Source organism: Falco peregrinus, chromosome 7 (assembly GCF_023634155.1).
Source record: "Falco peregrinus isolate bFalPer1 chromosome 7, bFalPer1.pri, whole genome shotgun sequence".
NCBI lineage: Eukaryota > Metazoa > Chordata > Aves > Falconiformes > Falconidae > Falco > Falco peregrinus.
The window spans coordinates 21,139,032-21,211,120 of NC_073727.1; positions in this window are offsets into that span (position 1 = coordinate 21,139,032).

Sequence of the window (72,089 nt, forward strand, 5' to 3'; positions counted from 1 at the left end):
AATCCAGCACGACTGTTACCCTGGAGAAAACAAACCAACCAACCAACCAACCCCCGCTCTGTGGAAGAAGTTTAAAGACCGTGTGAAAACACGATGCCCACGTTACTGCCTAGTCCGCGTCCCGCAGCACTTATACCTTCGTAGTTTTAAACCCACCTGACATTTCAGGGAATCCTTCTCACGAAATACAGAAGAGCAGCAGAGGGCAATGGCCATATCTGCGTAATGTCACAACAATTTGTCAAAGAACACTGGCGGTTACTGAACTGTACTGAAGCAGAGGTGACCGGATAGCTCTGGTTCAGGCTTTTCAAATTACATCATCTGGTTCTGGTTCTGATATGCAAGAGTAGTGACCTAAATATTTTTTTTATTTCCCCCTCTCATATAAGTGTGTGAATGCATTCTTTGTTTTAACTGTATAGTCCAGTTCTTGGTAGTAAATTTTCATAGTGTAAATGCAGTAAATACCTGAAGGGAAGGCTTCTGAAGCCAAGACAAAACAGTACTGTAGTGCTGACAGAAGATTATTGTCAGAACTGCCTTTCACACTTAATTTTGGCAAAAATATTTTGAATCTGATGGAAGTCTATTTTTGCTGAAACATTCCTGATTTCTCTCGTTTCAGAGACACATCTCGGTTGACTTGGTTTGGAACAGACATCACCATTTCAGCTCTTGTAGAAAAAAAATCTTACCCAAAAGTTCTGAATAATCTGTAAACACCAGACACTTCCCCCATACCCTCTCAGAGAACTGCAGCTCACATAAAAGTCTAAGAAATGTGAATTGTTTCAGTAGAGTGGACACATGAGGGAGGCTACTATGAAAAAAAGTAATTAGTTTGGGAAAGAAGTTTTACATCCAGAGGAAAGAGAAAACCTCTGGTGTATTTCTCAGTGATATTCCCCTTTCCAGCCCTGTGCTCTGGAAACGAAGGTTTCTCGGACTGCTGCCAGGTGCCTGGCGCTGCCCATGGCCGAGCCAGCCCAGTCGCCTTTAGCAGCCCCTGATGCTCCAACCAGAGATTTCTGCCGCCTCAGATGTGCCAACATACCTGCAGGTTTCATTCCTCCCTTACCTGCCTCTTGCCAAAAGATCAGCATTAGAAAAGTTTGCTATTAAAAGAACTGAAATGAACTGCTGTCAGCCTGACAGAACCAGCCAACAGAGGTAATTAAATATGCAGCACTTGCAGATCTGCAAGAGAAGTAACCTCTGGCAGGAGGAAGGTGATAGACAGCCAAAGTGGTAACTGCTCCAGCGGAACGGCTTGGGGTGCTTTCTCCTCCGTATGTGCTGGAGGGAAAAAAAACCCACCAAAACAGCTTTGGGCAGAGCCCTTTGAGAAGAAAAGTCCAAGTAAACTGGGCAAACGTGGTCAGGCAGCCAAAGCCAAGGACTGTAGTTCCCATTTAGGGAGTGGAGGTGTCTGTCTCAGGATGTACGATTTTTGGAAGGGGGTGTAGGGGAAGGGGAGAGAATGTGGGTCATTATGGAAAATCAAATAAACACGGGCTCTTGCATGAGACTGCAGATTAGTGGCTAGTACGGTCCTTCAGACGTATAAACACCAATGCCAATAGGAGGGAGAGGGGGAGGGACAATATCTTGATTTGGTACAGGGAATACTGTGCCCTGCTCACATTTTTACAGCATAGCAGAAATCACAGCAGATTTAAAAGCAAGATGGTAATTTTAAGACTGAAAAACAGGCATGTAAAGGGAGACAAGGGAGCAATACAAGGCTGACTCTCTTTTCTTTAGCAAATAAAAGATTAGAAGCTTTTAATTTGATCAGTTTATGAATATCAACATAAGCAAAAAAAAAGTTTTAGACAAAATGTTATTTGTCCAACAGATGGTAATACAATTAAACTGAAAATCTGAAAACTGAATCAGAGAGAGACCACAGTGGAAATAAGGTATCACTGTATAGATAAGACCTTGCTGGTTAGTAGCCATTGGAGAAACTCACCAGGTTGAAAGGTAGATTCTGCAACACTGAAACAATTCTTAAAGCAGTTCAGGTATTTTTCTGAAATATACATTCTTGCTCAAATGGGAATTAATTGCAAATTGCATATTTTTTGCAAACAACTGCTCACGGTTTCTTCACTAGCTTTCTGATCTCTGAGAAAGCTGATGCAGTAGTTAGGAGGTGTGGTACTTAGCCCTTTGGATGAAGCTTTGGATATGGATTCATACATTTTGACTTTGCAGATAGTGGCAGAATGGAGATCCTGGAAGTTTTGATAATTTGTGATGCTGAATACCTCAAAATAAGTGAAGTAGCAAATACGAAAATACCTGCTGAGAGGTGAATTGAGGCCAGGCTACCAGACAGTTTCCATATCTTACTGAAACCTATTACTGCTTTACTCTTTTCTCCAGGCATAGTATAATTAGAGCAACTCTGAAAAAGTTTTTCCTTTCAAAAGGAAAATGTAAGCCTCTAGAAAATTGCTCCAAAGAAAAAATAGGATCTGTCAGTCTGTAAAGGTAGTAAACACACTGGCTGTTAACGCTTTTATTTGCTTGTCTTAACCATTATGTGCCCATACATTACTTCCTTCCTGTCTATTCTTAATGTTGAATAGAGACAATTGACAGTTGTTTTTGATTCATAACAGCTTTGCCTCATAATTGGTGACATGCTGCAAGTTATCAAGCCCTTAACTCATCTGAGCTATACAAAAAATGTCGTAGCTGGTTTGGGACAAGTAATGAAAAAAAAATGGCTCTCAGATGATTTGGGGGATGCTTACCTGGAACAGAGCAATAAGAGGAGTAAGTATTTTGAATTAAGATTTAACTGGAGTAGAGGCTGGTACTCTGGATTGTCTGGGTACTCATTCTTTCTCTTGCTTTCCTTTTGGTACAATGAATTTTAATTATTTCATGAGAAATGGAAGAGCATGAACAGGACATGGCAGAGTTCCTACCTCAGAGTGCCCACACAATTAGACCATGTTAATCACAAACTCTGCTGGGCAGCACAGATCACAGTCCACTAGATCCAGGAGAGTTATCTACCATCTCTATGATCATAGAAGTAACTTCATGATCATCATCTTTACTTTCTAAGAAAGGCAATTAACCCAGAAATTAATGCAGAGGTGGGGTGGAGGGAGAGGAATGGGTGGCACTAGAGAGATGCTTCCTGGATGGAGGGTGCTGTCTCCCTCCCATGGGTGCTGGGAACCTCATTCCCTCAGAGAAGCAGGTGACAAGCCCTTCTCTAGTACTTCTGGCCTCTGCAGTTTCTGGGGTTTAGCACAGACCTTTCCTCATGAGGTGCATGTAAATCTTATAGGATAGGCTGTGACTTTTTTGTAAATAAATAGTTTTTCTGAATGTATTACTCTGAGGAATGGTTAAGAAGAAAATAAATTAGCAAAAAGAAGAAAAAAAGAGTTTGGCTTAGAATTTTCCTGATGGCTGAAGTTCAGCTAAAGGTTTCCACTTTCTCTAATGTTATCAGTATATTGACATAACAGCCTCATACTAATTTGGGCTTATTATTACAAACTGCTTTCTCACCTCAAAGTAGCTTCCCTTAAAATAACATTTCCTTGAAAGAAAAGTGAGTTTCTGTGGGTAATCTAGGGTTTTGATCCTAGCCTCTAGTTCTCACCTCATTGGCATTTTACAAGTAAATAGCAAACATCATGTACGATTCACAGGAGCTTACCTTGCTTATTTTTATCTCCCCAGACTTCACTCCTCTGCAAACACAGAGCCCTGTGTGCTAAGGGCAGTGGTGCAGCTCCGCATTGTTCCCACCTGCGGCCCGGACACAGTTCCCCTCCCAGCTGTGCGAGGCAGGCAGGATGGCTCCCGGGGCTGCACCAAGTCACTACAAGCAGTCCGTACCACCAGGTGGCGCTGCTAAACACAGTTTTCCGCGTCCGTTTTATCCCTGTGCAAAGTGGTCTAAAGAATACCGATCTACTAGTCTGAGCTTGCTCGGTTTTATAAAGAAGCCATTCTCTCTGGCCAGGAGAACGTAACTGCCTGATACGTGAGCCTTTCTGAAAGATGGAAAGCACACATACATTACAGGCACCGGTCTCCCCGACAAAGTAAATACATTTTGCGATTACTTCTGCCAAGCCAGGCTGCAGTGTCCAGTGGTTCTCTTTGCCAGAGTGTGGGGGGTAGCAATGGCTTTGAATACTGATTGTGGAAAAAAGGATCAGAAAACTAAATACTTGTTAAGAAAATCCCCCTACCCAGATAGCAGTGTTCCAGGTAGATACAATTTAAAGGGAAAACTGGAATAAAGAGAATAAATAGTTGCCACCTCTAGAGAAAGTACAGAGTGCACTTTTTTGACTCTGCATTCTTGCATGATTCTTTTAGATGCTTCTACTGCTCCAATGTTCCTAAGAGTTAAAAAGCAATGTACTCCTGGTGTTACATAATAAATCTCAGGTTTAATCCCCAAGCTCTTTCTATCTGCAAAATATCTAATTGGTTCTATAATAAATGATATAAATTATTTATTAGTTCTGAAGTGTGCAGTACTATCATGAGATGAGATATTTATTGAAAATACAGTACCAAATGTTAGTAAATTCCTCTGTGCCTTTACCTTTTTTCACTTATTAATGAATTGGTACTTCAAAATGACTTGGCTCATTTGGATATTTCTTGAGGTAATGCTTTCACAGCAAGCAGTTGTTTATTGCTTGAGTCTGTATTTTTCATATTAACATTGGCCAGAAGAAATAGCACGTGTTGTAAAATGTTATATGTATATAACATTTTGTATACATAAAAAAGTATATATGCTTCTAGTGATCTTTTCTCAGAGAAAAGTTTTCAGAGACATTGTCAGATATATTTTTGTCAGAAATATAAAAGGTCATTCAGGTATTCATTATCCTGCTCATTTTGGTTTTTCCCTTTCAAGTTGACTTTTCTTATTTATGCATCAGATAATTTATGATCTTATAGCCAAAGGACTTGCAAGAATGTGCATGGAAAGTCATGATTTGGGACTCGATGAGGCTATTTTCCTTGCTGACATGGAGTCAAAGATATAGCCTCAGCATTTATTTGCATACTTTCCTGCACAGCCAGTCATATATAACTTAACTTCACAGCCAAGCACTCTGGTGCTGTGCCCAAGAAACATCTCACCCTTGCCACTTTTCTTTTTGGAGTTATAAGGTTTTTTATTATGTTTCTATCTGGCAGTTTCACAGAAGATCTTTATTTCTTTCTCCTTTTTTCCTTTGACTGTTGAATTGGCAGCATGCTACTGCTTCAAGTTAGGCAAATCAGAGCATACCTGAAAAATGAAAAAAGGCTCATGGAAAATACGTCTGCAGCCTTTAAGAGAACCCCTTAGAAGTGGAACCCACTTTATTTAACAGTCTGTCCACCTGCTCACACAGTTTAGGAAAATAATCTTGGCTTTGGGCCACAATCTCTGTCTCACTAGCTGGCTGTGGCAGCAAGCTGCCATCTTCAGGTGAACCCACCCAAAATAACAATGTACAAGCTATATTCTACCTGCTCACAAGCCTAATGAGACACCATCTGCAGCCATGACAGTGTTGTTCTAGTGGTGAGATCCTCCGATGAACAGTACCAGTGTCAATGAGCAAATTCTTTACGAACAAATTTATGATCTTAATTTTAACCTTTTTCAGTATCAGGACATCTGTGGAGCAGGTTTCAGACTCAACTCAGTCAACACTTGCCAATGGAAAACAGTGTGATGACTATTCTGTGCATGTGAGCAAGATAAAATATGAATTTTTATGGGGGCTGTTGCTTTTTAATAAAAACAACAAGAAAAAAAGTATTTTCTTTCAAAACCCTTAGTTTTATCCCTGGCCACAGTACAAAGGAACTATGTTTTGTTCTTTGCAGTCACACCAAGGTGTTGACTATACTGCAGGTAAGTTCTTTGTCCTGTGACTGATATAACAATCACTGACATAGCAGAACTAGTACAGGCTACAAATTGAAAATGGGAAAGCTTTCAATTTGAACCAGTAGAGGGTCTAGAAAGCTATGCCAATTCAATCTTTTTCAGCTGTATTTGTGTGGCTGAAAAACTCCAGCTACAGCCACATCCTCCTTCTAGTGTGTGCACCTGGGATATTTAGAGACACATTATTAAAGCCCAGTTCCTATTGCACAAATGTGTCCTTCTAATTGTCCTGCACTTAGTTTTATGAATGTCTTTCTCCTTCTCCACATTTACCTGTCTTAATTATTTTTTTAATTTTAAGAGATCAGAGGGGCGTGAAAATTTCTGCCTTGATAAGGGGTCTACACATTTCCACATCTGCCAACAGACATGGGTACATGACTGAGACCTAATTCCACTCCTGAGCTTTGGTTTGTGACAGCCAGCTCTTCTCAAGCAAGGAAGAACAGTCAGAGCTGCTGAGGAATGCCAGCAGAACAAGGATAAAAGGCAAATTCAAAATGAGGTGATAATACAGGTGTCACTCAGAAAGCAAAAGTCCACAACAAAGTGTGCTTTACAGCCTTATGCTGCAGTGGGAAAAGGGAAAGTTATATATGTAAGATGATGTGTATGTAAATATGTATAGAGTTTGAATTAGCTAGGCTCTTTGTGACATACTGTTTTCTGCACTGAAAATGTATGGAGATTGTTTCTTCTAACAGTTTTTTCCTTCTAGACCTTTGCTGTTCTAAATGTCAAGCTACCACTCCTCCTTATTAGTCTTCAATGGAAGAGAATTGTTTGTTTGCCTATAATGAATGATTATATTAGAACACTCATATGACCTCATTAGTTAGAAGAAGTAATCAAAACAGTTAGGCACCAGTAGTAGTTTTTAAGCACTTAATAATGGGATCTTCAATCCTAAGGAAAAATGTTGAAAGCATCTGAATAATGAGAACAGGAAGAATACTTCTTTATTAGAAAAGTTCAGTACTTGTAGTTGCTGGCAACTACCATCAAAGATAAAAAGCAATCATAATCTTAATTGCATTTCAAACTTCATCTCGATACGAGATCTTTAAGTCTTAGCAGTTAATAAGTTTTTTAGATTTTTGTCTGCAGGAAACTGGTAGGTATTTCTTTTGAGTTTAGTGGATTTCTTCAAGCCCATGGTGAAAATTTATTTTAAGAACAGTGAAACAATTTTTAACAAGTCGTACATGCTTGGATAGCTCTGCAGTCATTTAGCTTTGCTGATGGATATTAACTTCCTTGATAAGAAATTCAGATTATATATAAATCTGGTAATGATAATTCATATCACTTCTAGGAGAAGGCAATTTATTTCAGTTCAGGAGAAATTTTTTTTCTTTAGACTACTTAAAATACAAATCTTTGGAAATCAGAACTATTCTGAAGAAATTGCACTGTAAGTGAAATATTTAGAATAAATAGTTGCCACAGCTTATCAGACTCTTCCTAGAATGTTAAAAGATATTTTAGCATCCCCATTTCTTTATAACACCTCAGATAAAATATAACTTTTTTTTAATACTCTAATGCTAAAATATAAAGTAAAAATTAAAATCTCAAGTTGTTTTCAGTTATGTTGGTAGCTTAGATTGCAATGATTACTTAGGTAAAATATTGAAATTCCTAATGATTAGTTTTAGCACAACCAAATATATTCTTGTAACTATGGCTGTATTAAAACGGAACCAAATAAAATAGAAGCAAACAGTGAGAACAAATATGGTCATTCAGCTATGCAGCTGTTTTAGAAGACTATGGCAAATATGGAAGGATACATGCCTGTAAAGGCTTAAAGCTACATAGAACATGTGTACGTAGATTTAAAAACTTACAGAAAAGCAAATTAATTACTTCAGTAGCTTCCTCTGTCTTCTGCAACCATATGTTTTCCTTGTACATGGTGATACCTGCCTCCTGGGGAAAACAAACCTATTGAGAAACCTTTCACATATATGATGACCTGTATCAAGAATACTCTCTTTCATTGGTGGAACAAATCTAGTTCTTTCACTGAACCTTGCTGGCAACGTTCTCCTAACTTCTGTCACTCTTGCTGTTCAATGAATCACCCCCAATGTGTGCTGTTCCCTTACTGGCACAGAACAGGGCAGAAGGGGGCCACTACTGAGAAGAGGGGAAAAAAAAATACACTGTGCAAGGTATACTATTTGCAACAATGCCAGGGAGACAGTATTTCACTTCTAAAACAATCCATGATTTTTAACAATTCTACACATTTTACTTGCAAAATATTTTAAAATAGAGTACTTTGTTCTAATTAAGTGCTCCAGTGGCAATTAGGTGAAGTGTAGCAGCTCTGCTCTAACACAAAGAAATTTTCAGTTTCCAAAGTGAATTAAACTAAACTGAAAGGCTATTTACACTGTGGTATATGAAGGCACAGACCCCAGGTGAGATCCTTTATTGCATACATAAGTGCTGGTTATATAAAATCAAATATCCACCCAAGCTCTGCCCCAGAATATACCTACATGCCACAAAGCACCTTCACAGCCAGCTCACACTCTACCAAGCTTTTTACTTCTTCCACACTCACCTGAGGAGGTCTCTTCTTCCCTGATACTTAAGATGTGGGATGCTCTGGCATGCCTCTCATTAGGAGGCTCTGGGCAGCCTCTCATTGCAGACAGGTGTGCACAGGGTTGATTTTCAGGTGAGCTCAGGGAGCCAGAGTTAGTGCTAGTTGTTTCCTCACTACATTTTAAGGCACAATCACTCTGCAGCCTGGTACACAGACAATGAACAAAGCCTTTTCTCAGAAAGGGCCCTTACATTACACCACAATAAGGACAGTCTATATACAAAGATTATTAGAAATAATTAATTACAAACAATTTCTTATTTGGACAAACTAAAGTCCTTTTTTTATTGTGATGCATGATATCAAATAATTGAAAAACCTCTGATTGTCAGGAAAGAATATAAGAAACCAGGGACAGCTAGGTTATAAACAATCCCTATCTGTTTTCCTTTGGAGATACACATGGTTTTCTTTAGTAACTGGTGTGACTGGGTAGGACGTCAGCACTACAGTGAGGGTTGCTTCATGCTGGAGGGATTGTCCTGTGACCAGTGTAATTCAGTCCAGTAGAAAAGTAGTGATACTGACCTAATTCTTCCATCAGACCGAAGACAACCTGCCCTCAGGAGGATCTAACATGTGCTCCAGAGATTTTTTGTTTGTTTTTGAAAAGCATGGTCTGTAATACAAGTATCCCTGCAAGCAGGCAATTTACAGCATTAAACTTGCTCTTGTGCTCTCCTTCAAGCCCAGAGGAGTTTGCATTGTCACTCCACAATACAGTTCATGGTGAAACTGTCCTCCCTTTCTTTCTCTCCCGTACCTCATACGCCAAGGCCGTCACTAGCAAAGGGTTTGAATGCTCTCAAAAACATAGCAGCAATGAACCCTAGTCCCCACAGAAACATCTGTATTGTGTGGGTGACTTCCACCATGCATAGCTTTATTTCTGGTTCCAATTTAGAAGGTAAAAAAACCCACTGTTGGCACATTTTCTGGGGATTTTCAGCCTGTCAGAGTGTTAAACATCTACCCTCAGTGAATAATTACAAGAGGCGTTGTCTCTAGAAACTCACTCAGAGGATTAGGTAGCTTTTTGGAGCTTGAGCCATGGCTGAGTTTGGCCATGAGTTCTTAGACATGTCTAAACTGTGTAGTTTCTGATTACATTTGGAGCCACAAAGCAAGAGGTTTTAGAAGTTCGAGTGGTGCCAGATTTCAAAAGCATTGATGAGGGAGGGGTTTCAGGCCTCTGGTTTTAGCTTCAGTAGTCTACATTCTAGGAGTACTCTGAATTTCATTCATTGAACCTGACCCTTACATGTGTTTCAGCAATGTAAAGAAAAGAACCATGAGAATAAAAGAGTATTAAAGAGTAAGTATCTGCTAATTTAGTATCCTGACTTCAGCAATGCCTTAGAACAAGATGACATTTTGAAAGCTCTAGTACTCATCCTCTGTAAAGATGTAATCATTTGTTCACTGCTGCACATAAACAAGGGAATCTCTCTAGCAGTCATTGAATGAGCCAAAATATAAGCCTGATGCCTTTTATTATCTAGAGAAAACAGAGCACACCTTGGTTTTCCCTTAATTTTAGATCATCAAAGCTCCAGCTGTTACTGCCTTGCTTAGTTCAAACTGTATGTAGTGGCCATTGATGTGTTTTGTTTGAATGAATAATCATAGCCAAGTTTTGTATAAAGCAATATACTCTCTGGCAGGGAAGAACAATGTTGACATGAGTTGTTACAAAACAGACATCAGCCCTAGGAAGCATTTTTCAGACCCACCAAGTTTTCTTAGTGAATACTGAAATGTGTTTATATGCAGACTAGTGCACCCTGGCCATAACTTACTGCAGTAAATTAATATATTCTGTGACACTAGCTAATTAAACTAAACCTTGTGACCTTCTCATAATTAGGAATTGCAATAGGTTCAGTGGTTTATGAACCACTAAAAATAGTTTAAAAAAATCAGGAAAGAGAATCTATTACAGACTTACCATTTGATACATTACAACTTGATGAAGCTTTTAATTGGCGTATTCTAATTTCAGTTGCAAATCTTAGTATAATTGTGGTAGCAGCAAATGCAATCAATTAATTACAGCCAGGGCATTGAGCATGCTTCAGAAGATACACTTACCACTTTAGGGCAAATATAGCTAGACAGGCAAAATAACAAGATAATTACCAAAAAGAGTGTGATTTTTTAAAATTGTCTTAAAAAAGCTGCAAATAAAAAGACCTGATTTTTGAACACCACCTGTACTATACTATTCATTTAGAAAATGTGTGACAATGTGATGTATTGTCCCAAGTTAATTTGATTTATAGTGTAACTTGAAGTATTGTGGCTGTGCACGGTCTGAGAAAAAACTAATATAAGAACAGATGTCATTGACAGAAATTACAAGAGTGTTGCAGACTCACATGAGAACTTATGTAGATGATGAAGAGGAACATTGTAATCCTTTTCAAAAAGCAGAGAAGGAGGGGAGTAGTTTAGGGGAACAGTTTCTCTGCCTTGACTGTGCAGACTCCTTTAGGGGTGTGCAGCCTCCCCAGTCAGCACAGAGACGAATCTCCCTTTAATAGGCCAGATGCAGGTACAGGATAATTTTCACATATTCTGAAGAAATGCTTTAATGCTTAAACATCTCAGTTCACAGTGGTGGGATGTTTCAGCATTTGTATAACTGCATTAACTATATCACTTGTTCAGGACGAGGAAACCTGGGTTCTGAGCATATCTCTAGCTTAGGTGGTGTATCCCCACATTGCCAAGAAATTGTGCTCTTCATCAATGTGCAGATATGTGGAGTGCCTGATGGGCTGGTGCTGCTGTTCAGGTTGGGTCACTGTGCCACTGGGAATACAAGAATAATGGAGCAGGAATATGGGAAAGAGGACCCGATTCTTGCCTTTTATTTAGGGTTCTTGGACAAGGTAGGAAAGACCTACAGTTTTCCCTACTCCTAGTAAGTTTTTCAGATTTTATCTCATGAGCCTTTAGATGAATGAACTTTCAAAAACAAGGCTGTGAAAGTCAAGTGAAAGTTAGGCTTTATCACTATTTTATGCCAAATGCAGTTACCAATGTCAAGAGGTAAGTTAAGGGCCTAAACCAGAACAGGCTAGAGCAGAGGTTGCTCCTGGCACGATGCCATGGATTCTAGGATGTAGGAGACATTGATTTTGCCTTGCTACCCACAGGCAGAGACCCTGCAGCTGAGGTATACACTTCTGAAGTAAATCTTCTAAGTGCAAGGCTACTGAGGAAGTCATAAAGTACATGACCATCTTCTGTTACTAAAAGAGTTAACCATGCTATGAGTCAACCCTTAGGTATTATTTTAGGATAGATTAGTACTACTATATAGCCTGAATCTCATGTAGCTACAGCCACTATAGCCTTTCCTGTAAAATTCATGTACTGCCAATGGAAAGAGGTGGGTACCTACATTAAGTGGTCTGGATCATCTTCCACAGGTTCTTGACTTTCCTAAATGCATTGGCTACGGGACTTCACCTTAGACTGCATCTTCTCTGATGGGTGGAAGGTGTAATCAAAACCTCCTTTATCTCTCCAGTAAATATATAAAAGCTAACAAACTCTATCCTTTCCCTTTACCCCAGGGTTATGTATCACAAATGCAGATTAATTCTCATTGCAGAATATGCTGTGTGGTAAGCATTTTGAATAGCCTGATTTTCTACTGTTGGGTCAAAAGGAAAGAGACTGTAAAAAGGAATAGGATTTATAATGTGGTTTTTTGACAGCTCAGTCCAAAGACTACTAAAGCTCTTGAGGGTTTTTCCATCAACATGTTTGGAATTGGGCCACTAATGACTAGGAGGAAGGGAATTTGGAACCTCAGCTTGTTCAGTTGAATTTTATTTGAATCTAAGTAAAGTTAGATGCAGATTAATACTCACTGGTATGTCTGGCTGCTGCAGTAAGACTTTGTGTCAGGGTAATTTTTTCTATCAAATGGCAGTGTACTTAAAGAATGGAGTGCCTAGAATATAGTTGCAAACACCTAGTGGGTTAAAGACAAAGAAATGTGATATATGTGTTTGGGGAGAATACACATGCAGTGAGTGGTATGGAATGTCTTTTTATCTCTTCCATAAATTTGACCAAATTAAAATAAGAAATCGAGTCTCTGTATCTCATCATCATTGAAAAAGTGCTCTATGCTTTTAAAAAGAAGTTAAACATAGAGCTTCTGTTTGGATGAGGGAGTATATGTTAAGGGATGCTCTTTATGCATCCTCATTTTACTAACCATGCAACTAACTTAACCAACTTTTTTTTACATGCTGGCTATGTTTAAGAAATCAGTTTTGGTTGATAATTTCTTTATTTACTTTCTAATTAACATAATTAATTCATTGTTGTTCACTAGCAGTAAAAAGGACAAAAGCAGGAAAGTGACAATTTTTAACAGTGACTTAGAACCTATCATGTCCCATGTGTAACTATTATAAAAGTGTAAGACAGTATCTGAACGTTTTTTAGGGCTTGAATTTTGTACCCAACCAGCAGAATCTGTATACCAAGTGTCCCAATGGCATAAGGAAGGGAATTCTGAAAGACCATATTAAATCACAGTGCTGTGATTCCCTCTCTCTCTCTTTTTATTTTTTTTTCATGATGCTTATTTTTTTCCTATCAAAATCAGGTGGCTGTTTTGTTTGGTTGGTTTTTTTGCTTGCTTTTCTGTGGTCAAGTTTTCAGGTCTATGACTTCTATAATAAGCAAATACTCTTAATCCTACCAGTAACTTTAAGCCCAATACTCAGCTCAACACCGGTTACAGAGTTCCAGTCCCAAGATTAATGAACAGTTCATTATCTTATATTAGATTTTGGCAGTATGGGAATTAGTGTGTTGATAGAATCTGGACTAAATTCATTCTGTTCAGAAGTAATGAAAAGCAATGAACAAAATAAATGAAGGTTGTGTGGCAGAAACATTAAATTATACAGAAAAAAGTTACTCAGTGTACAAAGCAGAAGAAAAAAAAACCACATCAGAAGTGTATTCTAAGGCATATGGAAATCTCTCTGTCTTCACTGGGTTTTCAATTATCCTTCACAGAAAAAGAGAGAAGCAGCCTAGCTCAGGGACAAGCACATACTAGAGTTGCATCAACTATATGCCCAAGATAAAGCATACTTGGGCCTGAGGAAGAGGGAAGGTATGCAAACAGTCTGTGACAATCTGGTCACTGGAGTGCAGAGTATGACAATACATCCAGATTTACTACAACCAGTGCATAATTAATCCATTATACCCATCAGTTGATGAGCTTCCCGCCTACATTGCCATAAATTTGGATTGCTTACAGGGAACTCCAGATGATTATAAAAGGTAATGTTCTCTCTAGTCACCTGAAAGAAATAGATTCCAGATTTTCTACTTAATCATTTTACTACTTGGCAGTAAATGCTATTTTTGCTGTGTGCAGGCTATTGCAGAAACACCTAATTGATTCACCACCATCAGTGTGTTACATCATACTCAGCAATAAACAGCTTGATTCCAATCCAAACCAGCTTTTGTAGCCAGTTTACCAGAAAAACTTCTGTGAAACCATTTGTGACTGTCAGATCTCATGGGTTAGAGGCATGCACTGCTAAAGTGAGCAAAAGTCATTATAAGGAAAGGCTGGGAAACTGCATGGTTAAATGCTGGAATGGATAAATTCTTGCAATTCTGTTAGTCCAGCAGGTGACTTTATTCAAATGGTTGCTCATTCTTTTTATCTTTGCAGTGAACTTTGCCTACAGGGACCATTATTAATGTAAGCTAATATTGATTCATTAATATTATATGAAAATGATACTTGAATTTCTCCTTTGCATCCGTTATTTATCTTTGTAATTAAGTTAAAAAAACCACACAATTAAAACAGAACCTGTGGCCCTGATGTTCATAAATTTGCAAAAAGGTGGTGTTCTAACTCTGATGACTGGCTATTTCATAGACGATGCATAGCTTGTTCAGGATGACAGGTGAGAAAGAAAGAAATATTAAGGTTCAAGCACTTCATCCGAGATACACAATATTGATCTACGGCTGCTGAGGATTTGAGATGGAAAGAAGGCATTGAAAATCAAAAGGTAACAGCAGTTTGGGCAACAGTGATGATGAATATGGTAAGAATTTGTGATTCACAGAAACTGGCAAAAAAAAACCAAACCCAAACTACAATTCAAGAATAAAGAGCTGAGTAAACTCAGAGAATGAGTAAAAAGATCTGCTGAAACTACAGTCACTGTTGGCTTGATGTCTCCCAAGACTATTCCCAGAAAAAGCAGTACACCAATTGGAGTTTCTGTTTGAGAGCAGGCATATTGACTAACACTTTTCCTTAAGGTTACTTCTCAAAAAATAAAGTTCTTTTGAGTTACACTGTCTTCATGGGCCTTACTACTAGTGACTTTGCAAACTACCCTCCTGTTTATATATCCCAGTGTGATCTTTGGATTTAATTTCTTTTTTGCAGCATCAGCAGCGTAACATTGCAAACATATGTCAGCTTGTGAACCTCTATAATCTGCATATTCTTTCCTAAGTAATGTCTTGGCAGCTCCCCCCTGCTGTCCTGTATATATTTAGGTGATTATTATTGCATACATGCGATATCTGATGGAGCATGGGGCAAAAAATATATGCTGAAAAGGGAGAAAAATAAACTTTCTTAGTAGAAAGAGAGAGAACTCTCCACGCTTTGTTTCATGCTGTTACTGCAAAATGGAGGTGAGCTCATCCATGAACTGGATGATACCGGTAGCCTGAGACACAGGTTGGTCAGCAAGGATGGTAGCCATCCTCCTGGAGCTGTGAATGTACAAGCAGACATACATGGAACGGAGAAGCAGCTTCTGCATTTATGAGGGAGAAATCTAGCCATTCTTTTGTGAGAATGGGATAGCCTCTAAGAAGATACACAGCAACAGTTATATTGACCAGACTAAAATAAGCAACAGCCAGAAGCTGACAAATGATTTTGGGGACTTGCTGTACTAGTTCTCCAAGAACAATGACCCGTTGGATCACCCACCATGCAGCTATGCACCTACAAAGCCTGTTTAGACACAAGATAATGTGGTTATCATTTAAAATGCTTAGTGTCGGTCAATAAGGCAGAACACAATTCAAGTGCATAACCTCTGACACTTCTTTTGGTTGTTTTTAGATAACCAGTTATCCAAAGGTGTCCTCAGTCCTCTTTCCTGCCTTAAGGATCCCATTTTAATGAACTGAAATGGAGGTAATGAGATGTATTAGAACAGATGGATTGAGAAAGAATGTAAACAAGATGAACTGAACTGAGAAAATCTAGGTGCAAGGCTTCCAAAACTTCTTCTGGCCTGTCTTCAGCTGAATGATCTGCTGAAGATCCCCTGTGATCCATTCATTGTCTGAAGAATCCCATTATAAATGGCTGCAATGGCTGCAGATTAATGCAGATGAGATGGATTGAGACATGTATTTGAGATGAATGGTCCTTTGAGGCAGTGTGCTCTTTCATATCGGATTGTGCCTCCTTTGTGCAAAACTCAGGAGACTATGGCCAGTCAGAACAAATGTCAGTCAGCACTAGGGTAGTACCTACTTTCTTCCTGCATGATTTTGCCCAAAAGAAATTATAATGTCTTAGGGGGACAAATTTCACAATATGATTTACTGCTTGTTCTCTCTTGGGTGTCCTACCAGTAAAGGAACATTGATCATGAATCTTTCCATATTTTATGTGGGATTAGTTTTCATTCACAATTCAGCAGAGTGACTGATGGGAAAGATTTCTTTTTACAATGTGTCTTTTCTTGGCTAAAAGAGAAGTTTCATCTGGGGTCACTGGACAGTCCCCAAATAATAAATTCTGATTCTTGACTATAAGAAAGAAGGAATGGAGAATAAGTCTTCTTAGCTTAAGGTAGAACATGCCTGGAAATTATTTCCAAGACAGTCAGCAAAAAGGGCAAACTATCTTTGTTGTAAGGACAATTGCCCGTATTTTAGTTGAATGACATGATTATTTTCTTTATGTAGAGTATATTTTATATAAGATATACAATCATTTATTTACTGGAGAAGGAACTGAGATTCAAATCTTCCTTCTTTTGAGAACATGCTTGCCAGTCTGTGAAACTAATTTTTCTGCTATGACAACATCCCCAAGGGACTACAGACTGCACAACTGGCAGAGACAACCTGCAGTTCCAGCCTCCTAAGCCACATCCTTCATTTAGCACCCCACAGGCTCACCATCAGGGAGACTGCTACAGTATGTGGGTACGCTGAGATTCGACTTTTTGCTCTCCTCATGCCTCACTTAAATCTCCCTTGTTGCTGTCTGACCTCATAACTTCTTTCCCAGGAAAGAGAGAGCATGGAACATCCACCCCAGGCATTAGTTGTTATATCATCTGCTCCATTCGAAGTGTTTGAAAAATATATGATGGCAGAATAACCAGAAGGTTTCAGGTGGTGTTGGAGCACACTTGTGCACATGGAGTTGTTGGGAAATAACTGGCCTCTAAGCGTTTAGTGGTAGAAGCTGAGAAATCTATGTATTTTGGAAAACCTATACTTAAGGGGTAGCCATTTAATTGGTTCTGGTGAACACAATCTGGACACAAATAACTAGAATTGGGATGTACAAGAAGACATAAATGTCTAAAAATTAAAACTATGTACAATGCCTGAGCAGTAAAGTATAACAAAGTAACTTGCATCACCTGTAGACATTAAGCCCAGATTTAAAACTCAAGCACATATTCTAATAAGGTTATTTTTATTATTTTAAAAGTTTGTGTTAGGCAGGAATTAATTCTTAAAACCATTTAATTTTTTGCATCAAAACTTTGAAAGCAATTACTTTACAGTGGAATAGTTATATGAAGAAGCAGAATTATCCTGGGCCACACCTCGCTGAAGATGACCCTGCAGGTGTTGCATATATAAAATAACAGAAGAAGACAAAGTTAGAATAATATGACTACTTGATATAATTACTGAAAAGATTTATATCAAGGATTTGTAGCAAATTATATTTTGCTCACATTTATGCTTATTCGATAAATGGATATAAATGAACTAATGCCTCTATTTCACAGTTAAAAAAAAAAAAAAAAGAGAGATTTTATAATGATGGACATCTTGGCAATTATTTAAATCTCCAAAGAATATTCACAGAGTGCACTCTTAAAAATGTGAGCAGTATTAAATGAATTCCCAGCTCCACCATTAGAGAGATTAGCTCAGTGTTGTATCTTTACTGACAATTCTACTGTATCCTTTCACTTTAAAGATTTTATATGCGAGGTTCCACTCTTACCATGGTCTCACCGAGAGGGAACCCACTGTAGGACCACAGCTGCAAGAGCTTCCACTTCTCTTGCTTAAGCCAGTTTATCTATTTAAAGAAATTTTGTTTATGTGAGAACTGCAGGAAATCACATATATATCAGCTGCCTCAAAAAAAGTCCTATTTTATTTTCTATCATTCTGCAGGACTTGATTGATGACCAAAAATCTTGGAATTCTAGCTACCTGGGGAAAAGATGTACTCGGTGGAGGATATATAATAAAGAGCAGCTAAAAATAAAGTGACAGCAATCACTGTAAAGCTTGATAACTGAATCTCTAGTGTCCAACATAAATACTGGGTTTAGGTGCTTTTTATGCATTTTACAGCAAAAGCCAGATGCTTGATATCTAGTACGTGAGTTTATATAAATTAGTTCCTTACTTGGCCAACTTTATGACATCAGTTCATCTTGAATTTATACTTTGCTTTAAAAGGTCACAATTACAAAAAAAAACCCTGCAAACAAAATATTGAGGCCTAGCCTTCCTGTTCCTGGCAGTTTAAAATGTATGTCCTGTAAATATTTTGAACTACTTACTAGCAGATTTTATGAAATGCTGCAATCTTACTACTACTGTGTATTATGCCAAATCTATAGAATATGCCTATGTGACAAGTAGCTAAATATTTCCATATGTGTATAAAGGTGCATCTGAATCCAAATAGCTATGACTTTAATTCCTCAGAAACATGTGGTACAGGCACCTGTTTATTTCATCTAGCAAAATCTTGATGATAATCGGTGTTTAAAGTGTACTTGCAATTTGAGACAAACCAAAAAAAAAATATCATAGATAGAAGCTGAGACAGTGTTACAAGAATTTAGGCTTGTATTATGCTGAAGAGAAAGTATAGTGCCCTTTGGCCGTGGCCACTACCATGTGCAAAGTTGATTAGGATTTGGTAAACTATAGGAACCTATAGGTCAACCAGGTGTGCCATGACTTAGCTGTGCTCAGTCCTACTCTCATCCTCTGTCTACTCCTGCCTTTAATTTATATCTTCTAAGATGAGCGCAGACATATGTGGGCTAGCGGTAAAAAAAATAATAAAAAGGAGCCAATAGGCAATGTTTTTTGTGCTAGGAAAGGCAGTCTTTTATCCTTATAACAGTGGGTGGTCTGGGATTATATGAATGATGCCTTACAGCACATAGGGTAAAAAGAACTACCACATTGACAAAGAAATGTATTGTATCAGTAAAATCCCTGCTGAAGTCAGTGGGAATTCTCCCACTGACTTTAGAGGGGTTGAGATTTCACCCCACAAATTAGGTTCTCTCTGTCACTGAGTTCTAGCACACGTCTACGTGGAAAACAGGATTGAATCATGTGAGAATTTACTGTTCTGCCCCTGCATTTGGGTCATAATGCTGTAAGAGCTGGAGAGGTCAGGATTTATTTTCTCCTGGTAAAATACCAGTTTAGAATTGCTGCAACCAATAAGTAGGCTGGCTGAATAGACACCACACTTAAAATTAATGGCCTTCTACAATATGTTATAAATTCCTTATAACTGAAGGTGGCTTGAAAAAGAAAGTGTTACAGAAATTTGGCACTGGTATGAAACTTCAGGAGTCAGTAATTGCTAGTGGCTATAAATTAGTTTGAGATGGTGTATTGACCCACTCATGCACTTAATGTAATGGTATCAGTTTAAATTACAGAAAGAGGCTGAGCATTAAAATACTCAAATTGCATTGGGAGTGGGGAGAGAAAACACAAAACTGTCATAGCCCATTAGTTTTCTATAAAGTTGCAGAAAAATACAGGAATCGATAACAAAGAAGTTTTCTACTTGCACTTTATTAATCTGGCCAATATTGCTCAATGCTGCAATTTAAAAAATAAGATAAATTTTAAACTATTTTATAATTGCAACTAATTGGTCATGCAGAATATTTACTTACTACTAACATGATGTACTAACATTTAATAATATGTTATTTATTAACATTTTCTTGCTAGTAACAGGGACGTGCACACTGTAGAATCTTAGCACAGCACTGCACTGACGAGTGTTCAGAGAGGGCTACCATATCTCTGTTTCAATGGAATCAACTTTTATTTCCAGCTAGAAACTTTAACAAGACAGAATTTGAGTACTTCTGGATAACTGTTGAGGATTCTGGCTGTGTGGTTGTTGTAGCGGCCTCTGTGAGCCTGTACAAAATTCCCAAACCCCAGGTTTGTTCCCTGTTTGGTGAAGTTCATTAGACAGTAATAGAGATGTTGCATGGTAGGTGGAGCGCTTTCAAGGTGTGTGTGTGTGTATTTTGACAGTAGGTTCATATTCAAGGAATTCAATTAGCTCAAGATGTTTTCAACTTCTTATCTGAATGATCGATATTACTGGCATATCTGTGGCTTCCTAGAGATACAGAAACCCTATATTTAATGGGTGTGACAGCGTTGGTGAATACAAGACAAAGACTGGCAAAGATTGTTGAAAAGCTCAACCAGAAAAGAACAGTTGTTTATTCTTCCTCCACAGCTTTAAGGGCAGAGATTGAAGGCACTCTGGAGATTTATGTCTCTTCTGCCACAAGGGGTCTTTCTAACTGTGGAGCATTGGCTTTGTTAACAACAACTTGCAGTTCCATGGACCTTTCTAGAGCTTTTGAATATAATTTTCTGGAAAACATAAAAGAGAAAACAGAAACCTTACTCATTTAAGCATGGATTCTTACAGACATTTGGATGCCTTATGGAAGTCACTAATGATTTTTTTCCCAACTGTTTTGCCCAAGCTTAGGTATGTCCCTTGCAAATCTAAAACTGTTTATTAATACCTCAAAGGAAGAGCAAGGACTCAATAGCCACCTTCTGGGTTTCTGGTGTATATGATATTTAATGATGAATTATATCTTCTTAACAGCTCAGAAGTCTGTTTTCTGTACATCCAAGAATCTTGGCTAAGTATTATTTGGGCTGGTAGAAACAGGCACATTCTCAGCCTACTTAAATAATTTCAGACTTCGTTTATTTAGGGTAACCATTTCTGAAAGTGTCTCACAAACATCAGGTGCAGTTCTCATTTCTAAATAACTTTTATCTTTAAATACATCATCAGTCCCAATCAGGTTACTGGAATGCTCTCTTTCACAAAGCTGTTTAAATTTATTTCACCTAGGTCTCTATCAGACAGAATGATGCTGCTATTACATGTCTGACTGCAAGTCACACATGCCCACCTGAAGAAGCTTTAACTACCCCAAATAACAAGTGACATGATGGATTACAGACTTCAGCACACCCTAGCTAAAGTAAATTACACTGCAAGCTTGTACAGCTTGCAGACTGGCTGTCACCTTGCTTAATTCTCACCAGGTGAAAATTAGGGATGTAGTTGAAGCTGGCTACTTACATGAAATTTCTCTGGAAGTGCCTGTCTTTGATACTGTTATAATTAGATGAGTTACCTTACAAGGATGCTCCCCTCATCTCTCTGTCTCTCCCTGACCATAGAGCAAGCTGAACCTACTTAGACAAGATAACTGACTTCACAAAAGCTTGTGTCCTAATATTACCTTCTCTGCCATCTTCTCTGGAGTAGTGACACAAACAGTGGCCGCCTTAATAACGTCTGGCATGCCAAGGTCACAGCTCCTGACTGCAGAATGGAATAAGCATAGTAGTACTCAGTAATTTCATACCCATCTTCCTTTCAGCAGAGGAAATTTTTGTTGCTTTTGTTTCTTATATTGCAGAAGGTGGGCCAAATGGAGTTACCATAAAATCAGTAACATTTTGGATAGTATTGACAAGGACATGTGGTGTGATTCTACGTAGTGCCTTCAACTGCCAAGACTTGCAGAGGTATAATTCAGAATCTAAAAATCATGAAACTGCATTTAAAAGAACTATTTTTTCAGCTTGGTTTTGATCTGCTACCATTTCAGTTGGCAGAAACCAACAACAATAGCAGCAACAAGAAGCAAACTGGGAATTCTTTTGTATAACTATATAAGCTCAAACTTAATACCATGACGTATATTACACATATCTTTCATAAGAATTGGCAGGAATGCTTATGTTACTACAACACTTTTCAGGAAAAATAATAACGTGCATATGGATTAAATTTCAGAGACTTATTGCTTTGTTTTGCAACAAGTTTTTTTCTTTAAACACACCAGAATAACTTCTTTCACCTTCTCTCCTCAGTTTGGATAAGCAATTCTCTCATGCTTCCAGCCGCCTCCTTGCGTTGTGTGAGCTCCTCCTCTTATTTCTACTTTATATATCAAGATAGATTTGGCATTTTTTTTTGACAGATGACAGTATTTCATTTCACTGGGGAGAGGAATATGGAAGACAGGAGATGAAGAGCGGCTGAAAAACACTTTGTCTTAGGACAAACGAATAGCCTTTTAGCAAACATTCCCACAAAAACACAGTCCAAATCTTTGGGCTGACAATAAACATTGGAAATCTCATCCAAATGGTATTTTTCAACTGATAGTACTAAGCTTCTGAAAATGGTTTTTGAAAACACTGCTGCTCAGTCATATCTCTTCTACAACATTTAAAACTGAAGTTGAAATGATGGCTTTGCATTACATGTCTGAATAAAACATACTTGATTCCTTGTGCATACTGGATGACCAGGTAAGATGCACGTTATCTATTTAGTCCTTTCTGAATTACTTTGCTTTTGCAGCTTAGTGTGACTGACAACAACACAAGGGCTAGGTGTTCCAGAAGAGCAGAGACGGCATATATAAATTGCTGACTACTGCATCAGGAGGAAAAGAAAAGCCCTCCAGTGAAGCAAGAATTACTCTGAAAGAAGAGGGTATTTTCAAGTTTTTGATACTAAAGACAGAAAATAGGCAATATGGAAAATGTTTCAGTTGACTGAATACTTCCACACACATTTTCACATAAATTCTTCTGTGTATATGGGATGCCTTTTATGATCAGTATCTTTCCTAGATTTTTTTCTGTCATTTTAAAACTTTCTTTTGTGTCAGTTTACATGAGGAAATTCATTCAGAAAACAATGAGTAGACAAAGCACCAGCACCCAGATTTCAGATATATACAATGTCATGCCGAATTCTTGAGAAAGTTCTGAAACAATATCACTTCCAAAAAATTACTTTTGTCTTGCTGTTTTCTTGAAGGATGCTAATTGTAATTTCTGTGCTTAGATTAAGAAACTAACTTTTTATAATAACTTTAAAAACAGACTAGCATTTTTACTCAGAAAGATAAATTTGCTTTTAACTATCAACTTGGGTCTGGCATTCCATTATCTACAATTCTTCCTTAGCAGCTCAGACTTTAAGGTATTCTGTAAGTGGTCACATTTTGCTGTATTTTACTACACATCAAGTTTTTCTGAAAAATCATACTTTTAATATAAAGATACCATTTAAATGGTAAACTGAATTAGATTCCATTCAAACCAAAGTTTACATCAGAACCAAAGATTAAAGTGGAAAAGATTCCACCTGTATCCATACTCATCTGACAATCAAAGTTAACAGATACTATACAGGAACTAGTAACATTGCCACTTCCAGTGAAGGATGGATTTTTCTGCATACCATAAAAGCAAATGGAAGAAAACTTTTAACTCTCGTTTTCTCCTAAAAATATTGAAAACTAAGACCATCCAAGTAGAAATAAAGAATGTGAGTTACACTTAGAGCTAATAGTCTCCTGGAAGAAGAGAACTGTCCTGTCAAGATGAAATATTGCAACTCTAAAAATCTATAGAGTTTAGCTGGCTTTGGGATCAGGCTGTAGAGTTTTCAAAATCGTAATCTGGGCTGAGGAAGTACTGTTTGCTTAGATCTTACTTTACTTTCCTAAAGGATTTTTTGGAAATGGTCTTAAAGTTTGAGTACCTTTACATGATGCTGTGTGTATGTGAGAAATAAGCGCCTGGGATCAATTTGTGGAACTGGAATTTTAAAGAAAATACATTTTCATCTCTTGAATTGCCATTTTTGCTCTGCTTGACTGAATGGCAAGTTGTAGAATAAACCTGAATTAATACATCTCAATCTCTTAAGAAGAAACAGGCAAGCCCTGATCAATATTCATGTGCTTTTTTCACTTGTAAACTCATGTCATGACAGAAAGAGATTTATTGTCTTTTGTCATGACCTAAGAGAAAACTCACATGCTTATGGCTTCTTTTTATTAGTTAGCTTACTTAGGTATTAGTTTAATTAGCTATTTTATTTTTACTTTTACATTACAGTAGTATCTGGGAGGCCAGTCAGATCACAATTCCTACGTAAGAAATACAGATTTAGTGAGACAGTTAAACCACCCAAGAAGCATGCTCTTCAGTGAGAAATCCAAGAAGCAAAGGGAGAAAGCACAGGTGCAGAGATGTGAAATAAATTGCTCAAATTCAGACTGACATGGTAATAAACATGATTTAGGGCCATTGTCTCCCAGTTTGTAGCTCAGTGTCACTGGGACACCACTTCTTACAACTGGCCATGCTTTTTCATGTATTTCTGCCTCTGTTCAAGCTTTCTATGTATAAGGTGAAAATACTATCTTTAACTCCTGGTGTTATCTCTTAAATAATGAAGTAGTGACTACAGTAAAATTTTGCGGGCAAAATTGTGTCAACTTAGGGAATTCCACTCCAGTTTATTGGCAGTTAAAAGAAATGGTTAATTACTGGTTTGGGTACTGAGAAACAAAGAAGAGAGTAAATTAAATGAACAGTTAGGGAAAAGTCTTTTCTTCCCCCTCCCCCAGGCTCAGCTTCAGCCCAGCACCTCTCCTCTCCCCTTCCTCATTTTCGCTCCCCTCGTTCCCACCACAGGTTATGGCCAGGGCCAGGTGGTGCAGGAGGCTGTGGTCTGTGCCTGTTGGCTTCTTCCTGCTGCTCCTTCCTCCTTACTTCCCTGCATCTCTTTTCTTGCTTGTTTTGTCTGCTCTGGCCATTCCCTCCATGGGCTGCAGTCCTTCAGAGTGTCCCTGTCCTAGTGTGGGTCACTCATGGCCATAATTCCTTGGGGTATCTCTGTTCTGATGTGGGCTGCTCGTGGCCACAGTCACTCACAGTACATGGAGATGTACCTCCTCCAGTGTGGAGGTCCTCTTTCCAAGATGTCTCTTGCCATGTCCCCAACACTATCCCCTTCCACATGCCTCCTTCCATATTTTCCTGTGTGCGTCCTCACATGGCATTGCCCATGTCTCCATTTGTGTGTCCTTCTGTGCCTCCTGCCCTCAGCAGCTATCACCTTTTTTCTTCAGTAAGTTTGAGCAGAGGTGTCATGTGTTTCTCTGATGGGTGGAAGTCCTGGCAGGGGGTGGACTACATCATCGGTGGCTGTGACCAGCACAGGGCAGTTCCAGCTGCCTCCTCGGAGACACCCGTGGCTCCCACTACTGAAACTCTACTATGTATCCCCAGCATGAGTAGACATGCTCTACATCATGTGGCTAAGATTAAGAAAGTGATTAAGAAGCTGTTCTTTGGGAGAAAAAAAAAAAGCATTTTATAGCATAGTGGCAGCCATAGAGCATTTTAGTAATGAAGGTTTTAATGAGAAAATCATGTGAATAATCTTTGTGAATTATCACAATCGTGGCGGATTTTAAATAATCATAGTTCCCTGTGGCACTGAATTACAAGCCATGTTCATCAATAATTAACACTTTACTCTAGATTTTCAGATTAAAAATTCTGCTTCATGACTTTTCAACGCTGGGCAACCAGGCTGGAGTTTCCGATGTTTCCCAGCCTGCAGCAGAGGGTTTTAGAGATCAGGGATAACTGCATTCCTGTGATACACTCATTGACTTTCCACATTTTGCTCCTCCACTACCAAGCACCGACCCCTCAGGCACTGGCACACTCTCTCCTGCTCCCAGTGCCCAAGACCAGTAGATCTTCTATGTGCAAATGTGTCATTTTCCCTCCCAAACTAGAGGCTGGTAATCAATTTGGCTTCTTTTTTTTTTTTTTTATTTTAAATGCTTCTGAGAAGCTAGAACGCTGCTTTTCAGGAAACTTTGTGTAGCATGAGGGCCTCATTGCAGGATTTGCAAGAGAAAACCTTTGTTTAGAGCACTCTGTCTTGTTGCTTTAAGTAGAACATATTTCTTATATTTCTGTCTTGGAGCAAAGTAGATTATAGCCAGACAGATAGGTACTTGGAGAAAGAATTGATTTTATTTCTATGTTGCATTGATTATTCCCACGTATACCACCATTAGTCATACCCAGGAATTTCCTTGCTGGGAAAAGGCAGGACAGACTGGTTTAGAACTGCTCTGCAGCTGTTCTGAATTACACTGGGATAAGACTCTGAACCCTTCCAGTTTTTAGCTGTCTGAAGGTTTAGGTTTTAGCATGAGACCATACTCAAACCTAGCCTCAATTCACTGTTGAAATGGTTCAGTTTTGTTGGTAACGGAATTAGTAACTTCTAAGGAAAACTACCATTAAAAAAAAATATTCTTGAAAACAGAACAGTGCAAAGAGAAGTAGGCAGGAAACTTTAAAATGTGCACAATATGAAATGGTATCAAACCAAAAGATCAACAGATGGCTTCAGCATGAAGACTAGCAGTGTTTTCTAGCCTTTATTTATTTCAGGGGCTCAGTATCAAGAGGTGCAAGTTTCCATCTGGTAATAGAATTCCACAAATAGTTTTAGATGAAAGGCATAATGTGTGTTTAATGATACCTTCATGTTGCTGATCAAAGTATTTTTTTCTGACCAATTTTTTCTTCATGGAGTTATTTTCCTTCCCTTACCCATTTTCTCCAGCCGTTCTACCCCTCCCTGACTCCCATGTTGCGTAACTTTGCTAATATTTTACCTATACCATTACAAACACTGTACGTGCTTACTGAAGACACGGATTCTTTGGTGATTCTGCCCACCAGTTTTTCCCATTCTTCCTGTCCTCTACTTCCCCAGCCCACCATAAATTTTAGAACTGGGAAGAATTTGTATTATTTCACCTCTTTTGTCTATATCCTCAATGTTTGTTCTTATCCTAACTCCACTAAACTTAGGTATTTTGTTTATGGGTATATATGCACACAAAGCATATTGGGCATATGCTCCTTCCCAAAATAAGTAAGTGTGTCACTTCTCAACTTGACAGCATGGCACAGAGAACAGCTGTGGTACAATGCCATCTGGGGGCACTTGTCCTGTCTGCAAAGAACCACAGAATGCAAGAAGAAATATGTTAGACAAGAAATGAAGAATTACAAAGGTTAGAGGACCTTGGCAAGACCCTTCCCCCCTGCATGTCTCCATTTTTCCTCTCAGCCTCTGCTTTGTCTGTCTAAAGCACAGACTTGCAAGCACAGTGATCTCAGGGCTTTAAGCTCTGCTGTCATGCTAATATGTCACCTACTTTTATCTATCAGCAGTGCTGAGACATCTAACAGAAAATTTCACAGAGTTTTGGAAAGTGCTTCATCATGGGCGCTCTACTAGACATCACGTTTACCTCTGCCTGACATGAGTAGAAAATATTAAAGAATGACCCCATGTCCATTGCAGACAGTTAGAAACCTTCCACTGAATTTGGTGAGACTTGTATTAGGCATATTAATCCGAGATGACGCAGCATGTGCCCACTGCAGTGCTTCCTGACTTCATATTCCAGTGCTGGCTTCTCAGTAAACACAGCAGGAGGGCAAAAGCCCTACTATGTGCACACTCAGTTCCTGCGTTTTTCTGCTCTATTAACCTCCAATGCATAAGTGAATTTAAAATGGCTTAGCAATGCTATTGGCAAGTGCTTCAGCTCCAGTAGCTTTTATATTCAGTGTTGAAAATGTCAATCTTTTGCCATTTGTCATAGCAAATTGTGGTCTCTGGCACGAGCTAGTATCCTGTGGCTGCACAGCTCACTGCTCTGATATTTTGATTGTTTCCCCTATTTCTTATTCATTTCTGTGAATCAATGTGAAAGAGGTTAAATACCATTTTCTTGTATGCTATTTAGATATGTTATATCCTTTCCCTCCCATATATGAGATTTGCGTGAATTAGTACTGCTGGTAATTACTCTGTACAGATAGCTGCAGCAGAAGTAACTAACTGATTAGTTAGCTGGAGTAGCCCCATCTGCCATATACCTTGGAGACCCCACAGTACTGTTACAGGATAATGGTCTCCTGTTGCTGTATAATGCTCTCTGGTTGCTATGCAAATGCAAAGTCAAAACAAATGTGAATGATGACATTTTACAGAGGAAACAGAGCTGAGCCTGCCTCTGATAAATATTTCATTCAAAAGCATTTCTGTGTCCTAAACAAGTGAAATGGATACTTTCTAAGGCAATATCGTGTTGTAGATGAGAGCAGAATTACAGCTCTAGCATTCAAAGCCTAGTTGTTACCCTTTTTGCAGCTTATGTGCCAAATAACTCATTTTGCTCTGATTTCAAGACCAGCCACACTCTAGTAACTATTGCTCCTTACAGCTCGCCTGTTACCTCTTTCTTAGTCTTCCTTTTGACTTCTTTTCCGCTCCTGTGCAATTCTCCTTCATTGTGCAACAAACTTTTCTAGTGAGTGTTTGTTGTTTGACATGTTCTCCATCTTATCTTCTGAATACTTTTGGGCCACACTATGTCTTTTTTTAAATCCATTTATACTATTGAACTAGAGCCTATACTTCATCTTTCTTACTCCGGGAACAGAAGAGGAGTCAAAAAGAGAAAAAAAGAAAAAAAAAAAGAAAGGAGAGACTGTTGGGAAGCTAGTTGTGGCTTCCTGATCTTGTCTGGTCCCAGCTTAAGGACTGATCAAAACAGTCAACATTCTTGGTCACCTTGGCCTTGCTGGCTGTGGTTTTCCAGAAGAGAGATGGGCATGATCAGTCTGAAGGTTGGCAGCCTCACCATAGTAATTGACTTCTCCAAACTTCACTGTGCCCTTGTGGAGTCTTCATAGACTATGTGGATAGCAGCTGGAGGGTATTTGTGCCTCATCTCAACCCTCCTCATGCTAACCTCAGCTGTCTAAGAGGTGCTCCAGCTTCAGATTGCATCATGTTCCTTCAAACTATATTTATTAAACTGATGCCTGATGTAGACAGGGAAAGGGGAGGTGGACAAAGGTTTGGATAAAAAGCACACAATAACCTATGGATTTTAGGCAACATAAAAGATGTGTTATTTAATCTGAATCTGGTATCCAATTAGAAAACCACCAAAGAAAAGATTAAGACAGACTGCCCTTCTAATCATTAATCATCCTGCTTTTTTTTCTTTTGCTTAGTACCGTAATCTTTAGAAGGTTAAGGCCAAAACAGTAGAGTTCAGGATACCAAGCAAGTTAGGGCTAACTTGATGACCACATCTGCAGTCTGAATGAGCTGTCTCAGCCCATACTTTGCCAAGATTTCCCTCTTTGGTAGATTAAAAGGAATCCAGCATGCCTGCTGCCTGAAGCTGGTTCAAGAATAATGCAAGAGGCAGCTAGCCCCTTGGGTACACAGTTATTTAGAGCTTAAAAGGTCAAAACACCCAAATGCCTACCAGTAGCCAATGGAGATAATATACCAAAAGTGTACTGAACTCCATAAAGACACAACAGTCTCTTAGAAGAGCAGCCAGGTTTGAGGCAGCCAGATTTTACACTAGCTTTAGTTTCCAGATTGATTTAAATCATGCAGAGAGTAATCTAACTTTGTGAAGGCAGTCTACAGTCAGAAGATGGGTATAATCACACGGATACATTAATTTTTAGACTATGTGGGCGATATCAAAATGAATCAGAAGAATTTTCACTGTATAGTTGCAACCTGGGTATCAAACCAAACCTCCCCATCTAAACCAAAACAGATAACAACAACCACATCTCTTCCTTGAGCTGAGAATAACTTCCTTACCTGATTCATCAGTTAATTTCCCTTCCAGCCATCTTTGCATCATTCCCCTGTGAACTAAGTCTCAGCCACAAGTTTCTATCTATGCATTGACCTACCCCAGTCACTAGATTTTTATTTTGCAAATGAAGAAGAGGAAGGGAAGAAGGAAAAGTAGGTTGGTAATTTTAATAAAGGCAGTTAATGAAGAATTCAGAAAAGCAAATGACCTACAGTTCTTTGTGTTCACAAATACTATAATCTCCACATAAGATCCAGATGTGAAGATCAATTTTACAGTTCCTCTGTTTTTCCTCTTTCGTCTGTAGTTTCAGTAAGAACACACTTTACTAAAGACATACACAGCATGTAGGGAAGGTTGAAGTATAACACAGATACACAGCTGTCAAAAGAAAGTGGAGAGATGTGATGTACTTGAGCAGTGTCAATGGTATATGCCTGTACATATCTAGCAGAAGTCCCTGATTTCTTAAAGTTTCTCCCTCTGTAGCAATATTCAAATTTTTCTCTGGCTATCATTGCTCTAGACATATTTTCCCATTTCAGTGAAACCCTGGGCTTAGAGCTTATTTAGTGAGCACAAGAAATGCCAGAACCCATAACTATCTTCTGTAAATATAATTTCATGGACAGGTTCAGTTGTTGAATTCAAGCACTCTTCTGTTTCTCAGGATCCCATTGCTCTCCACCAGAAAGCACTTTCAGTGTCCTTTATATTCTTTAAAAGTTTTTTTTTTTCCCTGCAAATGTTGAAGGAAAGATAACCTTAAATTCATAGAAATTTGTTCTGTACCCAAACACATGCTGAAGGGTTATGAAGTTCTGTCAACAGGATGTATTTGGATAAGTCATTACTCTGTGTCATCTGAGTGGCACAAACTAAAAGGAAAAAAACCAGAGGATTTACTTAATAAAAAAAAGGAAATGATACAGAAAGTTGGAAGTTAATTGTGTTTACTCTCTTGAAAGGCTCAGCATGGGTATCAAATAACAAAAACAAACCAGCTGCAAACAAAATGACTTTTACAAAGACCATTAACTCTTAGTTACCATCATTATTTCAAATAACAATCTAACCACAAAGATGGTAAAATGCAAACTCTATTTCTGTTGCCCTTTATAATGTTTACCTGGGCTATTTCCCAAATACTAATTTTGGAATATAATCTTATTAAAACAGGAATTTTTATTACATGAATCTATAAATCTGCCAACATTCAATAAACTTTAACCTGTTTTTCTTGCTTGTTAATTGGAAGGTTAATAAAGAGCTTCTTTTTATAGTAAATATGTCACAGAAAAAAAACAGTGTTGAAAAAATCTTTATAGGGAACAATGGTAGCTGTCCTGATTCACATGTTCAGCCTATTCTTGAAGACTTCTGAAGTCAGAAGCAAAGACACGGACTCTGAATAGTCCAGGGGGTTTATCACTCTTCCATTAGAAAGAGTTTTCAATGTATAGCCTGAGTTTTCATATTTTAATTTAAGCCAAATATTTCTGCCTTCTATACCCATTTATAATAGGGATCAGCCTATTCTTTTATTTTTCTCAGATTCCTCCCCAAGCCTACTTCAGTATTTCCTCAATATTTATATTACTAAGCCCATGGTGATTATCACTGCTGTATTGCAGAGTGTCTCTTTTGGTTCACATCCTCTTTGAGGGGTACTGTCACAAAGCGGACGTAGTACTCCAACTAAGCAGTGGAAAGATTGTCTCACATTTCTTGGCAGCAATCCTTGTTTTTATCCCGCTAACTGCTCTTTTACTGTTTCTAAATCAAGACTCACGTTCAAGTCACAGTCCCCTATAGTATCTCAATCATCTTCTGCATGACTGGTAGGCATTTTTTTCTCACCCTACATTTGTGTTACTGCTTATTGCTGTCTAACTATGGTGTCTTCTGTTTGGTCTTGTTGAAATACATCTTTTTTGTTCAGATCATTCCTTCAGTTTGTCAAGATCTTTTTTAACATTAACCCTGACCTCTAATGTACTTGCCATAATTCCTGCATCAGCTGCGAATGATTAGGCATTTTGATACCATCCTCAGGACTGGCAAATAAAATGAAGGCTATCAGACCCAGGACAGGTCTTGTGTGCCTGACAAACTGCAAAACCCCATTCAATATGCTCTTCCATTTTGATAATGAAAAGGCATAACTTTCTTCAATATGTCTGTTCAACCAATTTTTGATTCATTGACTCAGATTAAAAAAGAAGTATGTCCTGTGCTAACTTACTAACTTATCTGCTTTAAATATGCTGACTCTCAGGTCAGCAATGTTTTCACTTATTTGTAGTTTTAAAATATTCAAATGAAATTATGTAATGCTGGATTTACTCTGCAGTTCACTTTAGTTATGATTGCCAAAGTTATGTTTGTAAAGTTCCTTCTTTAATTATTGCTGCATTTTCAACAAAACTAAAAGTCTCAGTAAACATATATGTGTTTCTTAGTGGATAGCCCATATCAATGAGGTAAGTCTAAAAGAAACGTCAGAAACTCAGTTTAGCTTAGTTTAATTCTAAAGTAATCTTCAACAGCATATCCTACAAAGCTCCTGTAATGATACCTGATGATTAGTGTGAGGAACTGATTGAATCAAAAAGTTTCTTGCTTATTTTGGTTCTTTCAGAATAAATATTCTGCCATATGATCTGCTAAGTTTACTTTCAATTTGAGAAGTCTGAGGTCCTGGGGAGCTCCTCAGCAAACAGCAATAACAGGGCTGCCCAACTGGTCACATGTTAAATACCTCTCCTTAGCCGGGCCACTGGGAGACTGGGCTTACACGTCAGAAACCAGAAGACATCTACTGAGAACATCTCCTACCAGCTGTTGAATCTGAAAAAAACCTACATGAATAATGGGCTAGTGTCAACAAGTGAAGTAATCTCTGCCTGGTAAGACTATGGTAAAAAATGGTTTACAGATTTTAAGGCCAAACTAAACCTAAAAAGTAATTAGTGTTTATCCAGTAGGATTATTTAAGTATAATAGAACAATGAATTATACAGCTGTAGCTATGCCAGGAGTAACAGAGCAGAGGCAGGATTTCTATAAGATCCTTTGATAAAATTACTGCTAGGAAAATGAAAATATCTGATTTACAAAGGAATTTATAGAAGAATGGATCTTAAAAAGCTTCCAGTAAAAAGCATAATACAGAGGAGAATCTGTTACTGAAATGCTGAACAGTTCAAAACTGGTGAGTAAATAGTTATTCTGTGTCTCCAGTTTTCTGCTATTTATTCTGCTGCTGTGTGTCAGTTCACAAAGTGATTGAATGGCTTGTCAGGTTACTACAGATGTTCATTTCATCTGTCACTGTTTTAGAAACAGATTTAAAGAACCTGAGGTACACACAGTCATTGGCAAATACAAAATGGACATTCACATAAACAACACGGTGGTTGGTCAGAAATGCACTGTTCCAAACCAGTCTGGACTGTTTAATAAAACAGATTGCCAAGTATTAAACTACAGTGACTGAAAAAATAATACAAGCTTTCTGTATTCTGACAAATATAAAGCTCATAATTTATCAATGACATGTAGAAAGAAATACATGGAGAAACCGGCACTTGGATGCCTTAATCTCAGGCTGAACAAAGATCTCTCTTTCATGATTTGGGTACTATTACCCACCATCCCTTCTCCCGCTTTCCCTCATCTGTGGGAAGTTGTAGTGCTATTGCCTTGTGTGAAGATAAACTAGCAAATATGGTCCTCCCCATGCTGTGGTAAGCGTGTCCACCACCATTTTCAAGCAGGCCGCAGCAGTCTTGTTTAATGACTAGCACATTCCTCAGTGCAGACACAAATCAGCCTACTCTAGCTCATGAAGCCTGTAGAAGGAATCCAGAGCTAGGACTTCATCAGTTCTGCACATGTCTGTGTCTGAGCTTGTTTCATCTTGAAAGCACTGTACTTTGCTGCTTTTATGAATGTCCCTTTCCCTGTTACACAGGCAGCTGCATGGCTGTCCTTCCAGGAGTGCCACCACTTGTCCTAGTCCAGCCTTCAGATGTGCCCTTTGCGTGGAGCTACTGAAGCAGAAGCAGTTACTCCCCATCACGTAAACAAAACCTGGAGGGTATTATGGTATCCCACAAAAGGCAGCCATTTCTACTCCTTCCAGGAGCCCCCATCCAGGCTGTTCTCCTCCAAAGCCACTTCTCACTGCTGAGAAATGTCACGTTCCCTGGGGGACTGAGGGAGGTATAGTAGGCTACACTGAAAAAGGTTGGCCAAGGCTAGCCTTGTAGCCTTTAGAAGATCGATTATTGTTGGATTTTTGATGCACAGAAGTTGAAATTTAATGCTAGAGTTCTACTTTTCATGCTGATAGAGATCACAATGGCAGCACAGCCATCTGGTCTATCCTCCTACTTTTGTATCTTCTGCAAACTTGAGGGTTCTCTTATCCACATCCCTCTGCACCATTTACTTGCCAACCTAGTCCAGCACCTCCATGGTTGATTGGGGGTTACTATCGCCCTCTCCCATCATTCCTAGTTTAAAGCTCTCCTCACAAGTATGATCAGCCTATTGGCAAATAGGGGTTTTTTGTCCAATTGTTTGGGTAAATTCTGCCTTTTCCTAGCAGTCCGTGATTCTTAAAAGAGAGTGCCATGGTCACGAAAAATGAATCCTTGTGATGATGCCAGCTAGACCACAGATCTAGAACTCAGAAGTTTAATTAGGAGAGGGGAAAAGATGCAATTGCCCAAAGATCATTGATACTAGAACAGTTTGCAGTTATCCCACCACTATACAAAATCAATTAAAAGAACAGAGGTAAAAAGCCTTGCCATTTCAATAGCAGTGACATACGCCACGAAGAAAAGAAAGGTGGTTTTTTTCCCTTTGCTAAATAAAAATCAGGAAGAATGTGCTGAAGTACAGGGTGTTTTCATAAAAAGATGTGATTTATAGAAATAAAAATTAAACAGCTAGTCATATTAGAGAGTACCTTAGGATTAAATATTGCCATAAGATTATCTGGTAGGCCTTTGATATACACAGGGATTCTTGACAGAAATAACTTTAGAAAGGGGTTTACAAATATAGTAAATCAAGCATCTAATCCATGTAGGACTTATTTTAATAGTTTAAGACTATTTGTCATAATTATTTTCACATTTATTCTCCTCTCTCTCCCTTTCCCTCAGTATGTGTCATCATGGGTCCCTTAGTGCCTGATGCTTCTTTGTCTGTGATGATGTCCTCTGTCTCTCATTGTCACCGATATCTTCTGTATGTTCTTTATCTCATTTGACTTTTTACTTCAAATTTCCTCTTGTTTCTTCTTTTATCCAATTAATTCAGACTGATGACTTCTCCTCAGTTATTTCTCCCAACCTTCATTACTTAAAGGTATCTTTCTATTTTGGAGTTCCTCTTCTCTGAATACTGCCTTCTTCCTTCTTTCACTTTTTCTTCTATTAAGGAAGTTTTTGGTAACCTACAGAAAACCAGTATTTCTCATTATTCTGAAGCGATCTATCAGTTCCATCTTATTCTGGAAATAAATATTTACTTCCTTTCTACAAAGTTACTTTCACCCTTGCTCTTCTTTGGAAGAAAAATTAGGTAATACGAGAGTAGAGCTGCTCAGTAACTCAGGAAAGGCCAGAGAAAAGCTGAAAGACTGGGTACTCAGCAGCTCCCCAGCAGGACATGGTAAACATCTTATGCTAGGAAATGGGGCAAAATGGATAAATTTTTACAAAAGTTAAGAAAGTTCATAACTGCTATCAGTAAAGGGATTTAAACACTAGGTCTTTCACACACAACACAATTTTCTTTTACCCACTCGGTAGGAAGAAAAATAATTTGTAAGCACTTTCATACAATAAATATTTATAAGGAATAACTTTTCAATGGAAGCAGTTGTCATGCTTAGAAACAAGTCTTGATGTCTTAAGTAGCTCTGCTTGGGTGCTTAAATCTGTGTGAATGCTTCAGTCAATTGAACAAATTCACTTGCACAGGGTTTCTATTCCTCATCATCAAATGCCTAAGGAACACAGAGCAGGATAAACAGGAGTCCCTTTGCTATGGAGGAAGTGGCTGATCTGCATTACTCTACAGTACAGAAAAGAAGTTTAAAAGTTCTTTGGAAATGTGTAAATCATTAGATCAGAGACAATTCAAATGCTCTTTAAGTAAACACAGTGGAATCCCAGAAATCAAAATATTTTTTAGTATCAAACATTGACTATTAAAATACAATATTTGTGACCTAATACTGTTTGACTGGCCTTGAGATAAACAGCTTATGATAAACTCTGCAGCCCACCAAACTCACTGTGCAGCCCACCTCCTGCAAAGATCAGCCTTCAAGTGTAATTAGTAGCTAATATTGGAGCTGCCATGCCCAGGCTTCGGAAACACTGGAAAAACTGGGTTTTGTCATGTTTTTTCTTTCTTTTTTCCAATTGATTTGTTGACAGTGTACATACAAGTAGTGACAGTCTCATTTTATCTTACTGTAAACAAATCCTAGCTTTAGGTTGAAAGGATATTTCCTGTCTTTTTTTTTTTTTTTTTTTCATATTCAATGATACCACAGTGCAATATTGTGGCAAAGCAGAAAATAATAATTTGCACTTTTAATACTATTCATGATATTCTGGTGTCCCATTGGTTTGTGAACAAGGATGCCACACAATGAATGAAACTAAGAGAAACAATTATTCATCTGTAATTATTTAAAATACTACAATGTTAAGTAAGCAGAAGGCAGCATTAGCATTTTTCACAACAAAAATTAAAGAAGCCTTCTTGCATACAATGTAAGAATCAGTTTTTAACCCTTTCATGCCCACACCTGCTTGGTATGATAAAGTGTCGAGCAGTTATCAAAGGTGCTCTAAAAAGATTTTTCTTAAATCTACCAATTATGCCTTACTTTTATAGAGACAAATACATATATAAATATGCATATATATGTTACAACTATTAGAATAACATTCAAATGTGTTTCTTGCCTTTTATTCTATTGTTTAACATCAATTAACATGCACATACATTGTATCTATTTTGTCAGCATCAAGGTCACAGCTATTGTACAAACATGGTATCAATAACTTTAACACCAGCACAGCCTAAATCTCCCAAAAACTCAACAAAATATAAGCCTAATGAATCAACCCTGTCTTAGTCCAACAATCTAGTATATTAAAAAGCTTTGTTCTTTTATTATCCAGAATACCAAAATTATTCTCTGTCAAAACAAAGCTCTATAACTTCCTACTAGGAATTTTCCTAGGATACTTTCTACTCCTATTGTGAACCACAAATATCTCAGTCAGACTTCTTAATTAGTTTCTACCTTCACTAGTACTGTTGCTTAAAATACAGTGTTATGTGTCAACATGTCAACATGAGCACAATTTTGAACCTGTCAGCAATCCCACTGAAATCAACAGAAATACACACAGGTTAGTATTGAACATATGTTGAGATGTTTTGTTGTACTGGCCACAAACCACTAAATGACACAAAATCATAGGAAAAAGAGGGGGAAATGAGTAAAGGCTTAAATCTGAAAATTTAACTACGAAAACTTACTCAATTAAATGTCACTACCCACTTTGCTTCTTTTATCACTACCGGTCCTGAAAGCCTGTTATGAATTAGATTGGAGAAACATATCTTAGGGGAATGTAATGAGACAACAACATATTCTTATGCAAGTTTCATTCTGCACTGGTTTAATTTTGTGCAAGGATTTATACATTCTTTTCAAACATCTCTGTGCATCATTGATATCATGCGCTGCAGTGGCATGCAGAAACAGCCCAAAAGTTTGGCAAAATACAATCTATCTGCAGTGTGTAGAGCTGAGCAAAATATTAAAGCGGATTGTGGCAGCCATATAGCCATTAGTTAATTATGATAGGGAGTCATGTTGATGTGACTGTGCTGCTTCCAATTTTGGAAGTACTTCAGAGACCTCTACATCTGTGTCTGCATCTGCAAGGCCATATAGCTTGTTGCAGAAATAGCTTTGATTTGCTTAAAAAAAAAAAATAGGGAAACTTCTGGTCATTCATCTTTGAAATTAATTTTCAAGGCCCTTCATTTTGTCCTTGTGTTTGGAGTCTGTGAAGAAAGTAATATGGCGTAAGATGAAGGAAAATACTGGTTACATATCGTAATTCCTTTGAGATGCAAGATTCATTCAAAATTTCTTCTTGCTTTTGTAATCCACAAAGTTTTACTCTGAGACAGAAAAAATGAAGATGATGTGAGACGAAGAAATAAAACAGGCTATCCACATAGATTCACCACACTTTTTTCAACCTTGAGAAACTACTTTGCAAACAGGAGATGTTCAAAGATATATCTTTCTCTCATTTATCTAGCAATACAGATAGAATTAGAAATAAAACCACATTTTTTTTATTTACCACAGATGATAAATGAGCTCAATTCCTACATCACTACAGACTATATAAAGCCACAGAGCAGTTCCCACAACCAGATACAAGGTTTCACAAACCTCTATTAATGAAAATGATTCCTACCTGGAGATCAAACTTACTGAGTGAGCAACTTTTATCTTTTTCTTTTTTCTTTCAGAAATACTAACAAATTTTCATCTTTGAAGGCTGTTAACCTTACAATCTATTCACTAAGGTAAGTGTTTTAAGGTTAGAGTTTTATCTGGGAGGAGTCCTGGTTGAAAGAAATTATTTTGTTTCATGTTCTATTTGGCCCCATATGAAACACACAAAACCTACAAACACTGAAATAAAAGTCCTCTACAAATACTCGAGAAGCCTTCATGTCATAAAATGTCTAAAAAGCAAGTAAATTAAATACCTCATTCAGAAATCTCTTATCATGATAATCTGTAATCCTACTTATTAATTAGAAATTAAAATAATACCCTGCCGGTAAGGATCTAGTTATTAGATTACTAAACCAATACATTGCCAAAACTTTAAAAGCCAGAAATCTCTTTTTTTAAATATTTGTGCTTTTTCCTTACTAGCCATGGAAGCCTTCAGGCTAGGCAGCTCTTTTCCAACATACACAGAAATGTATGAAGATTTATTTTTTTCTTAAGTTCTTTAAACCATACAGGTAAATGTCCTCAGATCCTGTCGATATCTGGAGGAAGCAGCACATTCAGCATACTGTTACCAAACTGATAATTATTTTCTTTTTTAAAGGAAGGGCAGTGAGGCATACTTCTTGCATTCACTTTTCCCTTACATTCCCTGACATCTAATGGGTACTGTACTGCAGTAAACCTGTGGTCTTTCCTGGGAGGATGTTTGCATACATTTAATTTCTTCTAGCAAGAAACCTAGAAGACCTCATCTGCCCAACTGGCGCAAGAACGGAGGCTCAGAGCTAAGCAAACAGCTGCAAACTGCACTATGTTTTCAGTGTGAATGTTCTCTCTGCCCCTCCCAGATATACATAACTTTATGAGAGATGCTATGGAACATAAAAGCAGTTGCTATGGAAGTTTAAACTCTTCTGCAGCAGGAATTGATTGTGTGAATCTCTTCGCCCCCCAACCGCCCCCCCCCCCCCCCCCCCCCCCCCTATCAGTTTAGCTGTGAATTAAGCTGTAAATGACTCCTTTCTATGGGGTTGCACTGGAAACTTGTGAGACTTACTGATATATGGTCTCATTTGACCAGCCTGGCTCTGCCTCCAGAGAGCGGAAAGTATGAGAGCAAAACCCAAGTAGCCATGGACTTCCCCTCTTACAGAAAGGACATTTTTCAGGTAAGATAAATTTTCCTATATTGCCCTATAAATCATAAGAAATGAAACTCAGTGGTTTTATTCCTGGAAATATTTGTAAATCAGTTATTTTAACTATTCAACCAGCTCTGCTGACTACTCAGTTTCCTGATACAGCCATACCCTTAGGAAATTACAGGATACTGACCCAGTTTACACAGATGAAGTTAATTAATTCAAATACAATTCAAACAGGATAGTTGTACTGTCTGCCAAATAAATCTTAACCAACTACCTTTCCAGCCCCTCCCTCGCTAACCCCTACTTCCCATCCCACTCCACTTCAGCCTGGAAAACAAGCTTTTCTGTCTATTATTTATTTTCTGTGGCTCACCAAGCCTACATTTGGTATCCCACCCCAAACAGAAATCCATTCAAACATTAACAATAGATCACACCAGTTCTCAGTCTGCAGCAAGGGCAAGGCTGAAAGTAGAGAGGCTCGGGCTTACAATGCCCCCCAGGGTTTAGGGGGAAAAAAAAAAAAAAAACCAGAAAAGAAAAAGAAAGTCATATTCCTTTTCAATTAAAATGAACTGAAGCTGCCTGGAACCTGGCTTCAAAAAATACTGCCTTGTCTTTCCTGCTCTGCTAGGGCCCCCAAGATCTCCTGCCTGTGCACGTTAACCCACTGCAGCTCCCTGCTTAGATGGAGCATTTCTTGCTGAGGCAGAGCAACGGCTGTAGGACCTGCAACTGGTCCCTCTTTCTTGGTGTTCCTCCTTTCCAAGGATTTCTCTTTCCCTGTATGACCAGGGACCTCTCTTCATTCTTTCCCCAGCTGGGTGGCTCAAGATCCACTGATCCACTCAAACATGGCTGAAATACTGAATTGCACTGTGCACACCTAAATTTTTTGTTTAAAAGTAGATTCAAATGCATTCTCCAGTTCATTACAAATGAGGAGCTAACACACTCAAAGGATCATAGACTCTCATGGCTGAAAACAGTGGTGTTTGGTGGTTGCTTTATACTGAACATTTCAAGTAGTTGTTCTGATGTAAAATTCTAGTGCAGATGCTCAGTTTTTATATCTACACAGCTAACAAGGTAAACCTCAGAGAGGGGGAATAAGGGGCTAGCCTTAAACAGTTCTGCAGGATGAAGTCCACCTGTGCACTATACACAGCTGGGTTTTGCATTGAAAGAAATAAGGCCAGTCAGCTGTCTTGAAATAAAAACACATTTCCTTTTTGTCACAAGTGAGATCAGAATTGTAGTTTTGGGGTGGGCAGAAACAGGCTTCCTCATTAAAAAAAGTTTTGCTAAATCCTACAGCAGTCCATACAGAAATCAAAAGTATAATAATCACATTTCGGCTAGGCTTTTATATGCTAAAATATAACAGTTTTACAAGTAGGAGGCTGTTAACATATTCACAACATACTAAGGTCTCTATTCTAGGAATGCTTGAATAAGAGAGTGAGACTAATCAAGCTAATTACTGTGAACTTAATATAATTTTCTGTTTGTCTTAGGATAAGTGAACACAAAAAATAACCTATATGGATGTCACAGGAAAGGTTGATGACTAAGAAGCTTGTTTTGAAGAGATTAATTTGTATTTGTAAATAAGTATTTTTATTCACAAGTGATCTTATTTACTAACAAACCTGCTAAACTGTAGTTGCTTAAAGGACACTTCAGTGTATGATGGGATTCCCTGTTAAGAATGTTATTAATCCTTTGAAGATTTTGTAATTTAGCTGCTAACATTATAAAACATAGAGTTGTATACAGCCTGCAATGGACTCCCAATTAATATTTAACTGGAGCTGCCAGTTTCTGATCTTCCATGTGACATCATACAAACATATTCTTTGCACAATAGATTTATATTCCTAAATGAGATTTAAATTATAATTTTACTTGTAGTGTAATGTATCCGTGACTACCGTTATTTAAAAATTTCTCAACAGAGCAATTTGCCTGTTATTATAGAAAATCAAATTTATTGATCCAGACATCATGTTCCTGTACTCCCAAAGTTGATGTCCATGGCAAATGCTAAAACTTCGGGATATCTGACAATGCTTTACAATGTATTCCATATCTGGAATAGTTTATCTTCTTTAAGATTTTATTTTTTTAATGGTAATTCTGCATCTATAGTAAACATTGGCATTAACATTCATGTACATGTGCATCGGCTGAATGTAAGTTGAAATATAAATTGATGATAGTAAATAATTCAGTCCCCACAAAGCCTCTACTTGTATTTCATAATCTGTTGGTACATTATTATTTACTTTGCTGATGGTGAAGAAATAGCAACATATAGCATTTTTAGCAATAGAAACAGAAGAAGGTTATTTGCCCCTTCCTCAAGACTCAGACCTGCTCACCTGTAAATTGCCAGGTGATACGTCCTCAGTGTGTGGGAATCACTAGTGGAGAAAAGTTTCTCAGTCTTCTTGTTAACGGCATGGTCCGTTGAATGCCGCATAGATGGAGCATGATAGCTGTCAAACTGATGAAATGTCTCTGAAATGCTCCTGGCAGCTGAGGTGTAACACGGAGCAGGCATTTTAGTCCTTCACTACCTCAGCCTGTGCCTGCCATTAACAATTTCTGCCCTATTCTTTACTGGCTACAGGGAAACTTTGTTCAATCGAGGTGATGAATCTCACATGGAGAAAACAAAATATTAAGCCCATTGTGGCTTCTTTGCTGATCCCCAACCCTCCAGCCAATAATACGGGGGAAATGCATGTCTTTAAAAACAGTTACATACAAGTGGCTTCGCTTTCAACTAATGCAGTAGAGGGGATAGGGAGGATAGGAGAAGGGGCATGTGCTGAGCTCTAAGTGGAGAATGGCATACAGCTGAGGCATTCAGAGGTAAGGAAAACAGGGCTGCTGCCTCCTTGAATGTCTGGCTGGGCAATACCCCTGCTGCCAGCTACAGAACCACTCTGTGAATGACAGCTTGGTCAATGCACATTCACTTACTGTGGATGTAACTTCTGCTTTGGGAAAGTTCCCCACAGCCAAGGGTCTCACTATAAGCCAGCAACTTCCCTGTTAGGAAGATTCAGCTTCTGGGCAGCAGCCAGCTACAAGGCTCCTTTTGCCAACACTTGTACTACAAGGTCAAAGTGTTATTGTATAAGTGAACAGGCAGCATTAAAACTGGGAACAGGACTGCTTCAAGAGAACAGATTGCCCAAAAGCAGATTTTATTGGTGGATTTCAGGAAGCCAGATGCCTGGGTATCCATTCAGAGAGAGGATAGAATGTAGGACAACACAAATATGCCCATGCCCCTTTAGTGACTTCAGAGCCCTTTTTCTCTTAAGAGTGCTGTTCCTAAGGGTAAAAAGTTTTCTGATTTGAGAAGGCAGGCCAGTGACCCATGTGTTTTTGAGTCAGAGTGCAATAGTCCAGAAATGTCACCTAAGAACAGAAAAAGGGAGTTGAGGGCGAGACCCAAGTCTGAAGGAAGTGCACTAAAAGAGAGGAAAAAAGCAAAGATGCTTCTCTCAACAAGCGTGAGACAGCAGCAGGGGTGAATATTCAGTAAATAGCATTGGTAATAATAAAATATAATAATAAAGTATCAAGGGGAACAGAGAAAAAAGTATTCCATGTTGTCCTAGGTAAAAGACAAGGACAAAAAAAGAGACAGGTAATCTGCATTATGAACTGTGCCTTCATAAAATAAAGTCAGGATAACTGGTCTGAGAAAATAAACTACACTTCACATGTCTAGATCAATCTGCCACTATTTGGACAGCCAAGGAAAAATGGGTTTCAGAATTATACGAGAACTTTGCAGGAAGGACACATCTTATCAACAGAAGCTGAGGACAGACTGGCAGATAAACCAAAGACTTGTCTTTAATAAAAAAAAAGGCTCCAGACATCATTACAGCTGTGGGCCTTGAAGCACCTTTGCCCTGTGAGTTAAGCTGGAAATAGCTGTTTGACAAGTGTAGCTACTGTATTCTTGGCACTTTCAAGCTTTACTGTTTTGGCTGACCTAACGCGCTTGCTGGGAGCTGTTATGGTTGGATCCTGCGTGGTCTGAGCTGCAACCAAAATGAGTTTACCAGTTTTCCCTTGGTTTATGATAGAGCAACTACAAAACTTCTAAAGAAGTTTGACAGTCCAACCCCCTGAGCAACTTTATTACGTTACACTGACATTCCTGGCTGGTTTTGTTTGTTTAGATGTTCAAGACAAAGGTAATGGCTTTCAGGTTTCAGATTTAACAGTTGGGGTCCTAAGCAAAGTAAAATGTACCCTTTTTACAAAATAGCTTGTTTTTTTTTTAAAAAAAAAAAACAACACTCCAAAGAGTACAGACTGATGAAAGCTTATATATCCGTTTACTCTTGATGCCATAGAAACAGCTAACTTGATGATTATCTTGACAGAGAAAACGGCTCAAGTTTGGCAAACTAATAAAAAACATAGTAGTGGGAGGCAAAAGGAATGTATATGCAGGAACTGATGTTAGGACATCTAAATTTTTCAAGTGCAAGATCCTGCACCTTGTTCAGGGCAATCCCTGGTATCAACACAGGCTGGGGAAAGAAGGGACTGAAAGCAACCTTGCCAGGAAGGACCTGAGGGCACTGGCAGATGAAAAGCTGGACATGAGTGGACAACATGCGCTCACAGCCCAGAAAGCCAATCGTATCCTGGGCTGCATCAAAAGTGTGGCCAGCAGGTTGAAGGAGGTGGTTCTGCCCATCTACTCCACTCTCATGAGACCCCACCTGCAGTACTGCGTCCAGCTCTGGGGTCCTCAGTACAAGATGTGGATGTGTTGGAACAGGTCCAGAGGAGGGCCACAAAAATGATCAGAGGGCTGGAGCACCCCTCCTATGTGGAAAGGCTGAGAGAGTTGGAGCTGTTCAGCCTGGAGAAGAGAAGGCTCTTGAAGGGGGCTTATAAGAAAGATGGGAACAGACTTTTTAGCTGGGCCTTTAGCAACAGGACGAGGGGTAATTGTTTTAAACTAAAGGAGAGTAGATTCAGACTAGGTACAAGGAAGACATTTTGTATGATGAGGGTGGTGAAACACTGGTTGCCCAAAGAGGTGGTGGATGCCCCATCCCTGGAAACATTCAAGGCCAGGTTGAATGGAGCTTTGAGCAACCTGATCTAGTTGAAGATGTCCCTGCTCATTGCAAGGGGGGTGGACCAGATGACCTTTAAAGGTCCCTTCCAACCTACACTATTCTATGATTCTACGATTCTATGATTCTATGAAATTTTGCCTAGTGTGGTATTTCATGTCACACTAAAATCTGAGAAAAGTGATTGACATATGCACATTTACATATATGTATTTCTGCTCCTAAATTATTAGATATTTTTATTACAAGAGGCTTTAAGTTCCAAGTGTCAATGCTACTTCCCTCTTTTTCAAATACCATGCCAGACCTGGCCATTAGGCTTACACAAGGTCAGCAACATTAAGCAGGAGTCTGCTCTGAGACCAGTCCTGTCTCACAGTGCCCTTGTACTGTGCCATCTGTCTGGGTCCATCTGCTGCCTCTAATTTGCAAACTTGTTAGGATGGGACTGTGGGTTTTATTCTGTGATTGCATATTTCTGTTCTTCAATCTTGGCTGGGACTGAAAGCACAAAGGTAATATTAATGACAATAATAAAAAGTGAAATGCTGCTGCTGTGTGTCTGCAACTGGATTCTTTTTTATTTTTTTCCTTCCTAAGGGGAGAGAACATATTTTAGTAAGTGAAGTCAACTAATCTTCTGTTTTCACAGAATAGTTATTTTTCTTTTGATGCACATGGAAACTAGCCCATGACTCCCACAGATGAGGAGAACTGCTTAGCTGATTCCCTGGCAAAGCTGGTTGCTGGAGTGCTTCATTTTTCATCAAAAACATGAGTTTTGACTTACTGTGCTCCAGTGCACTCTCCATAACAAACATGGGCTGTCTGTTGGGAGAGGTGCTGCCCCTGAGGGTGCTACTTTGTGCTCTGGTGGGCAGGAACACTGTGTGGAGGTCCCTGGGGACCACTCAGGGAGCAGAAGAGGTGGAGGAGAAAGGAGGTGAGCTCTAGTGTGGGCAGTGGAGGCAGAAGTAGGCACAGAGGCTCTAAACATGATAGCTGTAAATTGATTTCAACCAAATAAAGTCAATAAAATTATGCCAGTTGATATGCATGAAGATTTCTCTTTTTGACCGTGTTCTGGCCTCAAAGAATGCAGAGCGATGACAGTATTGTCCTGCATATTTTCTTCCCCTTCAAGACTTAGGCAGTGTCAGAGACATTGTACTGTCTTTCAGTTATGCTCTTAACTCCTTTACACTTTAGTATAAATATATTTCTATTATGTATTTTATACTATACTGAAATAAGCATAATCATGTCTGTAGAAAGGCAACATGGAGGTTTTGTTATATATGCACTGATGATTAGAACACCTTTATTTTGTATTTGCCTTTGCTTTTCACTGTTGATCATTATGTTTAGCAAAGGCAAGTTGCTAGAGCAGGGAAGCAGATCACATTGCTCATTAACAAGCCTTAGCCCCATCCTCTGTTTTTCCTCAGTCATGATACTTTCAAACTCATAAAGCCATATACAGCTCTTGGCAGGGCTGTGCCTATGGAGACTTGCAGCCCAAATGTGGTTGGGAGGAGACATTACCAACCATGCATACCATGTTAGGAAGAAATCAAGAGCTAATTTTCTCTTCTTTGAGTCGCAAGTGTATTTTGCCAAGAGATACACCAGGAGGAGCATCAATTCCTCTGTAATCTCTGCAGTAGGTGGGAAGATTACAAGTGCATTTCCTTGCTTGAGAGAGTATCATGCCAGTCCTTTTAGGGGAAAGAAATAGTCTCTTAAAACTACCATCATTTCAGGTTTTGACTGCATATATTTTCAAGGCATTCAGAAGGTCACAGAGTAAAACTTGATGAAAACTAGTAAAAAATTCCAGGTAACACTGGGGTGAAAGAAGCTGTCAGGTACCACTAGCAAGGAGAAAAGGCAGAGATCAATTTAATTCATTCTCTAGTGCAGATGATATGTCAATCCAGGTACAGTCCTCAAACTGTAAAACCAGTCTGTTTGTACCTCTGCCAAATACAGACAGATGAATGAAAACAAAATATACTGTTGATACAGCAAATCTCACAGAGCACAAAGTGCAGTTATTCCCAGGAGAACAGAAACAAAACACTGGTTTTTGAAAAGTTTTACTTTTTGCTTTAAAGAACAGGTCAGTTTTCTCCCACTAATGTTAGTGTTCTCAAATGTACTGACACGCACCACCTCAAGCTAAACTGAAGGAAAGGAGAATCACTATGTAACAAAAAATAACAGCCCACCTATTAACTCATCCCTGCTGGGCTGCCAGATTGGGAAAGAAATCTCCACAGCAAGACCTGTCTCATTAAATCCAACTGGCCACAGGAGAGACTGCTGAATCTCTTTCCCTCCACATAAATCCATCTTTGCTCAAAATGTTGATGGTTAACTGAAATTCATGCATTCCCTCTTGCAACTCCAAGTCTGCCAGCTCCCTGGGAAGTTCCTAGATTGTTTCCAGCTCCTGAAGCCAAGTGATTTACCTACTGCAGAACAGGAGCTTGGGGGCCCTGAAACTGTCCGAGACCAGGAAGGGGATTTCAGGTGGTGTACCCTGTGTGAGCCAGAGACTAGATGGAGAATGCCATCGGCAGCTGGCATTGCACAGGCCTTCCTCAGCCCTGGGATAATGAGTAGGACAGGGTCACCCCAGTGGCGAGGAGCTGGAGATGTGGAAGTCTCCTCTTGTGGTGGGTTCTGCAAGGTAGACAGTGTAGGTGCTCAGAGAAGTGAGAAGAAAAGCTGTCTGTAGAAGAAAAAAGGTGGGTGGTACACATCCTAGGGTCTTCTGGTAACTTACCTGCTAAAAAAAGATTTGTTCAAATAAACTCCTGTATAATTTCAATTAATATTTTCTGAACCTTTACTAGCAGTGAAAATTAAATTGCAATAGCGGATTAGCCTTCAGGCCAGCATGTTCCCCCTCATTTCCAGCCTGGTTCACGGAACCTTGGAAAATAATATAGACTTCACCACTTCACTTTTTTTTCGATATTTCTGGGAATCTGTATTTTCTTTTGCTTAGGGAAGGGTGAAGTAATGATAAGGGGCATCCTTCATTCTTAACATACCTATCTTTAGGAATGGTATGGTACATATCACTATAGGAAAGCTACCAGGTACTCCTGATTTCTAAATGCATCAAACAGTCACAGAAGGCAGGAAAGAAAGGGCTGATCCTACTAAGTACTTACAGATGTAAAGTAGTTTTAAACAGTGTGTGCTAATTTTGTTCTGACTTTAACTGTATTCAGAGTTCTAGGGAAAATTCATGTACTTATTTGGATGCTACCGAAGTAACGTCTAAAAAGCACTCATACATTCTAAAATACGTCTACTGTAAAATGTCTCAAGGTGACATGCTAAGGGTTTGCACTTCTAGTCAGCATTTATCAAAGATAAAATAATTCTTACAATTTGTATCTTATTTTACTATCCTATGAAGAATAAGTCTATTTTTTACACTAGATATGGTGTCAAATGTGGAAGAAAAAAATGTTTGAGAATTTTACAACCACTGGATGTCATTGTTGTTCTTTTAAACTAAAAAAAAAAAAAAAAAAGAGAGAGAAGCCAGTTCTTAGACTGAGACTTGAGAATAAACATCTTCTGGCTATTTCCACATTTTTCATTTTAAATAGCATTAAAAATATATTTACATAAAATAGTAGATTCTGTTAATACTAATGCATTCCATGAAGCCAAATGATCTATATGGACATTTCATAACAGCAGCCTAACGGCTGTTCTTTTTGGTACTTCATCAGTCACTGCAAATTTCAATGTAGCTAGTTAACAGAAAGTGATGCTCTGGATTGTCTGGTGAATGTGTATAAAGATCTCATTTTATTAAGTGTAGTGTTCGTCAAGTTTTTTACATGGCATATTAAATCTCACTTGTGAAAGGTTATGTATTGAATGCCAACAACAGAATGCAGATTTCAGATAGCTCTTTTCATACAGTTTTCTCAAAATGAAGTACTGATAAAAATCAGTAACAATCACCAGGAGACAAATCCAGCCCCTTGCTCAGTTCTGGGAGTCACTCTGCAAATAAAGCTGCACTCAGAGGAAGAGGTGCTGCTGTAGCAACTAGTTCTGTGCATGAAAGCAAAAGAGCAACAGAATCATTACTGAATGGAGACAGGCATAAAAAGGCTAAATCCCCTGCTAAGCAAAGCTCTCCCATCGTTTTCTGATGCAGGCACCCAGGTAAGCCACGGACCTGGACAAGGCTTCCTTGCAGGGCTCTGCAGCTGCCCAGTGGCCTACAAGAGGAGATCTCTTCTCAGTGCTTCCCTACAGTCCCTCCACCCCCTTGCTGTACATCTGCCCAGCACCTGGCCCGGAACTTGGAAGGGTTCTTAATTTCATTCTATGTGCACACTTATTACCCTCATAAGAAAGTAAGGCTGAACTACACTCTGCATACAGTGGGTGGGTTGAACACAGCTGTGCAGCAGACCACTTGTTCTCTTTCTACTCTGTGAGAATGATGTCGTTTAATGTATCCAGTCATCTTTTGCCATCAAGTGATTTGGGAATGAAATTATATCAACAAGCAACAAAGGAGGCCAAACAGATTTTGCTTTATTTCTCTGGAATTCACCCTATTTACCTGGAGCATTAGCATTTCTCTGAACTACTACTACTGCCCGAGGCCAGCACTCTCTGCTGTAGCAGTATCATGAGTATTTAATATCAGGAGAAATCTAGAGAAATGAAACAGTGATGTCACCGGAAAAGAAGCAGCAGGGATCGAGCTCATCAACTGGAGACAGGCTTGCTATTAATGGATGAGTTGCCTTCCTCACCTCTGCAACTGAAATAGATGCTGGGCCTCTGATGCGGGGAGGACGGAGGAAGTGCAGCTAACCTGTCCTAATACAGCTCCAGAAAAACATTTGGATTTGAATATGGTGGTACCATAACTGGAAGATAAAGTCTGTGGCTTCATTGTGCGGTTATAACAGCTCTGGTGCCAGACGGCTTTTGCTGTACTACTTATTCTCTTTTCAAGCCTGCAGAGTTAGCCAAGGAGCTGCGTGTGCTCCTCTTTGCACTGTGCATGCTTAGGTTGCAGTAAAAGGTCTGAATTGGCCCTGGGTAGAAATAAATACATTAGCTTCAGTCTTTTGAAATGTTAATAGTGATGCAGATGTGGCAGCAAGGGCAGACTTGGACTGGCTATTGTAGTCCATTGCTGTTGTACAGCATAGACACCCCTTCTGAAGCTGCAAGAAGCCCTAAAATGCTTCTTCAGGATAGGACAGTTCTCCATCATCCCCAGCGTGTGCCTGCTCTCTGACAGCACGTCGTGCTGCTGGGGTTCACTTGTCAAAGGCAGTCTAATGTGCACCTATGCTTCAGGGACTGAGGCAGAAATAGTCCATCTGGATTCTGTTGCGGGCCCCAGATGTCTGCAAGCTTACAGTGGTGATACCCAAATTTTTTTTAATTTTTTTTTTTTTTTCCTCTGGTCTTCATCTCTGAGTGGGATTTAGGGAGTTAGGACCAAGATTTTATCTCTAGTTCACATGCAGCCACTAGATCACTGACAGGACATTTTGCATCGTCTGGGTTGGACATTGTGAGCAAAAGTTACTTCTGTAAGAACTAAACAAAGACAGAGATTTCCCAGGACTGGAAAACTTTTAGTTGGAAACAGCAGTTTATCATCACCAAAATTTTAGCAAAGATGGGCAAAAGATATACCTGCATTAAAATAACTGGTACTCCAGTAAGTGATTATACTGCCAATCTAATGTGCAGTTGATGTTGAGCTGAACACTCTCAGTCACCCAGGGGGAGGCTCAGGACACAGGCTGGGGTCAGGACAGGAGCCTGCACCTTGGTACGCCTTGTCCCAGGGAAGTGCCCTACCTAACTGGCTGCTTAAATATGGGTGCCATTAGCTCACCCATTCCCCTCGTGCTTCTATTTCTCTTGTTGTGACAGACCTGTGCTTTGTTACCTTTGTGCTCTCATCCTTGGCGGGCCTTGGGTTCATTCTGAGACATAACAGGAAAAACGAGATCTCGAAAACTTTCGCGGGACAGGAAAACCACTTCCTACGCCGTTCTATTTCTGCTTCCAAAATTCTGTTTGGTGGTAGTTTCAGTGAACTCATTCTTCCTTTGTGTGCCATATGATCCACAGTTGTTTTCTAAATCACCAAAAGCCATTGACAGGCTGTGTGGTTTTGATTTAGGACAAAGATGTTCCTTTTAAAAAATCATTAACTCGAAATATAGCAGAAAAACAAAAATCTGTGTTTACCTTATTCTTCGCCTTCCAAAAATTTTATGAGAACAAAAAGCACTTATATCTGTACTATTTATAGATGTAAAAGAAGATTAAACAGAATTGTGTTTATCTCAAATTAGATAGCCGGCATTGAACTGAAATGAGATGCACAATATACATATATATTCACGTACACATAATATCGTCTGAACCATGTAGAAACATTTCAATACCTTTCACAGATAAACAGATCTGCAGGTATGTGTGGAGAACAAATATATATAGAAGTACATACAATTTTAAAATTAAAATTATTTATTTTCAAATGTTCTGTAAAAAGAACAGACAACTACACATTTGTAGTTTGTATTAATTTTGAACTTTCCAAGTTTTGATTACTTTTTCAATATTTATCTACTTCCCCCCAGATGTTAGGTTACCTTTTTCCAAGGACACAGGATGCTGTATTGCTAAAATACCCACAAATTTACAGGGCCAAACAAGGAGGAAGATTAAATGGTACAAGCACTTATTGCAAGAATAGTATTTTCCCCCGGGCCAAATGATATTGTCCAATAATATGAGGCATGCAAAAATACAGAACAACTTTTCAAACTGAACTCTGTTTTCTTCTGGTGCAATAAAGCAATTTTGCAGTTGGCTCAAATGACGACTGGAATTTAGAAAACCTCAGGATGCTGTGTGTTTGCTGACTTGAAAGCCCATTCATAAATATCACAGTATGAATTCCTGGATAATGAAATGCCAGTAGTAGCTAATGGGGAGTTGACCATCCGTCGCTGCCTCTTTAGGCAATAACTTGGGGACAGGTAAAAAAGACCTCAATAAAGTTCATCAGGAAAACAAGAGGAAGTAGGAAATTCAGCAGCACATGGCCTTAGAGACCCTGCTGTGCTCTGGTCATCTGTTGGCAATGGTTTCTGCGGCATTAGCAGCAGCTTCTGGCCACGTATACTTGGAGGAAAGTTTGGTTACCAGTATATTAATCATTGTACCTTACTACAGCTTGGACCCTCCTAGCCTAGAAAATTTTGATTATTGCTGCCTTTTCAATTAATGTAATAGGAAAATAGATTAGGAAAAGATATGGGAGGATAACCTACTCCATCCTCATGCCTCAAACACTGTCAACTATTTATCCTGACAGACATTTATTCAAATTTTTCTTAAAAACACCAGTGAAGTAAGCATTTCAACTCCCTCAGGGCTTTAATGTTCATGTGGTTCACACTGGCACAGGGAATAGTTAAAATCTTTCCTCTTTGCATCTAGTTTTTATGTTTCTGTGTATCTAGCATATGTATTTGAAGACTTGCAGTAAATTTCTCCTAGTCTTCTCTGTTTTCTGAATTAAACTACTCTGCCTCCACCATGACCAGTTCCTTACAGACACTGACCTTTCCTGTTCCTCCTGACATTTTCACCAACTGGTCCATAGATTCCTTAAAATGAAGACCCTTAGGTTGGATGGGATGTAAATAGCCAAAGAAGCAGAAGCAGTAGGAGCAGAAAATTTGTGGCTTGCACATGACAGTCTCTGTACCCATTAATATGATGCTTGCCTTTTTCTCAACATCACAGCATTGGTGACTTGGGTTTGGCTGGTTATCTGGTACAACCACAAGGTGCTTTTCAACAGAACTGTTGCATAGTCTGTCATTCCTCAGTCTGTTCATGCAGTTGATTATTCCTGCATAAATGAAAAGGTTTGCATTTGAGTGCATCTGTTTTGTTGGCGTTTTTTTCCCCAAACCATTTCCTTAGTTTTTTCATTTTGAATTTTAATCCTGTCTTTCTGTGTAACTCACCCCATATGCAACTGTAATAAGCATGTTTCTATTTTATCATCCACAACATTGGCCAATATACCTTCAAAACATCCTTCCAGTCTGATAGTAAAACACTGATAAACAAAATTCTAATACCATTTTTATATCCACTCAATGAATCTGTAGTGCAGTTCATGTTTCCAAAGCCTGGTCACATGTAATCACTGAGGATAAATGAGTCGTTAGGGGAGTGAAAGTGCGGTGAGGATGTAGGTGATAGTGGTAGGTTTATCCATGCATTCGTATTTTAACTAAATCAAACTGGTATGATGATGAGGTTTGGTTCTAAACCAGAAGATTTTATTAACCTCTCTCATTTTGCTGTAAAACTAGTGTGTGTTTCTAAGCCCTTTTTGGACTGATACACCAGGTTTTATTGGACTCTTCCTTCTCTCACATACTCTGGCAGAAGAAGGTTGTGTGGGAATTGCCAGTCTGAAATTGAGACGGTTCTTAGGTGAGGCCTCTCCTTTGATGATAGCTTCTACTTAGATGATAGCTCTTTCAAACACTTAAAATATTACATGAACGTATTATTATCTGAATGCTTAAAGCACTGAGTTCAAAGTTTATGTCTTCACCTTTAAGAACAAAAAGTCAAAAACTATCTGCCAGATTTTTATTCAGAGCTACTAAAATGGAACTATTCCTGGTTTATGAGGTTTCAGACAGACAGATCTTTGATTCTGTGAAGTTGTGTGTGACTTCATGAGAGACCCTTTCATAACTCATTCAATCCAGCAGTTCTGCTCATCCTTGAACTTTTATTTTGGTAACTGAAGTGATCAGAAAATGTACAGGCCATGGGAACAGTTTAAAGCAGAGTCAGCTTAAATTAAGTGTGGAATATAACTACACACACACAGAGACCGGTTGTTTTCCCCATAGATACACATATACAAAAAGATGTGATATAATTCTGCATTCCTCACCATATGATAGTCAGTTATTTTGAAGTAAGAAATGGATAGAAGGATAGACAATTTCCCTCCATACATGTGGAAAAGAATCCAGACTGTCCAGGAAGACATTATTTCTTGGTAAAATACTCTGTGTGGTTTGGTAACGTATTGAAAAGAACTTCAAAAAGCCAGATGGTTCTCCCTGTTATTTTAATGTTATTGTTTAATGAGTGGCCCAAGAAATGCATTTAAGTAAGCGAATAAAATCCAGTTGTTTCATCATTGTGTTATCTTAAGCAAAAACAAATAAATAAAAGCATACCAGTAATGAAATGTTTTCGCTGTAAGAACTTGGTAGAGTAGTAGTGCCAAATTCTGCAGTGATGTAAACTGGATGGATGCAAAGCAGATGTAACTTCATCTGCTGATTGCAACTGAAAGCTTTTAAAATTTGCTTGGAACATATTTATGCCTTGAGATGCATGAAGAAATGAAGTTCAGCTGAAGTTTAAGGAGTATTACCATTTCTCTCGACCAAATCTTTTTGTGTCACTGATCTCCTCAGACAAAGGTAGGGGTTTGGCGTCAGGTTTCTTTAAAGCTCAGTTCTCTTCTTCAGATATACAGTCCTCTATATGCAGTATAACAGCTATTTAGTGTCTTTACCGATCAGTAAATCACTCAGAATACCTCACAGTACTTATAACCTGGCAAAGGAGTGTTTACCTGCTCACTCACCTGTTATTAATGACTCACACCTGATAAATATCCTGTAGCTCAATTTCTGTCAGCTAACAAAAATTTTTTTGAGCCAAGTTGAAAACAAATCTAAACTAATTATAGTGCCTATTAATGACATGTCTGTCTTGGGTGATGAACTTTAGTATTCTTGACAACATGAAATACGAATTCAGTATACATAGTTAAGCCTATTAAGAGGTTTAGACACTAAAGAGGGAGTTGGTGAGAAATTGAACACTGTAGTTGTAGGTTGTGATGCTCCAGCTCCACTAATTCTCTTCAACTCCAGGAAGACTGTGGTGAGTCACTTTTCATTAGAGAAGTTTCCATGTATCTAGAAATTTTCTTCTGCACATGTTCCAAACTACTGCCATTGGGGGACAGAGCAGCTCCCTGCCTAGAGATACCTGAGACAGCTAATGCTGTCTCATTTATTTATATTTATATATATAAAGTGCCTATTACCACATTGATAAACATTCTTTGGAACCACCCTTGATGGCAGAGGTAAGATCAGGAGTCAGTCTGTTAGTACCTCAGCACTTCTGTTTCCAATCAATTTAAAAAAAAAAATTAAAAAAAAGCCACAAGGCTGCTGCCAGCCTGCCTGGCTGGTGTTTAATACTGGTTTAATGCCGTATGTAAACTAAAGCATCCCTTCACCCTCATCCCTCTCCACCTTCTTCTTAATCTGGTTTAATCAATGTTCTTAAACCATACTAATCCAAAACATTGAAATAAGTGCAAAACATGGCAACTATCTTCACTTTCACTCATCACTGGAACAGGTGGCATTGAGACTATGCTCTTACGAAACAGCATTTCCTCTGAAATAAGACTCCTCAGTTCTATTCCCTGTTCAGGTTCAAATCTTTGTCTTCCAGTAACATGATGGATCTTAATCACAGAGCAGGAAGGGCTGGTCTTTATCTCTGCCATTGAAACTACCATCTAAGCTTTCTCATTTCACAGAGCCAGAAAAAAGAGGTACAAGCACTCACATTCTCCAGCACTCACTCAGGGGAAAGTCCCAGTAGCAAAATACAGGATAACTGGGCAGTAGGGAATGTTGCTTTGCACCAACTCAGGGTGAGGAGGGACTAAAACTCTTAGTTTCTATTTCCTGAGTGAGTGCTGTAGCCACTGGGCAACAGTATGAAGAGAGTAACATCAACATCATCCCCTTCTGTATCCAAAAAGACCTAGCCAATCCGTTCTCTAAATGGCAGGTGAAGATGCCTAACACAAGGAGAGGTTCCCAACTGTGAATTTGCTTCCTTGAGCAGACTCAGCTTTTGAGAAGGACAGTATTCCCGATGCCTGCCTTTTGCCTGTAATGATGTGTATTTGTCTCACTCATCAGTACTTTGTTACACATTCCATTCAAAACTCTCTCTTTCCATAGGCACTTATCATCAGCCTATAGATTTTTACTAATGAACAAGTGATAAACATTGGATGAGTGAAAATCTGCACTGTAGTGCCAAAGTCCTGGAAAATGTATCCAAAACCCTGCAGGTGGATGTACTCCAATGAATCTCACACAAACGTAGAACTGTAGCATTGATTGATGTTGGTTTCTGATGCAGAGATGCAGTTTGGAGCATCCCTTTGTAGGATATAGTTCCTGCTCAGCTAGGCACAAACAAAAGACACATAAGACTAAATATCCTAAATCACAGATAATCCATAATTACAGTCAATGTCCTTAAGTCCCAGGTCATGTAAATGAGCTTGCTCTTGTAACCATGTCAAGTTGCCTTGGAACTTGTAACTCTGCCTGGTTTTCACATACAGACCTGGTGCCCCCGTGAATGACCAGTGGTACCTAGTATTGTCAAGAAAAGTATCCTCCCATCTTTATCACTTGATAATGAGAAGTAACATTATTTTTAAATTTGTTTATAAAACAGCTCCGCTCTAAATTTTCTCAGGTTATGTTTATACACGTTTCTCACAGCTTTATTATTTTTTCCAGTAAATTTTCTATAGAATATACATGTTTAATATTCTGTTGTTATTTAATATGTCTTACGTGTATACGAGTACAAAAACTATATGCAATTAGTGTGCGCAATTAATTTTAATGTCTGCTGAGGGACATGCGTCAAGAAGATCCTCAAGGTGGCAGCGCTCTCTCAGTTTTTAAGCTCATACCCCACTCTCAAGCTACCAAAAAATAAAAGCACCTGAAAACAATGCATTGCTAAGGTGCACCTTCTTTTAAACTGTTTTCTACCCACTGGTGTACAAACGCCTTATTAACCAACCTATTTGTCTTTCCTTTGGGCCTGAAAAATGTCAGCTTGAAATCATAGGTGTCTTCAGGCATCCTTAAACAAATGCTAAAAAATAGGATGATCTAACTAAAATACTACTGGTGTTTGTTCTACCCAGACATGGGAAAAATAGATTTTCTGGACTTTTTATAATAGCTGGGCACATGCACCTAAGCTTATCTTTCAAATCCTCCTAAATATGGCTCTCATTACTTAATCCTGTACTCTTGCAGTTGTGTTCATGGTTGCTGCTACTTCTCATATCTCAGACAAATGCTTTGGTTGGCAGTATGCAAAGGAAACACTATTGCATTCGACACAAAACCTCACCACAGTCTATGTTATTTTGTAAACTCATCTTATGCACTAGCTTTTTGCTAATCTAAATTGTTTGCTACAGTTAATATTGTTTAAATATAATCCTAGCTAATTCAGTTTTAGCTATAATGAACACAGGGACTGAAAGTGTGCAGTATTCTGCACTCTGTTGTATAGAACTAATCCTACAAATTGCTTTGAGTGTTGCAAGAGAGCATTTTCTCATAAATAGTTTTTATTACTACTAATATGACAACGTTTATAAATAAGAAAAACTACCTACAGTATCTGCAGACACCAACAATTATTAAAACAGCTGGAAGTTTCTATTCTTTTATCAATTTATCCTTTGATACTCAAGCCATCCAAAGTTCTACCTAAATAGTTTTAAAGTTAATCTTACAAATTACAAATTTAGAATTGATGCATATTCTAAAAATAATGTTGTGATTTATACGCTGCTGGATGCCCTACTTTTACTAAAAAGAACCAAACTGCACATTTGTTACCTTTATGCTAATATCAAAGATCATTATTAAGCAAACTGGTTTGTTTAAAACGCTGAACAGAAATAAAATTTAAAAGATATTAAGTTTTTCAGTACTACATGTGAATAGTCCAGTCTGAGAATTTGCTTGGTCCAATTGTTTTTAGGAAAACATCATCCATATTTCTTATCTCCGTATGCTTTTAAGAAAATGAGGATTGAAATCCATGCATTGACTTTCAGATTTATCTTTTTATAAGATGATTCAATTTCAAAAGGGCTTGAAAGTAGCAGATAATATTTTCTACTAAAGGTTCAGGTGGAAAACCTGCAGTTTGGTGTGATAGCAGTCAATGTTTTACATTTTCCAGTCTTGATATTTGTGAGAGTTATCTTGGGCAAAGTAGCTACAAATGCAAATTCAGAACCAGACTCCTTCCCTACCTTAGAAGTTGTGAGTATTTTAACAAAGCACATCTCTAGAAACTATCTTAAAGATGGACAACAGCTGGAAGACACAGCTTGATTAAAGATGGGAAGCATAAAATCAGGCAAGAGATCTTATGTTTGAAGACATTACTAACATGATAGATAAGGAGAAATCAGTAGATGTTAATATACAGTTTGGTTTCTGAGACACATTTGGCAACCTCTCACATGATTAAAATAAAGGCCAGTTTAAGGGAAAAAAAAAAGAAAAAAATAAATGCTAAATAAAATAGTATTAAACCTACCTGCAAACAATATGAAAGACTCATTTGGACAACTTGCTTGGACAACAGCTTCGTTATTTATCTATGTTTTTTTCCCACTAAAGTTCTAAACACATGGTAATATATAGAAAATTAAATGTTAAAACATGATGAACAACCTGTTATACCATCACATAAACCCAAAAATAAATGAGGGGATATAATCTGTGGCAATCCTTAGGTACAAACAACCTCTTAACAAATATCATTCCTTATTTTTCTACTCTACAGGTTTCTCCACTATATTTTTCCCTTTACAGAAAGAATGAATGACATGGGAGGCACCAAGCTCTCCATGTTCCAAGCTGTTAGCTCTGTTTCATAAGTTGAACCCTAATAGTCCTCAAATGCTGGAAAGGTAACAACCACAGAAACCCATACCTGGACATCAGAATACCAGAGTATTTGCTTTCCTTTGTAGAGTACATAGGCACGTTGTAATGTCTTAATACTGCACCATGCTTATACTTCATTCCTTCTTCTTGTATTGATGAATAAGAACAACTTTGAGGCAAGGAGGCGATCTGAAAAGGTACAAATGGTAGGTACCTCACCGCTCTAGCAGGTCATTTAGACACAGGTTCTGTTTTGCAAAGTCTATGTGACTTAGTTACCTAAATCTCCTATAGTCTGCAAACATTTTTGAAAACAGACTCATCACTTGTTTTCACTAAGAAAAAGATGTGAAGTGTTTCTCTTCTACTTGTTACTCTCAGAATAACATGATATTCTATTGGAGAAGTTGCAGGTTTCTGCAAAGTCTTACTATCCAATGGCCTTACTATGCAAAGTCTTACTATCCTTGTTTTGTGCAAACAGGGGCAACGGCACTGCAGGCTCTTTGTTTTAGGCACCTCTACAATTGTTTATGCTAGAGAAAATTATTTTTTTTGCTAGTTCATTATGGGTGTGATTTTTAAATTTCTCTTTCTTGCTCCCAGATCACTGAAGGGTGCTCTGAAAATCTCACTAAATGCCTTCTGTAATTCCTATTACCTGAGGTCATATTTTTGCTTTAAGAAAAGGATGCATAATTTTTCCTGCACTAATGTAAGGCATAGGTAATGCTAATGCAGTTACAGATTTTCTTAACATTAGCTATTTCACTTTGAAGAGATGTGGAGCACAGTCTATTAGTTTTAGCACCACACAGTATTATTACAGCTTTTGGGGTGCAAGAGGGGCTTGTACCTGGGGGATAGAAGCAGTGGAAGACAGATAAAGAAATAAGACTACCAGGTAGCTACTGAAGTATTAACAAGTACAAACAGGTGAAGTTAGCATAAACAGAGCGTCAAATCCATTTTAACCTAGTGCTCCTTGCTGACTCTATGCACTGTGCCTGTAACCAGTCCCAAACTTTGATTTGGTATAAGCTGGTTTGCAGGAACCAAGAGTACAAGATCTCACACTGAAGGAAGAGAAAGAGTACTCATAAGTGCAGAACATCAGATCTAGGTGAGTCAAAGACCAAAGAGGAAGCAGACGTAGATTTGTGCCACCCTGGCTCTGAGCACTCAGAGAGGCCCAAAGCAGTTGCCTCAGAGCTGCTGTAACTTTTTGTTGACTATTTTAGCTGTCAAGGATGACCATGGCATAGATGTATCTCAGAAACACATCTTTGCTTGGAAATTCTCTTCACACAACACAGCCTGCCCACCCACTATTTTTAGCATAGTCATGACTGCTCAAAAAATATTTGGGAATGTATTAGTCTGTCTGGAAACACTAATTCATTCAAACTATAAACCTACCAGTTTTTTGGAGAAAAAAATTTTAATCATATTTGTAAAACAGAATAACACACACTTGAACATAGGTTCCTCATATCTCAGACAAGTGACCTACTGCTGAACTAGTAGATTTTCTTTTATCATTTCATTCTGATAAAAAATCAAATCAAATTCCAATACCTAGAACTTTTAATGAACTATTTTTTTTTCACATGGAAAATGGCAACACTTTTTAACCTCATACAATTTGACTGAAAATTCCCAAATCCTACTGTGATGTGCATTAGAACGATACTGCAAGTGCTGCTCTTCCCACATGTGACTGAGGCTGCTTGTCTCATTGCGCACTCTGCTCTCCTGTCCTGCCGAGATACTCTATAAATCTTCCCTGGGCATGGCTTCCATGCTTCTCCTCAAACATGGCACCCTATCAGAAGAGATAAAATAATCCATGTACAGCACAAATACAGGGCTTTCAGAATCCTGTAAATAATGTTCAGTGCATCAATGTACAATATTTTAAAAAATAAACAATCAATTTATCTAACAATAAGGATAACTTTTATTCAGGAAGATAACGGAGATTTGCCCAGCCTCTGCTGAAATTTCATCCTGCTTATTCCCTCAGAAGGATTTTCCTGTAACACTTCTTAAAGTAGAAATAATTATGGATTTCTCCTACTTGTTCTGCAGTGACATTTTTATTTTTCATTTCTCAGTTTTGCCTCCTGTGCAGCAGGCGCTTCACCTTCAACTCTGGAGGATTGCCTAAAGGCTTTTTCATTTAACTGCTGCTACATGCCAGTGCACAAATTGCCTGGCAGGGATGATGTGGATTGATAAGGCCTATATCTTACAGCAGGAGATTTAGCAGCTATCCAGCTTTTTAGAGCACATACAGCCCGGCTCCACACTGAATATGGGTCCCGTTTTTGTACCATGATGTACTGCTTCAGAGCAGTGGAATTAGCTCAAGATGTTAATGACTAGAAATTACTGATGGCAAAAATAAAGTGAAGTGGCACTGTCTGCTATTTCTGTTTCCAAGATCTGTACCCTCACGTCTCCAAAATTGTAAGAAACACCCCAAAACTATTCAGATGCTGCTTAGTTTTTACAGAGAGTTTTGAAATACCTCTTTGACACGTCAATCACAACACAGGGAGAATTCAAAGGTGTGAAATCAGTCAAAGTAGTTCACAAATCCTACCTGGAATCTTGATGTCCTACATTTCCCCCAAAGCTTTCTGTGACTGTAGAAACTGTGCTACCATGAATGCCCAGAAAATAATTCAGTTGCATTCCCTGTAAAGCTGTTCCTAACTTGCAGACAAAACTTCTTTACTGTCCGATATGTACCCTGAAAGCTTTTGGTTCAGCTCAGACCATAGGCAGGTGTGTGCTGTATGGTGCTGTGCTTGACACCATTTTGGCTATAGCATACCTTCCAGAAAGTATCCAGGCTTCAAGGGTAGGGGAGACCTTATAGCTTCACAGTTTACCCTCATAATTAAGAAAGCAATTGCTAAAAGCACTGCCACTCTGTCTGAACTTGCCTGATTTCAGCTTCACCCACTGCATTTTGTTACATTCTTTTCCCTGGCCTAAAAAGGTTTAGCATTCATGGGTTTTTTCCTTTTTCCAAGAAAGTATTTTTGCGTTGTCATCAAGTCACTCTTCAACTTTCTTTTTAGCATAGCTAATGGACTATGTTTTACAGCCAGCAGAAACTATAGCTGCTCCTTCACCAGGGAATATAGGTCATCGCTCTTCTACATAAGTTTTCCAATATCCCTTAAAACTGGAATTCTATACCAGCCTTCTATAGCATGTCAAACATGACAGTGGCATGTGACACTTTTAATCAAATTCATCTCTGGCTTTGCTTTTTTAAAAGATGGCCTGACAGGGAAGGGGATCTGTGCTGGTCCCACCTCCAGGTAGCAGCCTTAAACACTCCACCTGCAACGTTTAACTCCTTTAGAAAGGGGAGGAGGCCTGGGTTCTGGTGGACGTTGTCCTATAACAGCTTGATTTAAAATAATAAACCCCAACAACAACAGAGAATAATTTAGGGACCAGTGTTTGGAAGCCCTTATTCAACAGAAGTATAATCACTATGCTACAGAGTAAAGGCATTTAATTACTTTCCTCCATCTCTGGCATTCATTTTAGAGTGCTAATATGCTCCAGTGGAGGAGAGTCTTTTCTCGTGCACTGAGAAGTAATGGCAACATCCTACAGAAAGGAGTTTTCAGAGCCGAATAACCTAAATGATACCTGCCTAGATCAAATCACCTACTTGCTAGTCAAGTGTCCCTGTTACATGTGTTAAAGACACTGGACACTGTTTAAGACATTATGTTCATTTTTGAATGGATAGAGATGTCTAATAAATAACAAAGAAACAGTTCTGGGAACTCGAGGGAAAAACAGGAGTTCAGTCATTCCTCTTATCCTCAGGCATTCCCCATTAGCCTAATGGAGGCAGTTGTCTGCATGGTGTGTCAGCTTTCCAAAAGTTTGTTTAACGATACCTAATTCTTCCCCACTGATAGACCGGGAGACTACTTCTTTGAGACTTTCTTTTCTTTGAGTCACCTTCCAATGGAAATGTATCTTTTGCATATCTTGAAATGATGTTTCATGCCTTCTTGTATCTTACTTTTAGTTCCTGAACAGATTATGACCAGGACTAAGTGAGCTGTGCAATTCAGTTTCAGAAAATGACAATTGTATGAAATTCCCTTTAATCAGTCAGAAGCCCTCCCCCACCACCACCATTTTTCTGACCTCTGGGAGTAATACCAGTCACTACAAAGCTTATTCATTTTATGTTCTTTTCCATCTTGTGCTCAGTTTTTTCGCCACATGCTGAGTTAGACTCATGACTGCATTTACCCTTTTATAATAGTTAGTCTGATGCTGTCATGGCTGCTTCTGATCATTTTCCAGTATGATTGACTAACATTGTGATCAGATGCAACAATTTATACTGGTTACCACATACTCTTCCCCTGGACTGTGATCCAGCGGTCCTTGATTGCAATCACTTTCAATCTTCATGATTGTCTGTTTTTTCCTCTCTGTTGTGTGGAGTACTCATGCAAATCATTAGTATCTTTATTTTTTGCTCAAAACTCTTCCAAAATTCCTACAGTCACCTTTATCCTGGCAGTTCCTAGTGAATGCATTCCTAGGGAATGCCCTTTGGTATCAGTGTGTACCGTCACCTGTATTGATTGACAGACAACTTCATAACCCCTTCTAGTCTTGCAGTTGGTGTTCATATTTCCATTCCATTAGATAACCTGCTATCTGGTTACCCTGATTTGCACTGCTGATTTCTTGGCCCACTCGTTATGCTGATACAAATTTTTGTAAACAAAAAAAAAAAAGTTACTATGTTAAAAATGTTTTAGGTCATCCCAAAATTGTCTACAAAGTAAAGTCAAATTTGTTAAATAATTTAGTGAAAAGGAAGAATATAGATCAAGTCAAAATATGATTGCCAAAAGTGCAGGAAGGGAGACTTCATTCATCTCATTGATCTCTGCCCCAGTTGTAAGCACTGTAAGCATTTAATTTCCCTTTTTCCTGAAGGGAATAGAATTCACATCATGATGCCAAGCATCATCATGCTCTTTAGCATTTTGTACAAAGGCTCCAACAAGTGGGCTTCAGAATATCGTACAGCCTGTAGTGGTTATGGCACTCAGATGGGTGGAGAAACAGCAGTCCAGATCTCCCTCACAAGCATGTGAATGACAGTGTCTGACCTCCCAGCTGTGTGCTCTAACTGGAGAGAATTGCAGGATGGATTCCTGTCACACAAGCTTGTGGGAGCTGTTCATTTCTCATTATAAAGCATTTCTAAACTCATATTAGAGTTCTGAACTGCTTCGGTTAGATGACTTCCAGGTCTTTTCCATTATGTATGTTTTGTTTGCTTGAAGTTGTCCCTTCCAAAGATAAAAAAGATAATAATTTATCCCTTATTTTAAAATATTTTACACAGAGGAAATGTTTCACAGAGTGGAATATGTAGTATTTTGCCCTCTTTCAGACTTGTGCTGATTTTGTCTTATTAATGGGTAGATAATCTACGTCAGAAATGCTGCTGGAAGTTTCTTGCCACCTGCAGTGAAGCTGTTTGAGTTTTTCTCTCTCCTTGGTCCATTGAATCTGTAATTATTAGACCCTTGTTCCCCACAAGCATCTAAAATATTTTTACAGGACTTACTGTCTGTCTCTCAAAGTCTTTGAAGTGCTTTCCAGAGACTGAGTTGCTGATTGCCACCTTGGGCTTAGTCAGGACAATACAGATTTCCTACTGCAAGAACAAAACCTTCATCAACCCCATGTTCATTTTTTTAGTAATACAGAGAGAGAACAGTTATAGGGAAGTCTGACAGTAGCATACTCACATAATATAACCCCTTACTACATGTTGATTTACATATTTTCATTCCTTCTCATTTTTCTATGGAACTTGGTTGGGTTCATTGCAGCAGAGGAAAGCACAAGAAAAGAAAAATTGCTTTACCCTGGCAAGTACACGCTACCGACAGGTACACAGCAGCTGTTCAATCTTAGCATCAAGATTGTGGACACACACACAAATCGCAAGAAGGAATACTTATTTCAATGCTGGTCACAATGCTCTGACAACAATTTGTTATAAATCCTTTCACAGTCAGCCCAGATAAGATGAAGGCATTTTTGTTGGTGGTTTCAAAAGATCATTCATTTTTCCTCTGAAAAAGGAGGTAGAAAACTAAGCTATCTAGGTTATTAAAATCCTTATGCTTGAGCAATTATACAAAATTAAAAAAAAACCAAAACACCAAATTTTTCCTGTCACTAGAATATACAACAAGTCATGACAATTATAGCAATGTATGTAACCTTCATGTACAACTTCTACATTTCAATGTATTAGGCAAATACAAAGCGATTCAACAATATCACTGTGACAAGTTAGCTTGAAGACCAACAAAATTAGTGAAGCCTGTTTTCCTGTGCCTTTCAGTCTTGTCACTGACTTTAGTATCTAAGCCATGCAAACACCAAGTTAAGCATTTCCCTGCCTGGGCTAGTTACAGGGGTTTTCCCCACATGAGCTGTCCCAGCCTTCAATAACACTGGAAATTCACCCACCAGCCCATCCCTCCATCTTCACTCCCACTCCAGTCCCCCAATCTAAAAGACCTGTTTCCATCAGAAGCAAGGCCATATTTTGGTATTATTTACCCATGAGCATATTTAAAACTTAAACCTACACTTAGCAAAACCTTGGTGGTCGTGAACATTGTGATAGATTGCTTGTTAACTTGGGATCAAACCAGAATCAAACTGGCCATGGCAGTTGGGAGCTACAGCCAATATATCATAGGTCCTGTCAAGGCACTTTCTCAAAAAGCCTTCTGGTCTATATTCATAGAAAAATCTGTGAACTCTTAATTCGTCAACACTGTCCTACCCAGAGGTGTAATTTAGGGTCCTCAGCCAAGTTCCTCACTCAGTAGTGGGAGAAAATCTGCCCCCCAAAGAGAGACAAGGGCCAATAAAACTAGGAAGTAAGCTGCCTACAAATATATCCAGATAAAATTCTGAATAAAAAAGTGCATGAAGACACTGCCAAGGACTAAATCCTTGTCCTTCAAACACCTTCACGTGCTTTCCTTCAGACCTAATATATTGGGATTTGTAGGGAAAGTTGAGGCTTTCTGTCTTGAATCTTGTTTTGGAGTCAGGCACAAAAATCAGGTCACCCTTTCACAAAAAATCCTTCACAAACCCCAATAAACGAATGAAAAAGAAGCTCTAAGACATGAAGTACTCTTAGGGAAAGCCCACTAGTTTGGTGATTAGAGCACTCAGCTCAAGAACTGCTGATCTGTCTTCAAACGCACACCCACTTGATTTGAATCAAGATCACTCATGTCTCAGGAGAGTGCCTTCACCACCAGATTATTGATTATATAGGGGTACACCCAAAAGATTCAGCCCAATGATGCAAATTAAATTATTACTTATAAATAAACAAACAATGCTCAGAGCTTGGAGCCTGTCTCATATATCAGCACACTAACTACCAGCTTTGAACATTAAGCTTTTATTTTTAGTTCTTTGATGAAGTCAGCATTTATTACAGGACATTTGCCGCTGGCTTTTCCCTGGGATCTGCTCTTCAACATGTGGTGCTTAGTGTGTTCATACATGGGCCAAGAAAGAGGGCAAGCACTGCAGTAACATCAGTGTGTGGCAGTGAAAGCTAAGCGAATTGACGGTAATTACTGAGTGAGTAGGTGATGAAATAGCAGATTAAATTCAATGTCAGTGCATGCAGAATAACACACTAATGGAAAAATAACTGTAAGCATTCAGCCAAAGAACCAGACAATGGAATATAAATTAGATACTTTCACTCATGAAAGGGATCTTGGAGTCACTGTAGATAGTTTTCCGATTTTATCAATTCAGTACTCCTCAGTGGTCAAAAAGCAAGCAGAGTGCTAAGACTTATTGTTATGAGGAAGGAATAGACAACTAAGTAAAAAAAGTCTTTAACACTTCTTGGAGTTATAGTTGCAACATATCAAACAGGATACAGTTAAAACAGTACAGAGAAAGATGAAAAGGATTACAAGAAGATAAGAAATTAAATAGACGAGAATAGTTCAGTCTGGAAATGACTCAACTGAGCAGGCAATAGATATGAAAGAAGAATATAATATCCTGAATGCCAGAGAGAAGATGAGCGGGAAACAATTATTCGATGTTTCACATAGCTCAGGATGTGGAAGACACCAAATGAGATGATCAGATAACATGTACAAAGGAAACCAAAGGAAATTCTTTTTCCTAAGTAAAAATCACATGCAGAAAGTATAAATGAGATCAAAAAGATCAAGAAAATTTAAGAATAAAACTGTCAAGCGTTATTAAATGCCATGATCCTGATACTACTTGTGGCTCCAGATATCTTGCAGGTTGAGAACTAGGAGAGACCATCAGGGAAAGGCTGCTTTGTACTTCCACTGTTCTCTGGTGTGTCGTTTGCTTGTCACTGGCACAAAGCTGGGTGGACTTCTGCCCTTAACCATCATGTTCTTTCTTATGTTCTTATATATTGTGATAAATGCTTGGTTTTAAGCAACAGAGCAGCTTTCTGCAGGTAGAGAGCCAGTGAAGTATTTACAAGTCCAATGCCTGACTCGATCTCCTGTGATATGGGAAACATTTTTCAGACCCAGCTCTGCCAGGTAGAAGAGGGATTCAGGCATTGATATCTCCCAGCCAAGGCAGGTACATTTTGGGTATTGCAGTGTCTTCTACAGATTGCTTTACGCAGCAACAGGTCACAGACATTTCAGCTACGTAATGAAGGAAAATTTTAACAAGTTCTGTCTCACAGTTTGCTGGAAACAAAAAAAACCACGTTTGACTTAAACCATAATATTTTGCATTTTAAACTTTGTTGGAAAAATTGCAGTATATCTAAGTTATTTTATATGTCTGTTGAAAGCAAATAGAATGAGTAAAAATATAAAACCCAGCTGATATTTGTATGCATTCCAAATTAAAAGCTCAGTAACTTTTCAGATATTTTTTTCTTCGGACACAAGAAGAATCAATGTTTTCAAGTTAAAATAGAGAAGAAATTGTAGAAATAATAATCTTATTCACCTGATAAGCTTTGAAAGTTTATTTATGTTATATTTATGTTTATAAACTCAAGAAAAAAAATATTGGTATTATGCTTCTGACCTCAATTAATTTGATTACTGCTATTTCCTAGTTGAGCTAGTGGTGTGTGGTTCTTTTGTGTCTCATCATTGCTGGGCTGAAATGCTCCAAATCATAAAGCTCATTTTTTTCACAAATATTTCATTCAACTAAGAACTCATCCCAGAAATATATTGGAATATTTGATATTTTTAAAAAGTTTCTTAATAAACAAATAGCTATTAGATGAAGAATAAAATTTAAAAATACATGTAGAAAAAAAAAATTATGTGTTGGAAGTGATCAGTCACATAAGACTTGTAAGGAATTTGGCACTGAGGAAAGAAATTGCAAAATTCTGCAACTATTGACATAAAATATTTTGGCAAATACTTAAGAGAAAAAATTGTTTCCAGAGAGCATGGCTGGTATGGAAATTATTTGCTAGCCAAATGTTGCTAAGCAAATAATTCAATCAGTCTCAATTCTTCAGTTAATGACATCCTTTGAAAATTTTGACAGTCAAATACTGTTTGTAAAGAGTATATTGAATTAAAAGTCAGAATGATATTTTTCCGTAAGAGAAAATATTAGCAATAAATTGAGCACCCATCTAATTGTTTTTGTTTTACCCTAGACTTATTGTCCATAATTCTTACAATTTCCCTTCTATAGCTGTGAAAACAATCCATCCAAGTTGAAACATGATATGAAGTATGTGTCATGTTGTTTCACAATGTGGGTTAAAACTTCTTTCTAAAGCACACTGAAAAATGTGTGGGTTTTGCTGTTAATTTTCTTAGTGCCAATAATACTTTCCAGTGATGGACAAAAACCTATAAAAAAGAGTCTAATTTAATTATACTTAAATAACTAGGGTGCTTTTAAGAGTTAAACAAATACTCTTCTGTGACATTGCCTTTACCACAGTATTTCCTAAATTTAGAATGTATGTGTACCACAGGGCTGTATTTATACCAAGTCATGGTAAATGTTTGCTTTTTAATATGGTATGTTCACTATGTGTTTATAAAAATGAACAGAAGAGGAAACATTGAAAATGGATAAAAAATATAAGGAAAAACTGAAATATGAGAAGAAAATCAAGATTTACATAGAGAACAAAAAATGAAACATGACTCTTACTCACATTTTTTAGATGTTATGAGGTGCAAAAATAGAGTAGTGCGATGTGAATAGCACCATGAACAAATTATACCAGGGTGCAAGGTAGCACAGAGGCTTGCTCTGCTAAACAAGGTAAGATCCTGCAGAAGGCATTCAGATTATCAGTGGACTTAGGTGAGGCAGGAGGTGCCAAGCAGAGAAACTAGAGCAACTTTAGCCTATTTTAAGCATGTACATTTAGCAGGTGTCAAAATATCTCTATTGAGTTCTGGAGTCCTGCATGTTAGAAGCAAGTTCTCAGCTGGTGGAAAATGTATCATGAAGTCAGCCAGCTGTAGCATAAGGACTAATTTAAACTTTAAGGACTGAAAAGAGAACAGTTTTTCATCCTCAAACCATACCCGTCAGAGTGTAACAGCCACCTTAACAGCTTGGAATTCTTCTATTCCATGATATGTTTTGGAACTAGCTCTCAGGGGGCCCGATCAAAAGCCAGAAATTGTATCCGGTAGAAGATTCTAGAAAAAAGAAAATAATTTTTTTTCTAGGAATTTCTAGAAAATTTCTAGGGAAAAAAAAAAAAGAAAATATATTTTCTATGGAGAGAAAAATCCAAATACGTTTAGTATTTACACAATCAAAATACTTTGTTCTGAAAATTTCATCTCACAGTTTCCAGCTCTTATAGAACAAAGAGGACTTGGCTTTACAGGGTGGGAACCAAGATGCTCAGGTGACAGCTTTGTGACAGGGAGCCAGAAATCCCAGACGTCTCAGCTAATCCTTACTCAGGTAAACTGGATGGACTTCTGGCTCAGCTTGACAGGGATCCTGCTGCTGTTCTTTTGCAAATTTGTGAAAACCTTTTGCCTTTTCACAAATAGTTTCCATTTTGAGAAACTGTCACTTTCTATTGAAAACACTCCCTCTAAAAGTCCCATTCCATTCTAGAGATAAGGACAATAATATTTAATTTTTTTATTGACTCCTCCTGGAATAAAATACTGGGTGAAAACCTGATTATTTCTGGGGTTTTTTAAAAGAATTTTACTTGGGCTATGAATTGTGGGTCCCATTCCCATTCTTTTTAGTTAATAAAATCCTGCTCTTTCAGGAAAATATAGAGACAACATGTCTTAAGTCTGCCATTACTGATTCTGCCTCTTCACATAATTTCCTCAGATGATGGTATTTACCATGTTTAACCTGTCTGCATTTCTGCTTCTTCTATAAAAAAGAAAAAAAAAAAGAAAAAAAGAAAGAAAAAAGGAAAGAAAAAGAAAGGAAAAAAAATTAAAAAAAGAAAAAGAAAAAAAAGTGGGCAGTCTATGGCAAGGCAACTGTTTTAGTAAGTATAAAGCTTTATATTTCCTTTTGACATTCTTTAGCTCTTTAAAACTTTTGATAGTCAAACTTCATCAGAGTCAAATTTTGGCTTATTCCTAGATTTTATCCATCCCACATCCTGAATAATTTTAGAATATTCAGAACACAGTCATGCTACTCATTCTGATTTATAGTACTGAAAACTGAAAATAACCATGAAAATATCATTTTACTGATTTTCCTTTAAATGAACTCCCTGTGTTGGCCATCCAGAGATCTAAAGCCATGATATGCTCAAGGAAAAGTAGGTGAACCCATCTGAAGTTAAGTGGGAAGTCTAAATTCTGAACTTTTTCCTGAAGGTTGTCACTCTTTTGGTAACAAAAAGGAGAGTCAGGCCCTACTTCATATGATGTAAGATTCTCTTTGTGTTATTTCCACATAACGGTAAGAAGAGAAAGAATTTAATTGTATTTGCTTCATAGGTTTTTAAAGTTGCTAAGATTTGGACGCACAGCAGAGGCTGTCGTTCTCCAGAGGGTTGTGCAAAAATTCTTCCGATGCTGAGAAACCAACATAATCTGGGACAAACAGCCTGTAGTCATACTCCCTTGTTTCCAGAAAAAATAATTATGAGAGACATTGAACTGGGTAATAAACAGTAATCTGTGCAAGTCTAAACGTTACATCCACATGGCAGGACCTGAGGAGTCTTTATTTCATGACTGTGTGGTACGACATGAAAACAAAGTACTCGGGCAGCAAAAATTGGTGGAGTCCCACTGAAGTCCTGGGAGCCACTCTCTGTCACACTAGTAGACCACGCTGCCTGCTCTTTCTTTGTCCTTTTCAAGAGGAAGATATTCAAATGGTGTTTCCCAAGGGCTGCAAGTGGGAAAGGAAAGCTGGCTGGTGGGCACATGTCTGTGCCCAGACAGGACAGCAGCTGAGCTAGCAAGGGCGGGTGTTTGGCTTTATGTGGCCCTATTGCCATTGGCTTGAGTGATAGCCTGCCATCACCTTGGCTGGCCAAGGTAGCAGGTGCCACTGCACTGCTTTTGTTGCCTGTTGTGGCAGCAGTTATTTTTGTTGGCTGTGAGGACTGCAGCTGCTCAGCTTGCTGGAGCGGAGGTAGGGGCATAGCTTTGTAGCTTGTCTGGGATAGCTGACATGGCACACAAATCACTACTGTTAGTAATACAGCACTGCCTTTTGCCTTCATAGCACCATTACTAGATAAAAGGACCCAAAGACAAAAGTCAGGATAGATTTTTTGCATAGATTGATCACATCAAATACAAAACTAAGCTGAATGTTTAAATGCCCCTGGCTATCATTTTTGTTCATTTATTCCTCTGTTTACATGGACTAATGGGCTAATGTTCTCTCTTAGTTAGCAAATGGTGTAAATTATATAATATTTGATCTTGATTTATTTTCTCAATCTGGAGTCCTTCTTTTATACACAGATTATCCCAAGAGGCCATTTACAACCATGAATCTATGGGCTATAATCACAGCTCTAGGAATGCTAACATGAACTCTTCTCTGCTTTACACTGAATATTCACCAGCATCTGCTATGGGATTAATATAAAAAGATTTTGCCACACATGGCAGCCAATTAACAAACAATATGTTGGTATTGTTTGGGGCTATCCCTTCATCTTCCATGCAGAATCTGTTGTGGATATCTCCAGGGGTTTAAATTGCAGTTCTCAGCTTCTCAATTTACATTTGGCCTTTCATTGACTCTTTCTGTCTCAATAGTATACTTTTTTCTTTGTATACAAATATTATATGGATGTTAACCAGGATTTCCTCTTGTGTTCTTTGGCTGTTTAAGTCTACAAGGATGACCTTTTGTTTCTTCCATCTGGATCTCTTTTCATTGAAATTGTTCTGTTGGTAAGGTAGGGTATAGAGGCATCAGCACTGTTTTCTTAGTTCTGAGTTGATATTTTTTCCTCTTCATTTATAGCAGAAATAC